Source organism: Silene latifolia, chromosome 11, assembly GCF_048544455.1.
Source record: "Silene latifolia isolate original U9 population chromosome 11, ASM4854445v1, whole genome shotgun sequence".
Lineage (NCBI taxonomy): Eukaryota > Viridiplantae > Streptophyta > Magnoliopsida > Caryophyllales > Caryophyllaceae > Silene > Silene latifolia.
Genome location: NC_133536.1, coordinates 83,950,703 through 84,022,791, shown reverse-complemented (window position 1 = coordinate 84,022,791; position 72,089 = coordinate 83,950,703). Strand labels below are relative to the sequence as shown.

General features: G+C 39.3%; 3 protein-coding genes and 2 non-coding genes across 5 annotated transcripts; all 5 read right to left on the bottom strand.

Moving 5' to 3' along the window:
* Window positions 1-18,474: 18,474 nt before the first annotated feature.
* Window positions 18,475-18,918, bottom strand: LOC141613605 (uncharacterized). Its single transcript, XM_074432349.1, has one exon. The coding sequence runs from the start codon at window positions 18,916-18,918 to the stop codon at window positions 18,475-18,477; it is 444 nt and encodes a 147-aa protein (XP_074288450.1).
* Window positions 18,919-18,933: 15 nt separating this feature from the next.
* LOC141613604 (uncharacterized) lies at window positions 18,934-21,708 on the bottom strand. The gene is made up of 3 exons (XM_074432347.1): window positions 21,255-21,708; window positions 20,819-21,038; window positions 18,934-19,954 (listed from the first exon to the last, which is right to left on the bottom strand). Exons 1-3 carry the CDS (start codon window positions 21,706-21,708, stop codon window positions 18,934-18,936), a joined length of 1,695 nt encoding a protein of 564 aa, XP_074288448.1.
* Window positions 21,709-31,624: 9,916 nt separating this feature from the next.
* LOC141616037 (small nucleolar RNA R71) lies at window positions 31,625-31,731 on the bottom strand. Its single transcript, XR_012530415.1, has one exon. It is a non-coding gene; the product is annotated as a small nucleolar RNA R71 (small nucleolar RNA).
* Window positions 31,732-38,738: 7,007 nt separating this feature from the next.
* LOC141613603 (uncharacterized) lies at window positions 38,739-39,056 on the bottom strand. Its single transcript, XM_074432346.1, has one exon. The coding sequence runs from the start codon at window positions 39,054-39,056 to the stop codon at window positions 38,739-38,741; it is 318 nt and encodes a 105-aa protein (XP_074288447.1).
* A 25,833-nt stretch (window positions 39,057-64,889) lies between these two features.
* Window positions 64,890-64,998, bottom strand: LOC141615824 (small nucleolar RNA R71). Its single transcript, XR_012530219.1, has one exon. It is a non-coding gene; the product is annotated as a small nucleolar RNA R71 (small nucleolar RNA).
* Between the last annotated feature and the right edge of the window lie 7,091 nt (window positions 64,999-72,089).

Below are 72,089 nucleotides of genomic sequence, written 5' to 3'. Positions count from 1 at the left end.
GGTAGAAGATCGTTCTAAATAGGGTGCTAGTGAAAGGTTTCTATTACCAGACATGGAATAGGTAAAGAAATGGACACGGAGTTTTGAGTCCTCTGCTTATTCGGTACGGAACATCACTCGAGTGTACTCACATTGAATTGGAATATGTTGTTTGTTTTAAATCATTTCTCAAATCAATTCTCGTTTTCAACGGGAAATGGTAAAGGGGAGAATATATGATAGTTGGAAATCGTGCTTTTATTTAGATAAATAAGATGTTAGCACAGACTCGATGAATACGTGTGACTCATGGGGACAGCCCCCAGTTTGTCACTTAGGAATAAAAGGACAGACACTAGGATAGATATGAGAAAGCCTAAGACTCGGACTCGGACTCAGACTTAATCGTAGAGACGAACTCCAAATCATCATGTTCCTCCTCGAAGGTCTCTTTCGCAGCATCCGGCGGCTTGAATGTTTGATCTTGAGCATTGACTCACTTGAGCACTTCACTCTCGTTGTTGGGGATGATATGAGGACAATAGTCGATGAGGCTTTTATCTCCTTGCAGAAAGAGATGTTCATGAGGGTTATTTTCATCACTTGGTTGGCCTAGGGATGAAGCTATCAGTTCGTGATTGTCGATCATATTTTTAATAACATGTTTCAGTTTGAAGCACGTTTCAGTGTCATGACTATTCCCTTGATGATATAGGCAATAGGCATTGCCGTCCCAGAAACGACTTTTCTTGCTTTCAGACGGGTCCGGAGTGGGCCCGATTAGCTGTAGCTTCCCTTCAGTCATGAGCTTTTGAAGAGTTGCGGTATAGGTTGTGTTGAGTTTAGTGAATGTCTTTTGAGAACGCTCAACCTTGCTGTTTGATTTGAGACATTCAGGAGGATTATCTTGACTGAGAGGTGCAATTATGATTTTGCCAGCTTCAATCATATCTTGAATGGCATGCTTGAGTTTGAAACAGGTTTCGGTGTCATGGCCCTTGCCTTGATGGTATTGGCAATAGGCCTTTCCGTTCCATGAACGACCTCTTTTGTGTTCAGGTTTGTCCGGAGTCGGACCAATAGGTTGCAGCATTCCTTCTGAAGCATGTATCTCCAGAGCGGTGCCATATGCTATTCCCAGATCCGTGAAAACCCTTTGATGTTTTCCCAAGGTTCCAACATTGGTGTTTTTGGGGATGTTTTTGTGAGTTTTGTTTTTGTCTTTGTCAATAATGGGCGGAAGCAGGATTGGGTCGTTGTCAATGGACAATTTTAGGGAAATTGCTTTGTATTTTGAAGGGTATTTTGGTGAGGCAATTTCATGTTCTTTGTTGGTAGGTTCGTGGATGTGGGAACCATCAGATTACTGCTCATTTTCAACAGCTGTTGGTTGGTGAACGGAGGGTTGGTTTTCTTTATGATGGTTAGGTTCATTTTCGGTAGTATCGACTCTTTTCTCCAAATTAGCTACCCGGGTTTTCAAATCATCGATAGCCACTTGAAGCTTTGAGAATATGTTGTTGATGGAGACAGAGAGCATCATTATACCGCTTTGTATGCCATCCTCATCAATTGCATGAATTTCCTCATCGTCAGGAGAGACGAGATGAGAGCAATCTAGGGAAGATTCCTGGCTGTGTTCAGTAGGGTATTATGGAGGGTTGTTCTTTTTGTTTGTTGAGGGAGGTAATGGTAACTCACCCTTTTCAATCATGTCAAGGATGGCACATTTTAGGGGGAGACACATTTCAGTATCGTGTCCGCGACCTTGGTGGTATTGGCAAAAGAGGTTTCCATTCCATCTTTGACCTCGCTTGTTTGGTAGAGGGTCCGGAGTTGGACCAACCGGTTTGAGTTTTCATTGGGAGGTTAGCCTTTCCAAGGCTGTGGCATAAGGGATATTCAAATCAGGGAAGGACCGATGAGGTCGTCTGGTTTTGGTTTGGTCGTTGGCCAGTAGCCGGCTTTCAAGAAGCTTAACCCTTTGCTCAATATCAGAAGAGGGAAAATTCCCGGTTATCATATTGTCCTCAACTTGGGAGAGACAAGTGCTCAAGTTTTCCACAGTAGCTAGGAGTCGAAGGACCATGTTGTTGGTTTCGACAGAAGTCATGGCGGATGCAGATTGATCGACCTCTTGAGTTTCTTGATGGCGATCGATGGTACCAAAGGGATTCCTATTTGACATAACGATAGGCGTTATAACTTGTCTTGGCAAGGTATTGCACAAACAAAGGCAAGTACGACACATATGTACAAAATCCAGTTATGTCGTGAAGACGCGACAGTGTGACTAGGTTATGAGTTCATTAAAGATCGTGAATGACCTCTTGTGTTTGAACTCTTGGTGCATGACATTGAACTTAGACTCGAGTGTCGACTTTGGCATAGTGATGCCTAGACAGACGACTTCGGACTCAGTTTGGATGTGCGTTACTGGCGTGACGCCATTGGACAAGACATGTACACAAACTTGACCTTTGACCCGTAATTTAGGGGAAAGATGGGTTTAATACCCGAGAGGTTTTGACTCTCCTAACGCCATAATTGGAGATGTCTTGACAATTAGACGACACGACCTAGACCAGAAGGTAGGTACTAACTTCTGCAGAGACTCGACGTTATCTAGACGACTTGACTTGAAATCAACTCGAGGCTGAATCAGAAAGGTGGACTGAAATATTCGAAAATAGAAATTTTCAAAGAGATTCATTTGTCGTTTTATGGACGGCTTCTGAAGAGTAGGGATCTCCGAAAGTCGATCAGTTGGAGAGTTGTCTTAGGTTTGTTTTCAAAAGACATTTTGAGTTGAAATTGCAGCGGCTCTGAAAACAAAGTGTTGTTTCCGAAGACGGTTTTTGAAATTCCGAATCACGGGTTTGAAAATCGTATTTGAAATCGTCATCACAATGACCCTGAAAACGGTTAAATTTGTTTTCAAAGGATTTGAGATTGGGTTGAAAATTTGAAATTAGATTGAAATTTGAAAACAGTTAAATTGGTTTTCAAAGATTTGATTTTGATTTTGGAATCTGAAAACGGTTAAATTTGTTTTCGAAGATTTTGAAATTGAATTGAAATTTGAAAACAGTTAGAGTTGTTTTCAATATTTGATTTTGAAATGAAATCTGAAAACGGTTAAATTTGTTTTCAACGATTTGATTTGGAATTGAAATTTGAAAACGGTTAAATTTGTTTTCAAAGACTTGATTTTGAATTGAAATTTGAAAACGGTCATATTTGTTTTCAAATATTTGAAATTTGATTGAAATATGAAAACGGTTAAATTTGTTTTCAAAGATAGAGTTTTGATTTGAAATTTAAAAACGGTTAAATTTGTTCTCAAATGATTTGAGTTTTGATTTGAAATATGAAAACGGTTAAATTTGTTTTCAAAGACTTGATTTTGAATTGAAATCTGAAAACTGTTAAATTTGCTTTCAAATGATTTAAAATTAGATTTGAAATTTGAAAACGGTTAGATTGGTTTTCATTGAATTTGAAATTTGAAAACGGTTAAATTTGTTTTCAAAGATTTGATTTTGAATTTGAAATTTGAAAGCGGTTAAATTGGCCTTCAAATGATTTGATTTGTGATTGGAATTTGAAAACGGTTAAATTTGTTTTCAAATGATTTGATTTTTGATTTGAATTTGAAAGTGGTTAAATTGGCTTTCAAATGACTTGATTTTTTATTGGAATTTGAAAACGGTTAAGTTCGTTTTCAAATGATTTGATTTTGAATGAAATTTGAAAACGGTACAATTCGTTTTCAAGATTGGAAATCGTGAGGATTGAATTCGTCTATACGACGGGTTAGAAAACCGTTTTAACCTTTGAAAGTCGGTATGCAAATCGAAAATTGTGAGAATTGAAATCGTCATTACGACGGCTTAGAAAAGCCAAATTTGATTTCGAAAACGAGATTTGAAATTTGGAAAGCTGCACGGGTTGAAATCGTCAATACGACGGTTTGAAAAACGTTTTTGTTTAAAAATTGATTTCGAATTTTTGAAAATTCGAGGGTAGAATTCGTCATTCCGACGGCGTAAAAGGGCGCTTTGAGAATGCAACGGTCGGCGAGGGACCGAGGTTTGAAACGACCATTATGACGACGTAAAAGGGTATATTGAAATGGTTTGTGAAAACCAAGGTTTGAAATCGTCATTACAACGGTATGAAAAGGTGCATTTGAAATTGGTTATAAAAACCGGGTTTTGAAATAACCATTATAACGGCGCAAAAAGGTGTTTTTGAAAGTTTGAAAATGACACGGAAGGACTTATGATCAATTAGCACATAAACACTCACAGTTTCATTATATTATGCATTATGCTGACACAGATTTTGGCTTAAAAGGGTGGGTTACACATCAAGCAATCAAACCCCGATTTGCGAGAGGGATACCAATCCAAACAAAATGTGTAAGGAGGGTGCCCTAGCCTCGTGCTTGAAAGTGATGAAAGCTCTTTGACGAAACAAAAATGTGTAACGTCAATGGTATGCTTGACTCAATCTGGATTCGAAACGCGGGGATGAGAAAACTAACGCCGATGAGACGAGCCAATTGGTCGATAAAGGTTAGGTTGTGGGCTCGGACGAGGAACCCGACCGTGACCGTAATATCAATTAATGCACTTTAACCACGACCTCGTTCGAGTTTCACCTCTAAGGATCACAAAGACACAAGTGTCCTAGTTCTCCCCAGCGGAGTCGCCAATCTGTGGACATGGCCCACCTACAAGCCCACTTCGATCTGTGGACATACATCGGTCTTTTGAAAGCCACGCTCGGCGGCGTAAAAATGCTTTCGACCGGATCGTTTTTAGATCGGTCGGTTTCGTCACGGTAAGGGTCTCGAAACGATTAAAGATGTTCGGAGTCGCCACCAAGCATTTGTGGGATGCCTGGAACCCATTCGAATTCCACTTTATACCTCGGTCAAATCGAAGCAAAAAGCAGCGTTTGACATAGGTACTAAAGATAAGGAAATCGTCCCTCTTTAGCATCCTATCCCTAGAATGACTCTCGTACGCCCTGGATAAGGTCGTCCACTATCCAAAGTTTCTGAGTAAGAGGTGAAGGTACGTATTGGGAAGCCCTTTAATCAGATACCCAATCCCGCCCGCGGTAGCAGCCTCTACTTATCGATCTTGGTTGGTTGAATGTAAAAGTTGATAAAACGGTTTAAATGCATGAACGCACATCCAATAATTTAAACCTAACATGTGAGAGCTTTCTAAGTCGGTTCATTTAATCCTAGTATCAAGTATAAGATGTCGAGTTAGATTAATGATTGATTTGCATGCGAGACGGAAATTAAACATCCATTTACCGTATTAGGTTTAGGGTGCATAACATGATCCATTTGTCTTAGTAAGGCATTTTGCAAATATGATTTTGAATAATCAAATAGTCATCTGATCCGTCCTATATCCGGGCTAACCGGAGTCGGGATCGTCCTAGACTAATGTTGGAAGGGAACAGGCCTTGTACCAAACGGCTATATGAGGCTCGAGCCAGCAGGCGATACAAGGGGCCTCCCTCTGGTTTTGAAAATGAGAAATGGAGGGCCTGTTTAGGTGCGGGTTAGCCCACGGTTTATGTGCCGTGTTCTGACCTTTTAGAAAACGTTATAAAACGTGTTGGAAATGGGTATTTGAACCCGGTTTGATTTGAAGGGGTCGTTTAGACCGCATTTGTTGATTTGAAGAACTAGACTCGAATAGTCGCCATTATTTGGATAATATTCGGTGTCGGGTTCGACTTGACAAACTTGACATGAATAGTTTTGAAAATAATTATGGACTAATTGTTTTAAGTCCATCTGAATGTGATTAGTAGCTACTCATCATCGTACCCGGGTTAAAATCCGGCATGGTATATAGAATCAAGGATGACTTTGTGTTGGTGACTAATATGTTTGTTTGAAAATGTAAAGAAATGAGATAAAAGGTTTTAAAATACCTTTTAAATGTCATTAACCAAATATTATCACCGAAACACGGATTTAACCGTCATGGTATGAGGAACCAAGGGTGAAAAATGTTTTATGGTTAAAACAAATGAAATGAAATAAAAAGTGTTCAAAAATATTTGGAATAGTAAAAACCATTTACAAATATGAAAATGAATTAAAGGGAAATGACGAGAACAAACACGGTTGATCTCTGGTCTGAACACCCTATTTAGGCGCGGGTAAGCTGGCGACCTAAGGGGCTTCTGCCTCAGACCAAAAATCAGTTTTGGCTCGTTTATTCCAAGTTTTGGTTCATGTTATGCACGTTTTAGCATGTTATAGTCATGAAACAAATGAAAACATAATGAAAGAGGATTTTTACACCCTCATACTTACATGTTTGGTTATGGCGAGTGACCGACGTAAGTGTAACAACTCGTTTGATCGGAAAAAACTCGGTTTAAAACCGTTTTGGTAAGTAAAAAGAGTGTTTTAATGTTAGTGATGGGGTAGTGGTCGAAGTGGACGGTCAAGTGATTTAATGCACGATGACGGTACCAAACAATGTGTAAGGCTTGTATTTACGATCGGTAGGTCGTAAATACGCGTCGGGTTGTGACTTAAGAAGTCGAGTCGAGAATTTTAAGGGAGAAAAGAGGGGGCGGACACTCGCGTAAGTCTCAAATGGGTGGCATTTGAGGGGTATTTATAGGAGAATGAGTGGTTGTGTGAGTTTTGAGCGACGTGGCCACCAGGGCTGCTCAAAGAGGCGCGAGCCACGTCGCGGTTCTTCGAGTTGTGTTGTCACTTTCACAACAAACGCAATCATGATTTGTTCTATCCTAGGTTTTGTAGTCACATGTTTGGTACTTGACCAACATGAATCCGGGAAAACTTAAGGTAGAAGGTTTGAAATGTTTTGTTTTTGGTGGTTGACTCGGTTTGACTCGTTGTTGGAGTCGGGATTTGAATTTTTGAGTCGGTTTATGGTCCGATGTCGGTTTTGACTCTAGTTAGTGTCATTGCGACCCCGTCGTCGTGCATTAGACACTTCAGGTATTTTTGAAATGTTTTGAAATGTTTTATTTTCGAAATCGTTTTAAGTTTTTCGACGTAAAGTTGTACACAAACTGTCGATCAAACGCCGCGATTCCAAAGCATGTTGTAGTCCAATAATCATCGGGTGTTTGTTGGAGTCTCAGCAGATACTGGGTATCTACATATGTTCGTTGCCCCTTAGACCGACACATCGACTAATCTGTGACCTTAACTGCAATTAATTGACATTCATTGATGAACCGACATCCTAGTTTCCTTTCCCTCTGCTTAATTTCTCTTATCTCTATTTCTCTTGCTTTAATCTCGTTAGTTTAGTCAAAACAATCAAACCCCCATCTTGTGACCGTAGACAACCCGAATAGACAAGTAGATAGTGACCGCCTCTCTGTGGAGATCGACCCTACTTACTGCTAGCTTCTGTTAGTGTAACTAGGTATTTTATTTTTGGTACCTGACGACGGTATCAAACCACTCCTCACGAATTCTTAAGTATTGACCATGAATGTGAATTTGAGGTAATAACCTTTGATGTGGAGGATGTGAAGTAGGTAGAGCCGATCTCCTTGAGCTCTTATGAGTATGAAAGTGTGGTTTTTGATGAATAAGACATGAGGTTGAGTAAGCCAAATACTCTTAGCCTTTGTGAGTATGAGGGTGTGTCATTTGATGTGAACGTTGAGGTATTGGAGAAAGAGTTAATGAGTAGGAGTGAAGCCCCTATTTATGATTTATATGGAGAAAGTGATGATGATGCATCTATGAAAGAAGATGATGAGGGAAAGATGGACTCAAATGATGAACGGAGTTATGGAATTAACTTGCTTTAGGAACCCATCCTTGAGAAGTTTGAAGATTAGTTCGATGAAGAAGAGGAATGTCTCTTCCTTATTGAGCATGAGGACCTTCTCACACCCACTATAGAGCTCATGATAGTTGGAGATGACATTATGGACCTTCTCACGAAAGTCAAATCATCATACAAAAATTACTTAATGGAGAAGCTCAAAGACAAATCTAAGAGGGAGCCCGCTTATGAAAACTTGGCACCCATAATTCCAACTCCCAAGACACCCTAATATCAATGCCATGAAAGTTCACCTTCTATCCTTAGAGGATTTATTAGTCTAAGCATTTGCGTCATCAACTTTGGAAGAAATAGGAGCGATCGGAAAAACCCCCTATGACAAGAATCTCAAGTTTGCTAGTTTTAAGAGCCGGGAAGGCCATCATGACAAAGCAAAGGAGAAGGGGAAGGGGTTCAAAGGGAGGTCCCTCATGGATTGGCCCTACTCTATTTTAGAATGGTTCAAAACTTACTCATGCTTACTTGAGGACCATTCACAAGCATTTGATCAACTTTTGAGAGCATTGAGCTCTATGGATAATGAAATTCGTCATCTCAATTTAGTTTGGTGGAGTCCTATCTCAAACCACTATTTGGAATATACTCTTTCCAATCTCCACATTGTATCATAATAGTTGCTTTGTACATATATCCCTTAGTCTTTACTTAAGAGATGTGAGGGAGAGCTTTTATCTACTCATTGAGCAATGTTTCAGGGAGAACACAATGATAAGGAGGGATCACAAAGGGTGCAAGGGAAAGTCTTGACTCAAAATAAGCCAGGACGCCCGGGCCCAGAACAAGACGCTCGACCCGTACCTGGGAGAAATAGAGAAAGCCTTGTTGGACTAAAATCCGCACGGTTTATGCTGGAGTCGCCCGTACAGATACCAGGACGCTCGACCTAAGCTCCAACCAAACGCAAGAAATTCACTGGATGAGAATCTGCGCGGTTCTTCCTCAGGACGCCTGACCCAAGCCATGGGTCACTCGAACCGACTTCAAGATGCCTGGGTCAGGATAAAAAAATTGTAGGGCTCTTTCACTGGACGCCCGAACCCAACCCCCAGGCCGCTCGTCCTAGAACCTTCTCTTCGATATAAACGTCCCCCACCATCCCTATTCCCTTACCTTATCAACATTACAACCACATCTCATCATCCTCCTTAAAATCTCCATCACAAAAACCCCATCACAATCATCAATCCAAGGTTTTTGAACAAATCCCTACCAACCACTTCAACCAAGAATGTTTCTAAGGAGCAAGAGCAAGAAAGCCGCCGAGGCTGCACTTAAAAGTCGAAGGGGTGCCACTTCAGCCGCCTCAAGGGAGGCAAGGGGCCGAGAGAATCAGATGATACCGTAGGTTGAACAACTTGAGCATTTTCCGGAGGTATATTTTGTCAAGAATGAACACCGTCAAAGATTTGAGCAATTTCTAGGTAAGGCTTATGAACCCACTCAATTCATAGATCTTGAGGTGTTAGAAACACTTGGTATAAGGCATCAAACGGAGGTATTCTTCAAAGGTTTGGGTCTTGAGAAGTTGTTCTATGCCCATGAGGACACTTACTTAAGCCTTACACTAGAGTTTTTATGTAGCCTCCGTGTTGTCACTAATCGGCAAAAGAATGTCGGTATGGAATTCCGTCTTTGCATTACGGATCATAGAATAACCTTAGACCACTTTACAAGGATCTTTGGTCTTGAGGTACCAAGGAGTGACACCGACAAGCCCTCCGACTTCATTGTTAACCACCTTTGGAGGGCTATTTTCGGGAGAGAGTTTAATTCTTACAAACAATGCTATATTTTTACAATCCAACATCCGGTGATTAGGATTAGCGAACGGTTCATGGCCGGAACTATAAATGGAAGGCTAGAACAAGATAAATTCACCCTTCTCGACTTGACCTTTCTAGAGTCTTACTTGAATGTACAAGGGACGCAGCCTTACAACTTCAACACCCCCCTTGACATGATTACAAGGTTTAATGATTTTGCAAAAGGGAACTCCACAATCAAAACCTTCATGATGGGAGGCCTAATAACAATTTTGGCCAATGAACTTTGCCCCGGGTTCAACTTTGATGGAAGATATGCCAAGCTCGAGAGAAGCACTTTGATCGATGAGCATACTATCTTTTACCACCACCGGTGGTGTAGATATAATGAGGCCGGGAGTGTCGAATGGCTCACTAGGGGACGCACACCACTTGTAATCACGGGGTGGAACATACCGCCCATCGAGCCCTGCTTGAGCCGATACTCCCCAAGGCCAAGCTACCTCCTTCCCATCTAAATCCTAGATCATCCACTACCAAGGGAAGAAATACCTTATCGACCTCGCGAGTTGCTGAAATGGGGTGATGCATCACCATCTTATGTACCCATTCCACCCTACCCCACACCACATGTGCCATTCACTCTTCAAGATCCGGGAGCTCCATCCATGGTCGAATTGATGAAGCTCATGCAAAATGTTTATCTTAGAGTGCACGACGGGAGGGTTGACAACTACTTGGCCCAATACCCCTCCTACTACAACATGGCTCAACAAAGATACATCAATCATAGATGCCCCCATCCATCTTGGGCTCAACCACATCTCTTGTTCCCTAACTATGGAAACCAACGAGGGAACTTTGACGACCAAAGTGAGGGATTCTACAGCCAAGGAGGAGGCTATGACCAAGGAGGATACAACGGGCATGGAGGCCGTAATAATGATGATGATGACGAGTGAAGTGACTAGCCACACCACCTCCATTTGTATGATGCCTCTCCTCTCTCTCTCTTTCTTATGTATAGTTGCATTGCATTTTAGATTAGTTTGCATTGTAATATATTTCACATGATTCATGTAGTTAGTTGCATATAGACTTGCATTCATGCATAGTCACTAATGACCAAACCTATTTCTTTCTACACTAGAAATAGTGCTTAAATCGGTTTGGGGAGGTTTGATCATAGGTGACCATAGCTTACTAGAAAACATGCAGTGTAATTTAGATTGCATTCATTTGTTATATGTGTCATATAGAATTGAAATTAGTTAGCATTTTTACTTCTTTTCCATAAAATCAAAAATCCAAAAACATGTATTCCATTTTTATTCCTACTCCAACATGTACATTGAGGGCAATGTCCAAAATAAAGTAGGGGATGGGAAGTTGTATTCAAAAATTCATAAAAATTGAAAATTTTCGAAAAATCCAAAAAAATATGTTCTTTAATTTCATAAAAACAAAATCTATAAAAATTTGAAAATTTCAAAAACCAAAAACATGTTCTTTAATTTAGTAGTGTAGAATTGTATATACTTGTGTTTTTGTTCTCTTCTCACATAGATACAACACTACATTTGAGGCATTGTCAAGTTAATGTGAAGACCGCTTGGTATGATCGTTCTAATCCCTATTTTCCTTCCATTTCTTTTTATTATTCATATGAGGAGGACGGACTTACATGTCAAGGAGGATGTGGTGTATTTTGTTGTTGCGGTTTGTGTACCTATGTGTTGTTAGGAGTTGCATCTAGATTATATGGCATTTTAGTTGATAGAAGCATATGCATTAGAGTTGTATATATATTAGTTGCATCATGGCATGTAGTTTGCATGGTTAGAAAATATTTGTGAAAATGTCTATTTGGGAAGCTTGACAAGTGTATATGAAGCCTTTGTAGATAATTTTTTTCCTTGAGACTTTGTTTACTAGAATACCATCAAGACACCCTAGGATGAATCATACTAGTATCTTTGGACCCATGGACTAAGGCGTAGTCAAGAGTACCTTGTGGTATGATTACTGCTTGGCTACCGTTTATTCCAAGGTGACCTTTGAAGTTCAAGTTATCAATGTCAAAAGTTTACAATTGCATTAAATGAAATGAGGAGCAAAAATAGACTCATAGGCTTTAATAGAAGTACCCTTGCTACAAATGAGGTGGGGTTACTTTGAAAATGTTCAAAAAGAATGCAAAATTGAAAAGAATTGCCAAGTATCAAAATGCCAAACATCAAAAATGGTAAGAAATGTTCTCCAATGTCAAATTCTACAAAAATGAGGGAAAAATAAACCCAAAAAGCAAACTACTATCAAAGCATTTAGCAATTGTGGACAAAGGTAACCTAGTTTAACACAACTTGGAGGTGACTTGTTTGTATCCTCTTGGACTTAGTAACTAGGAGAACTAATATCTATGATGGAGTGTGTACCCTTAGATTGCTTCTCTTTTAAATTATTTCCGCCACTTAGATGAAGAAAGTGGCTATTATTTTGTAGATACATCCATTACTTGTTTTGTGTGCTTAATGCTTGGATGTATCGCCATTTTGCCAAGCCCAACCTTGCCTTGCAAAAAGACATCTTATCTCATGGTTGTCTTGTTGTGAGTTGACGGGGCAGAGTGGGACCCGCTAATTGTCTCACATCGGCTATATTATTATTAGGATAGTTTAAATAAAGGTCTAGTTCTAGTCACCTCTTTACTCGGGATGAGCAAAGGTTCAGTTTGGGGATATTTGATGTGACTCCTATTTACGCACATTTAGTCCACTAACTAGCCTAGTTCCTATGCTTTTTAGTATGTATTAGGGCCGTTTCTTGTCTTTAGCCCCCTTCTATGCATGTTTTATGAAGTTTGGTATCCTTTGTAGGAGAAGAGCGTTAACTTGAGTAAATGGAGTTAAGTGGAGCTAAATTGATAGCATATAACGACCAAGCACCAAAGAGGAGACTAACACTAAAGGCCTAAACTAATAAATCAAGTAAAAAGGGGCAATGATGAAGACCCCCATGACCCCTCCATGATTCCCACGGGTCTTGAGGTAGTCAAAGAAGAAGAAACCATGTTAGCTCACGATTTATTATTGGGTAATTGAAGATTATTGGGTTATTATTGGAGAATTGACAACTCTTCATCAATCAATCGAGTTCTCTTCTATTATTCTTTGCTTTCCATTTGTTCATCTTAATATTGGTATAATCTCTTTACTCTTTATTGTTTATTTCTTCACTCTTTCAACATGTTTATGCTTGTTAAGATGATTGACACCATTGATAACATGTCTTCCATGATATGAGTGAATAGTTCCTTAACTAGGATTAATGGGGGGGGGGGGTATTAGGGGAGTTAATCACGGGGTAAATTTATGCTTAATGAGTTCATATGAATGCTTGCTTATTGTTCTCTAACTTATGCACTTATCTTGTTTGATGAAATGCTTGATTGACAACCTAGCATATTTCTCTTATTCTTTCAACAAGACTTGTAAGATATAAACCAACTCAAGGCTTGTTAGACCATGCATATAGTTGATTAGGAAGGATTAAGTCGACTTGTAGGTGTTGTACAATCTTGACCGACTCGGCTCCGGGACCCAAACCTTCCTTGGACTCATTTATGTTATCTCACCATGATTAGGGAAAACCAAGTCGACTTGTAGGTGTTGTACAGTCTTGACCGACTCGGTTCCGGGACCTAAGTTTCCCCTAAGAATCGTAAGAGGTACACTAAATTGATTCCAACAATAATAATTGCTTGCATCTACTTGATTCATTTATGCTAGTTCACCATGATTTACCTATGATCTCATGACATCCTAGTGCCTTTACCATTTGTTTACATCCTTTTATTTATTGCTTATTTTACCTTATTGATTTCATTAGTTTAGACTCACCAACTCAAATCCAAACCAATTGTGACACTAGCATAAATTGAGATAGATAGACTTAGAACCCAAAGCACACCGTCCCGTGGATCGACCTCGACTTAACCACTATCTAGTTGTTTGTTGAGAATATAAATGTGTTTGATTGAGCGTACGGCGACAATGTTCATCAATGACCCAAGTCTATTACAATCAAGAACACATTAAAGATACTTCTTCCCAAAATTTGTATGTGGAGGAGCCATGAAGATTCAGACTGAACAAAAAACACAGGCCTAAAAACAAGATGAAGAGCCACACAAAACAACAAAGACAATGTTTGAAAGAGGACTAAATTTTTAGGAAATGAAGATCTAAAAAATGGTGAGATCAAAAGTGAAGGAAGGAGAGGAGGTTATGAATGAAGGCGACGTTACAGAGAAAGAGAGAGTATGAGTGAGTTAAGGTTTCAGAATAATCTAGAGATTTTAGAGAGAGAGGTTTGAGGAGAATAAACAGTGGGTTGGTGAGGGTATTTGAATATTTGAACAGTGCAGTGGGGTGGGGGGGAAGGGGGGGGGGGGGGTTAGGTCGCCCAAATTTTAATTAGAGTGGATTTTCATGGCAAACTGTAGTGGGGTATGAGTGACAAGAAATGTAAATAAGATGTTTTAATTAGGATAAATTGGTCATTACATTCTTATTAGGAAAGTGGTCGAGTGGAGTGGAATGGAAGAAAATAGAAATATGGTAAAATGGAGTTGAATGGAGGAAATACAATTATTTGTCGTACATAAGTTTAGAGATAATAACTAATATACTCCGTATTATTTTAAAAGTTACTCACAATAGTAAAAAGGGAACAAAAATATCACAAGGTAGTGTAAAGAAAAGTTATTTTTTTGGTTTAAAGGGAACCACAAGGTTAATATCTCCTTCCATGACTTTGTTAACTATCTCCTACCATGACTTTATTAATTAAGCTAGTGTAAAGAAAAGTTAAGAGTAGCAACTTTCGTAGTTTCATGGGATTATCTTGTGTCACTCGATTTATTGAATTTAGGGAAATCGTAGTTGTATACCATGTTTTGGGGTCTATATGTGTAACAATCCGGATTATAAACCAAAGGAAAAACGTATAATAAAACGATAATCAGAGTATAACACTGATAAAAGGGTCAAGGTGGCGGAAACACCTGATAAATCTGGTTCGCTACTAAAAACCAAAACCAAACTAATACATTATTCAAGGTTCTCAAAACATAAAAAAAACTCCTAATTTATTATTCGTCTCTCCCGTCGATGCATCCCAAGCAACATCATCCAAACAGCGACGAGCATTCAACCTAAGAGTGGGGGTAAAAAATCAGTTGGGAGTAACTAGATGCTCTCCCAGTCATGTTTACAATAATCGAATATAACCAACAATCAATAACAATTGAAATGCAAAACTAGTAAGCATGTGAGACCATCTATACTCATGAAAACCCGATACAGCTTACCATGACTTTACCAACCTTAGACGAACGCAATTATGTAAACCTATACCATATGCAACCACTAAACCATGGACACTTACAAATACAGTAGCACACAATCCACAACAACATAAGGCACAAGGCTAGCATCACAGCATAGTGAATAGAGCGAACGCCACTAGGACGTTTAACTGACTATCTAGCAGATGGAACGTTTAACTAACAAACCATTGACTGTGAAGTATTTAACTGATACTCCACGGTACTATGTATAGCGTATCACCACTACATATATGCCTAAGACCTGGCCAGACCTCTCGATGCATTAATTATACATCGAACGACACTTGGGACCCAGAATGTTTAACTGACGAATCTGGCCAACCCCGAACATCGACCAAATAAACCTCCGAAGAGCAGCTCTAATTCATTTCGCTAGAATTTAACTGATACTACCGTCATCTATTCGACTAGCCAACACCAAATGCAAAGTTTAACTGACTGTACACAACATGCGTGAACCACATCACGACTCAACTCAGAAGAACAGTTTAATCGACTGTCCAACTCATGAAAATGCATAGTTTAATTGATTGTACAAATCATGCGTAAATAACATCAGGACTCAACAGTAGAACAGTTTAACTGACTGTCCTACCAACATAGGAACAAGAGTAACCAATCAACAAAATGAAACCACAAGGATATAAAACATTGCATACAATACAACATATGAAGCAAGTATAAATAACCAAGGTTATAGTAACCTTTGTCATAACATGAACTCTGGATGTGAGGTTATACCAACCTCGAATATAACTTCAGTATATATGACTTTAAGTTATACTTACCTCAACCATAACCTTGAAACGAAACTCAAAGTTATACTATTTCAAACCATAACTTGCGTTCCAACTATAACCTTAACTTGCGTTCCAAAATTATAGTAAATTTAGCTATAACATTGATTCATATTTCCAAGGTTATACCTGTTTTAGTGATGGGTGATGTCGTCGGGTCACATCCAATCAAACACATTTATATTTCTCAACAAACTACTAGTTAGTGGTAAGTCGAGGTCGATCCATGGGACGGTGGTTACTCAACTTATTCAATCTAATTAAGGTTATGCTTGGGGTTTTCACAATTATAATGGGTTGATGATTCTAATCTAATAGATGCAATACACAAGCAACAAAAGGAAAGATGTAAACAATTGATTAAAAATGCTAGGATATCATGGGTTCATAAGGGATTCATGGGAATTGATCATACAAACATGTTTCCTACTAGATGCAAGCAATTATTGTTGTGATGGATTGAGTTGGTTTATATCTTATAATCCTAAGGAGGTTTGGGTCCCGGAGCCGAATCGATTAGATTGTACAACACCTACAAGTCGACTTAATCCACCCTACTCAACTATATGCATGGTCTAATGAGACTCGAGTTGGTTTATGTCTTACAAGTCTCATTGAAAAGGTAAGTGATGGTAGTAAATGCAAGGATTCATAGGCTTAGCATTTCATCAAACATAACATGTGCATAAGTTGAGATCACAACAAGCAAGCAAATAAACTATGAAAGCATATTAATTTAAGCATGAATCATTCCCCATGTTTATTTCCCCTAATTACCCATTAATCCTAGCTAAGTAACAACTCACTCATGATCAAGTTTAACATGTTAATAAGGTTGTCAATCATACTAACAAAGCCAAACATGATGAACAAGTAAGAAAGATTAACAATAATTAAAACAAGGATTAAGAGAATTATACCTATGGAGATTCCAATAATAATAATGCAAAGAATAATAGAAGAACTTGATGATTGATGGAAGGTTGTCAATCTCCCAATAAACCCAATAATCTTCTAATTACCCAATAATAAACTTGAATTACTTAATAATAAACTTGAACAATGATTATAGAAAGATTAATGTGTAATTTGTGGAAAGATTGAATGATAATCTATTCTAATCTACTCCTAATCTAATCTAAGGAGGAATTTCTAATATGACAACTTGATTGTTTGATTATTATAAATGGGGTATATATAGTAGAGCATCATTAGGTTAAGCAAGGGTAAAATAGTAATTACACTTTTGAGTTTTAAGCAGGGAAACGCCGGTATTTTTCGAAGGATGGGCATCTTTCATTGAGGCTTGAAGAAGACGAAATTGTGCTGCCTTGGAATCCGGGCGTCTTGGGCATGAAGACGGGCGGATTGTGGTTCACGTAGCAAGGAAAAGTTTCCTGTCCAGGAATACGCCCATCCCGAGCGAAATATGGGCGTCCTGGGCTTCAACCCGAGCGGGTTGAATTTGACCCGAGCGGGTTGAGCTGTATCTTGAGCTCGGATTGTAAAACGGACGTCATTTCCTCATCCGGACTCCTATTGGAGTGATTCAAAAGCCTAGATCACTTGATTTTTCGACGCCGTTTCATCTAGCATACTTTCAGAGCCAAAGGAGCAACCCTTGGTTTGGTTTTCGAGCAATTTCTTCTTGCAATGTCTTCCTTCTCGTCATCCTTGCTTTTTAGCCTAAGATGCCTCTATATACTCTTTATTTCTACTTCCTTGGTCATCATTCTTGCCTCCTCTTCATACTTAGTCCATCAAATATCGTCAATAAGCTTCCAAATATGCACGAAAGACAGGAATTACCGCCTTATTATCTCCTTTCCTACAAAACATATATAGAATGCACTAGGAAAGCCAATAGGAAGGATTTGACGGATAAAATGGTCATGAAATGTTATAAAAGTATGCAAAATAGGTTCAATTAGGGGACTAAATGTGCGCAAATAATGTTCACATCAAATATCCCCAAACCGAACCTTTACTCGTCCCGAGTAAAGAAGTGACTAAAACTAGACCTTTATTTAAACTATCCTACTAATATAACCGATGTGAGATAATTAGCGGGTCTCACTCCGCCCCTTCAACTCACAACAAGACAACCATGAGGTAGGATGCCTTCTTGCAAGGCAAGGTGGGGCTTGCCAAAATGGCGACACATCCAAACATTAAAGCACATGAAATCAAGTAATGGATGCATCTACAAAAGAATAGCCACTTTCCTCATCTAAGTGGTGGAAATTATCTACAAGGGAAGCAATTCAAGGGTACAAACTCCTTCATAGATGCAATTTCTTCAAACTACTAATCCTAGAAGGATACCAATAAATCACCTCCAAGTTGTGTCAAGCTAGGGTACCTTTGTCCTCAATCGTTAAATGCTTTTGTCAAGAGTAGACTCCCTATGGTGTTAGAGACACTGGAGGATCGCGGAATTCCCCCTCTTGCCTAAACAAGAAGAAGGATCGTCCCTTTTCTACCATGCACAAGAATGGATATGATGGATAAAGGGATCAATAGATATTTGAGTTTCACTTTGGGAGTTTGCTTTTGGTTTTGTTTTCCCCCCAATTTCTTGTGGCATATGACATTTGAGAACACTTTTTTTTTTTTTTTTTTGACAGCTGTAAATAAAGCTTTCACAGTTTAATGGCCTGCTTAGCTAAGCTATGCGCGAGGCCATTTAAATGTCTTGGAAGAAAACTAAAGCATAAACAATGAAAAAAGCTAAACGCATTCCGAATGTCCTCTAAGATCCCTTCAATCATATGGCTACCTCTGTCAACCTCTGCTATTTGATTGATAAGTTGCAAGCAATCCGATGAGAAGTCCAGATGGTAAATCCGCTCCTCTCGAGCCCATTCCACGATATCACGGACGCCCAATGCTTCAGCTTGCAGCGGTGATTCTGCCCTGGTACGCACTTGTCTTCGACCCAGTTCCTGCCCCGTATCATCATACGCAACCCACCTGAAGGCCGCATCAAAGGTCCTGACCCAACTAGCATCCACTTTTACCCGTATCACGGCACATCCCGCCGGTTTACCTAGGATGTGCACAGGATTGTCATTGCGAATAGCCATAAGCTCCCTTTGGGACTATCCGTCTTCCTCAATTCGCCTGTCACTCCGAGTCTGTTTTGAGGCCAGATCATTGCACAAGATTTGCGCTCTCTCCCCAACGACGTTATAGAACATATTCGTGATCAAATGCGAGTGCACAACCTGATCCTGGAATTTTATTCTATTTCTCAGAGTCCACAGACCCCACAAGACAGCCACAAAATGTATCACGTGGCACATTCCCTCCTCTCGTTTGCTCAGATAATATATCCAGTCATAGATCCAATCAGAAATGGGAGTGCCTCTAGCACCCTCTACCCTTATACCTAGGAACGAACCTGCCCAGATTCTACTTGAAAAACCACAGTCCCTAAAGAGATGCTCAGAGGTTTCCATGACTCGTTGGTCTCCCTTGCACATACCACAGAAGAAGTCCACTTCAATATTTCGCTTGGAAAACTCTTGTCCAGTCGGTATCACATTGGTAATAATTTTCCAAATAAGAATTTTCCACATCTGTGGCACTGGTAGTTTCCATAACATTTTTCGACAAAAAAGCCGACCTCGATCATTTAGCCTACCGTTATCCTTTACAGTCCCAGCATTTATCATATGTTCTTCGAAGATAAGACCATACCCACTCTTTACCGTGTAGATGCCCGACGTTGTGCGCGGCCAGTAAGCTCTATCACCCATTCGCATTTCACACCGCGGAATAGCAAGAATCCGTGCAGCCCATTCCTCCGTGAACATGCCCTCTATAAAGTCTTTATTCCATCTACCATCAGGCCGGAGAAGATTCCTAACCTGTAAGTTAGCAAGGTGGCCATTACCATGATTTAGCCATTCAATCCTAGGCTCCGGTCGCTCTCCCCCCACCCATCTCGCAGTCCAGACATTCAGCCTCGAAACAAGACCAGGTTTCCAACCAATATTTTCCATAACAATTGAGAGCCCATGCAAAATAATACGTATGCCCCATGAACATCCAGTGCCCCTGATAGGTGTCATACCCTGTAGTACTACTTGAGTCCCAAAAAGCTTTTGTCTGAAAATCCTGCAAAAAAGAGATGACTCTCCAGAAACAATTCTCCATCCAAGTTTGGCTAGGAGAGCTTGGTTAAGACATTTGACATTACGAATGCCTAACCCACCCGCACTCTTCGGCAAGCTTAGGAAGTTTTTGCTGCACTAGTGGATATTATTCCCCATCTTACATCCCGTCCACCAAAATTGTGCCAAAATAGAATTAATCCTTTTTGCCACACTTAACGGAACTTTAAAGACCGATAGAAATTAATTTGAGAGATTGGATAGAACCGATGAAATCAGAGTAAGACGTCCTGCTGGTGAGAGAAAGATCCCATTTCACGAAGAGATGCGTCTGGTGACATGATCAATAAGTGGATTGAAGATGCCCTGCTTTGATTCTTTAAATTCCGCCGAGATACCCAGATATTTCCCAATACCATTGTTCTTCCTGATATTAAAGGCTTTCATAATTCTTTGTGCTTTAACCAGGGTAGTACTCGGGCTGAAGAGTATCCCTGATTTATCCACATTTAACCTTTGACCAGACGCTTCACAATAATCCTTTATGAGGTGCACCAAGCGGGTCACCGTATCCCCTTTATCCTTGAAGAAGAAAACCGAATCATCCGCAAAGAAAAGATGTGTAATTGGCCAAACCCTCCTAACTAGTTGAATTCCATGAATCAATCGAAGGTTATGAGCGTGATCAATGTTGCGGGATAGCACTTCCATACACAATATGAAAAGGTAAGGGGATAGGGGGTCACCTTGCCGTAGACCACATTTAGGCTTGAATTGTGGTAAGGGGATGCCATTTACCAGAATTTCATAGCTTACCGTCGTCACGCAGCTCATCATGAGCGTGATCAAATGCTGCGGTAATCCGTACCTTACCAACACTGCTTCCAAGAAATCCCATCTGACTCTGTCATACGCCTTGCTCATATCTGTCTTAAAAGCACCCAGAGCCTGTCTCCCATATCCATGGGACGAGATTTTATTGATGGCCTCATGAGCCACGAGGATATTGTCACTGATGCTCCTTCCCGGGAGAAAATCATTCTGTGTCTCACTTACTAACGAGCCCATCACCTTTGCCAGTCTATTTGCTATACATTTTGTCATAATCCTCATCACTACGTTACAGAGACTAATAGGACGGTAATCCGTAACTCCCTCCGGATTCTCTTTCTTTGGGATAAGCGCAATACAAGTCCTATTTACCTCTCGTAACACCCTCCCAGAATTCAGGATAGAGAGGATAGCCTTTGTAAAATCACCTTTGACCATTGACTAGCATCGTTGGAAAAAAACCGCAGGTATACCATCAGGACCCGGAGCTTTGAGAGCACCCATTTGGAAAACCGCTGCGCGGACCTCCTTAGCTGAGAAAGGCCTACTTAGTCGGTCCAGCTCATCTTGTGGGAAAGAGTGATCAAGATACTTGAGTGTAGGCTCAAACAAGGAACGGTCTCTCCATTCCACGCTGTCATCCAGTGATAAATAAAGATCCATAAAAGCTTTCTGGAATTCTCCTCGGACCCGTCCCTCCTCATAGAGCCAATTTCCATCCGAGCCTTTTACCCCGTGGATATAATTCCGCCCCGCTCGACCTTTAACCCAATTAAAGAAGTATTTTGTGCAAGTATCCCTGTCAATCATCCACTTAATCTTTGCTCGCTGTTTCCAGAAAGCCGCCGCCGCCCTTGCAAAATCCGTTACTTCCTCATTAACTTTTGTGTACTCCTCATCCCCATTCCCTGCAATGGCCAGAGCCATGCCATGTTCTAATCGTAGATCAAAATCATCCCATTTGCGCCTCCATTCAGCTCGTTTATCCAATGTCCATCGTTTAACACTCGTCCGGATTCTAGAAAGTTTCCTGCTTACTTGATACGCCGGAGAACCCTTATCACTTCTTTTCCAGTCAACCCGAATTTTTTCCACACATTTGAGAACACTTTCTTGCCATTTCTTTTTGATTTTAGGCATTTCAACACTTGACAACTTTCAACTTTTCTTTGCATTTCTTTTGAACATTTTCAAAGTCACCCCATATGTAGTGAGGGTGGCTTATATTTGAAGCTTTAGAGGTTCTTATTTTGCTCTTCTTTTCATTTGATGCATTTTTTTGCAAACTTTCTTTCACATTTCATTTCATTGAACTCAAATTGATTTCTTTTTGTGCCCATTCCCTTTGATGACAAAATGTATGGTAGAACATGGATGATGGATGGATGCATGGTTTCAAGGGTCACCTTAGAATAAACGGTAGCCAATGAGTTATCACACCACAAGGTACTCTTGACTAGGCCTTAATCCATGGGTCAAAGGATACTAGCATGACACATCCTAGGGTGTTTTACAAGTATTCTAACAAGCAAAGTCTTAAGAAGAAAAGGCATCTACTAGGGCCTATATACACTTGTCAAGCTTCCCAAGTAGACGGTTTCGCAAAATTTTTTAACATGCAAACTACATGCCATGATGCAACTAGCATATAAACATCCTAATGCAAATGATTCTACCAACTAATTGTTGGGAAATGTGTCCTCAACAATAGTGCGATCACATGATTTAAATATCATTGTTAAATCTCATTACAAGAATACGCTTGGGATGATTCTATTATATATAGTCAACTGACCAACATTTATCGGTAATGATTGGCTGACTAGAGTTTGACATTACTGTCGTTTGACGGTGGTGGTCAGTTGATCCCTTGAGGTCACACCTAAAGGACGATTCCCATAATAGAAAAGATTAATTAATTGTATGACAATACGAGTTAATTAATTCCTTAAAATTGACTAAAAGGTAGTCGAACAAATTATTTAGAGAGAGTTCGAGTTTTGAACTCAAGGCACGGAAATTATTATTTTATTATGCGATAATTGAATAATGAATTATTTGAGACAGGAATTAATAATTAAGCGGTTAATTATTAAATTTGTACTAATCAATTAATGTGATTAATATTGGTACGTAAAATATATGTGCAGTTGTACACGTATATTTGCGGAGTGATGTTAGAAGAAATTAATTGGGAATTATTTAAAACATGAGACGATGTTTAAAATAAAATTACACGTATTTGTGCGACAAATATAAGAACCAAAATGGACCCGTAAATGAGTGATTTTGGACCGTGTAAAATGTGCCTTGAATTGTGTGCACTAGACACAATTAGACACACATGAGACAAGCCATTGTTTTTGATTGGCTTTTGTCTTTTCCATATTTTTCTCTAATCTATGCCAAAAGCTATTGGGCATAAATAACATCAAAAATTGCACTCCCCATGCTCTCTTAATGAACCGTCCCACCCTCTCAATTATAGAGTGTAGTGTTTTTCTTTTTCACATGTCTTTGAAAGGAAAATACTCTAACTTCTCTCTAAATTCATAAAATTGTTTTTATGGAAATTTGTTCTAAAATTTCTAATATATTCTCAAGATTACAATGTAGTAATCATAAAAATATTAGAATAATTTTAAGGTTACTTATATTATTATCTAGTTAATAATAGTGTAAGGATTATGGGATTAGTCTTGGGTGCAACTAATTGGAGGCATTCTACTTTGGGTGCTTGGAGGATCATCCTAACATATGGAAAGCTCAAGATCAAGTGGAGGAAGGAGTTCTCCACTTGTGCCCTTTATGATCCGTTTTTATGGTGAGAAAATGTTTTCTTATCTTCTTTTATTAAAGTTTGCATGCATAAGATCACTAATTAATTTTATGACAAATTAAATTAAAACATATATGAATATGTTAGTATGTATATAGATCTACATTTCCTTCACTAATATGCCATATAAACTAAATGCAACTCCTAACAACACATAGATACACAAACCGCAACAACAAATTACACCACATCCTCCTTGACATGTAAGCCCATCCTCCTCATATGAATAATGAAAAAGAAATGGAAGGGAAATAGAGATTAGAGTGATCATACCAAGCGGTCTTCATTTTTCCCTTGCTAATGCCTCAAATGTAGTGTTGTATCTATGTGAGAAGAGAACAAAAACACAAGTATATACAATTCTACACTACTAATTTAAAGAACATGTTTTTGGTTTTTTGAATTTTTTCAAATTTTTATGGTTTTTGATTTTATGAAATTAAAGAACGTATTTTTATATTTTTCGAAATTTTTCAATTTTTATGCATTTTTGGAATATAAATTCCCATCCCCCACTTTATTTTGGACATTGTCCTCAATGTACATGTAGGAGTAGGAAAACAAGGAAAATATGTTTTTGAATTTTTGATTTTTTTGAAATAAAGTACAAATGCAATATGATATGAATGAATGCATGCTCTAACTAAATGCAATTCTATATGATATATGTAACAAATGAATGCAATCTAAACTACACAGATGATGCATGTTTTCTAGTAGACTATGGTCACCTATGATCAAACCTCCCCAAACCGATTTAAACACTATTTCTAGTGTAGAAATGAATAGGTTTGGCCATTAGTGCCTATGCATGACTTCTAATCTATATGCAAATAACTACATGAATCATGTGAGATAAATACAATGCAAACTAATCTAATTATGTGAGATATATCACAATGCAAACTATACTAAATGCATATATACAAATTAATGGTTATTGAGGAACTCCATTAAACCAAAGATTGTTAATTAACAATTTCATGGAAAATCATCACTAGCACTCAAAGCACGTAGAAGTCGGTCAAATTCTTGGTAGTGAGAAATAAATAGGCATGGATAACAACACAAGATTATGCAATGAAATAATGCCCAAGTAAGAGACCGAACAAGCATATCAAGAGCATCATAACAAAAATCATAAGAGAAATGATGGATGGTAGGAACATGAAATGGGTAGTTGGTTGGCAATTCACTCAACTCATCCTCCAAATAGTCAAAATCACCACATTCAATGCAAGTACTCTCATTATCATCCAAGGTGACTTTAAGGGTGTCTATTTGGGATTCCCAAATGTCCTCATCATATTCCTCATCCCAACAAGGTCCATTATCAAAGGGGTTGTCATAGCAAGGCTCACCAAGCTCAACACAATTGTCTCCCTCAAATATGTCATCCTCAAAGGGTGAGTTTTCACTCAAGTTCACATCCATATCATTCTCACTTTGCCCATTAACATCAAATTCCATGAAGGTAGATTTCATTGAAACATAAGAAGAGTAGGATGACGGCATCCAAGCATTAGTTTCACAATCAAGAATGTACTCCTCCTCATCATCACTCTCCTCATCTAGCACTCCATTTTCCCAAGGTGGGGTAATTTTGTGGGCATAGTGGGTTGACTCAAGGTTATAGAAAGGTTTCTCATCCTCACAAATCTCATTTTCATCATAGTTTTCCTCAATGAATTTTTGAAATGTGGGTTTTATCGCTTCTATACCTTCCTTGGCACTTTCAAATATGTCATGTATAGTTTGCTTGAGACAATTAATGGTCATGAACTCAACAAATTCCCAAAATTCCTCACAACTCATCTCACATATCCTACCACCACTCAAGTGAAATGCCAAGTTGCGGGTCTCAAGGTTCATGCCATTATAAACAACACGACATGCTTCATAATTTGAAAGAGTAAAACCATGATGCCAAGCATGAGTCATATAATCTTCAAATCTAGCAATGTACTTATCAAAAGACTCATTTTCATGTTGCCAAAAAGTGAATGTAGACATGTTGAGCATGTGAAATAGAACAAGTACAATAAAATTCAAGAAAAAGAAGCACAACTAAAACTAGACAAAAGAACAATTCAAATAAACAACACCGTCCCCGGCAACAGCGCCATTTTTGATGGGTGATGTCGTCGGGTCACATCCAATCAAACACATTTATATTTCTCAACAAACTACTAGTTAGTGGTAAGTCGAGGTCGATCCATGGGACGGTGGTTACTCAAATTATTCAATCTAATTAAGGTTATGCTTGGGGTTGTCACAATTATAATGGGTTGATGATTCTAATCTAATAGATGCAATAAACAAGCAACAAAAGGAAAGATGTAAACAATTGATTAAAAATGCTAGGATATCATGGGTTCATAAGGGATTCATGGGAGTTGATCATACAAACATGTTTCCTACTAGATGCAAGCAATTATTGTTGTGATGGATTGAGTTGGTTTATATCTTATAATCCTAGGGAGGTTTGGGTCCCGGAGCCGAATCGATTAGATTGTACAACACCTACAAGTCGACTTAATCCACCCTACTCAACTATATGCATGGTCTAATGAGACTCGAGTTGGTTTATGTCTTACAAGTCTCATTGAAAAGGTAAGTGATGGTAGTAAATGCAAGGATTCATAGGCTTAGCATTTCATCAAACATAACATGTTCATAAGTTGAGATCACAACAAGCAAGCAAATAAACTATGAAAGCATATTAATTTAAGCATGAATCATTCCCCATGTTTATTTCCTCTAATTACCCATTAATCCTAGCTAAGTAACTACTCACTCATGATCAAGTTTAACATGTTAATAAGGTTGTCAATTATACTAACAAAGCCAAACATGATGAACAAGTAAGAAAGATTAACAATAATTAAAACAAGGATTAAGAGAATTATACCTATGGAGATTCCAATAATAATAATGCAAAGAATAATAGAAGAACTTGATGATTGATGGAAGGTTGTCAATCTCCCAATAAACCCAATAATCTTCTAATTACCCAATAATAAACTTGAATTACTTAATAATAAACTTGAACAATGATTAAGGAAAGATTAATGTGTAATTTGTGGAAAGATTGAATGATAATCTATTCTAATCTACTCCTAATCTAATCTAAGGAGGAATTTCTAATATGAAAACTTGATTGTTTGATTATTACAAATGGGGTATATATAGTAGAGCATCATTAGGTTAAGAAAGGGTAAAATAGTAATTACACTTTTGAGTTTTAAGCAGGGAAACGCCGGTATTTTTCGAAGGATGGGCATCTTTCATTGAGGCTTGAAGAAGACGAAATTTTGATGCCTTGGAATCCGGGCGTCTTGGGCATGAAGACGGGCGGATTGTGGTTCACGTAGCAAGGAAACGTTTCCTGTCTAGGAATACGCCCGTCCCGAGCGAAATATGGGCGTCCTGGGCTTCAACCCGAGCGGGTTGAATTTGACCCGAGCGGGTTGAACTGTATCTTGAGCTCGGATTGTAAAACGGACGTCATTTCCTCATCCGGACTCCTATTGGAGTGATTCAAAAGCCTAGATCACTTGATTTTTCGACGCCGTGTAATCTAGCATACTTTCAGAGCCAAAGGAGCAACCCTTGGTTTGGTTTTCGAGCAATTTCTTCTTGCAATGTCTTCCTTCTCGTCATCCTTGCTTTTTAGCCTAAGATGCCTCTATATACTCTTTATTTCTACTTCCTTGGTCATCATTCTTGCCTCCTCTTCATACTTAGTCCATCAAATATCGTCAACAAGCTTTCAAATATGCACGAAAGACGGGAATTTCCGCCTTATTATCTCCTTTCCTACAAAACATATAGAATGCACTAGGAAAGCAAATAGGAAGGATTTGACGGATAAAATGGTCATGAAATGTTATAAAAGTATGCAAAATAGGTTCAATTAGGGGACTAAATGTGCGCAAATAATATTCACATCATTTAGCCATAACTAGAGTAACAACCCAAAGTTATACTAACTTCTGCTATAACACTCGAATCATCATCAAGGTTGTACTAGCTTTAGCTATAACTTTGAATCTCATTCTTGGCCGCCTATTATGCCACCACTAGGGTTTTATTCGTAAACCCTAATTGTGCTCATGACACCCAAGATAAACATATAAACAACATACGATATATAATTAAAATATGAAAACATATACAAACATACGAAAACATAATTAATCATGATAATAAACAATCAAACATGTACCAATCATACAATTCAATCATTAAATCATATCAATTACATCCATTTGCATAAACACAATTAAAAGAAAAACACCTAGTTACTTTTTTAGTAAATAAATCCTAGAGATTGTCTTCCACGAGATAGATGTCCTTTTCAGGTGCAACTTCCACGCCTTTAACGAATTAACCACATGCCAAAGATAATGGATCTAATTAATATATTTTCTATATAAATATATTAAATAAACGCGTAAACTACGAAACTTACGACGAAGATTGATAAATCCAAGGAATATGATCGATCTAGGCACGAAGAACGATGAAGAACGAAGACGAAAGGAGCGGCACGAAGCCCTAGGCGCCAGAAAACATGCGGCCCAAGGGAGAAGAAAGAAGAGGAAGATTTAAGTTTAGGGGTTTGTAGAAATAGGAGGAAATGAATGCAAGAGTTTAGTTTCCTCTCTTATTTATAGAATAAGCTCATGCTTTAATTATTCCAAACTTAGGCCCAAAACTCACCCATATTACTCCATATTCACGTGGAACCCAATAGAACCACTGGATCTTCACCAAAACCAAGCCCAACGACCCAAACAAACAAGAGACGAATATTTTCCCTGAAAAATAAAATACAAAATATGGAAAAATAAAATTAAAGAAATATATTACGGAAATTAGGGGTGTTACAATATGTTGTATCACCCTCTTTTTTAAAGGCTGTAGTGTATCGATGAACGTTATAAATTTGGTTATCTTATTAATTGTGTGTTAAAATATAAATCCACCTATGAATGTGTGAGTGTTCCATATCGCTCTGAGAAGTGAGATTGTATCACTTTATAAAGTAAGAGGTTGGGTTACTCCTTCTATTAGTCTATTACCAAGAGGTTTTAGGATGTATCACTTGGATTTATTAATGACATTATTCCACAGCATGCATCTACTTTAACTACTCCATGGCGTAGGTGTAGTTATATTGTTTTATTTCTTTGACACTCAACTCTGTTTCACCTGAGATTGCAGATTATGATCTATATAGTAGCACTACACATATTGTCCAGACTGAGTTAGAAGATAGGTTTGACTGTAAAATGAGGCACAATTATATGGAGACAAAAGAAATTATCTTAGTTTGCACAAGGTAATGATAGTATAGTCACAAACTTTACCAAGATTAAATCTATCTGGGATGAGATTGATGATATGGAAATGAACCCATAGTGTGCATGTGGATGTAATTGTGGTGCAAAGGTAAAGCAGATCAAATTTCAAGAAGATCAAAAGTTCTGCAGTTTTTAATGAGGTTGAATGATTCTTTTATTGTAGTCAGGGAATGGGGAACTATATTAATGCAGAACCCCTTGCTAAACTTGTTACTATATGGAACAATTTTATTCAAGAAGAAAGGCAAAGAGAGCGAGCTTCATAATTCAGTTCAAGTCAAAATTGATTCTTCAATACTTTATGCAACAAACGTGAATTACTAAAATAATTTATGGGAAAAAACAACAATGGTCAGAAGTAAGAATAGTTTTCAAAATCATTATAAGAGTAATAGTGCAGGAAATCATGCACGAGTAAATAACATCAAAAGCAATAATCCTCTTCCAGGCAATACTTTTAAAGGGAAAGCAACGATATCTGAAGACAAGTCTACTATGTTTTGTAACCATTGCAAGAAGTCTGGATACTTAATTGAAAAATGTTACCATGTGTAGAATAGAAAAAAAACTATTAATGCATTCTAAGGACAAAATAGTATTTTGGGTTCCTACAATGCTAATGTTTTGGTTATTAATGAAATCAATAATCATCTTGACGGAACTCACAACTATATCTCATGATTCTCACATCAGTTGTGAAGGCAATAATCCTAATGATATCCCAAGTACTTCAGCCAACTTTAGTAGTAATATACTCTCTTACCAATCTATTTTTCCTTCTCGTATGAATACAAATGTTATTCCGATGTTTGGATCACAGATTCAGGTGAAAGTAACAATATCTATTCTAAGAAAGTTTTATTTTACGATTTAAGATGCATAAGTGAGTCTTATCTATTTCCTTACCTAATGGTCAAGTAGCTAATACGGTAGGGACTATACATGTTATGCCTGAATATTCTTTGCAGGATATTCTATATATGCCATGTTTTCAGTTCAACCTTTTTATAATTAGTAAATTAAACAAACAGATAGGCTCAGTGGTGAGTTTTTGATAAGCGTATTTTATACTTGATTTACACCCCCCCCCCCCATAAATACCGCATATTGTATCGTCATTTATGCTTGTTTTGATTAAATGTAATGTGTTTTGTGAAATATCGCTACTCCCGCCTTGATTTCCCATTTCTGTAGGGTGTGAGCTATTACTGGAGCTTATTGGAGGATATGCATGCGCGCAATAAAAGGAAGCACGAGCTGAAAAGAAAAATAAAAGTGGCTTCTGACAGCATCACTCAATCGAGTGAAAAAGAGCTCGGTCGAGTTGACCCCTACTGGATCAAGTGGGAGTTTACTCGGTCGATCTCCCCTTATTTTGCTATACTCGGTTTTGTGGGTTTATTAATTGTGATGTATGAGTACGTTAAACCTCGTATTAGGTTAAACATTCGGAGATTATCTTTGATTACGTTCTCATTAGGCAGTTTTAAGCACTTTTAGCATTTCCTTGATTTGACACTATCCAATTGGATTCCGTTAGTCTTTTATTTATTGGCAATTAATTTCCTTTATGTTCTTTAATTATGTATTCTTTAATTATATTGATCGTTATTTCAATCGTTTTGTATAGCTAATTATCTGTCTAGGGTTGAGAGGGGATCAATGAATATTTGTTAGAAGTTAGGGAATTGATTAACAGCTTAGATTGACTGTCGATTAATTATTGTTTATCAATCTAATTGTTTAATTGTTTGTCAGGTTTAATTGATTAATTTAGGGAATTAAGATTATTACCGGCCGAATTAAGACTAATAAAGTCTTATAACAGTTAGGTAGACAGACTTATTTATAGCGACATACTAAGTTGGTGTCCTAAAGGATATATTGTATTGACCGAACTTGCACCCTTATTTAGTTTGTTTAAGTTAATTGATTGACCTTGAACCCCCTAACTGATATTCATTGTGAATCTGATGCCTTATACTCTTTTAATATATTTGAATTCATCTTATTTACGTTCGTTTTAGTTACAACTAAAATTCAAACTTTGTGAACAATAGTCTAGAATTAGTCCATATATAGGTAATAATAGTTTAATTCCATTTGCTTGTGGTCTTACCCCTAACTTCACAATCTACATTACTTGGTGTGCTTAAGGATTATCTTTGATTTGAGATACGACTTAGACCTATTAAATTTTGGCGTCGTTATTTAGAAAACGGTATTGCTTGTTATTTAATTTTTGATTATTTTCTTCCGACGAGCTTTTTGTTCGTTAAAGCAGTTCTCACCATTTTCTGGTAGCATTTTTGCTTATGCCCAGATATTCTCGCAGTTTAGTATACCTTTTTATCTTGAACTGTCCTGCTTTGATCAACCTGGTGGAATAGAACCAGTTAAGGGGAGGAGCTAACGAATACCCTCACACACATATTAAGAGTTTTGCTGATTTTGTTCTACAATCACTCGGACTGGGATAATGTAAGATCAGATTAAGGAGTTTTTTTTTCTCTCTTATCGCAACAATGTTAGAGATTAGTTTACTGAGCTTGATACAGATGCTTTGGGGATCACATACTAGAATACCTAAACTCGTACCTTCTACAAGAAATATTATCCTCCTCTAAAGACTTATATGTTAAGATGTCAGATAACATGTTTTAAACAAAATGCTAATGAGAGCCCAACTAAAGCATGGATACGGTTCAAGTAGTTGGTTTGTGAACGTCCTCAAAATGGGTTTGAGGAATGTTTTCTTGCCATCAGTTCTTCAATGGTCCTTATGATGAGTGTGTAACTACGATTGAGTCAGAAGCTAAAGATAGGGTTGCTATTACTGTAGATGATGATAAAACTTGGGCTTTAAGTAAAGAGATGACGACACATGCTACTAATTATGGTAACTCGCGGGGTAACTCGTTGAAAGCCAATAATGATAGTGATTCCTCTTTAGTGAGTGCTAAACGGATAACACTAAGTTTGAAGTTCGATAATTTGAATGTTGTGTAAGCTTCCAGTTCGCACAAATAGGTTAATGATACAGTTTAACATGAACAAATGTGTGAGACATGTGGTCAAGAGGGCCATCATTCCCGAGAATGCATGTGTTTGATAGAGTAAGTGTATGCGTTTCAATGATTCCGGAACAATCTCCCTTATCCGAAGCAACCCGGGTATGATCGATTTCTCATTTCTTATAGGAGTCAAATTGTGGTGAATCCTCAATTACCACCGTCACCACCATAGCAGCAAAACTTTCAAGTTGTTTATGTACCTCTACACCGTAACCAACAACCCCAAAAAAACTATCAATGCCAAGCCCTTCAGCAGCAACAATTTTAACCTGTTCTCTAAAATTAACCAAATAATGATGTGGCTAAGATTAAGGCTCTCCTAAAACAGATCTTGGCTTGTCAAGCCAAGCAAGAGGCTATGATTAGTTAGCTGGTTACCCACAACATGATTTAGATATGCAAGTTGCTCAGCTTGCGAGTTCTAGTGTGCAAAGGCAACGCGATACCCTTCCTCAACAAGGTAAGCACCCACATGACACCGTCGACGCCATTTATCTTCGGAGTGTTACGAAATATCAGGCATACAAATGCAAAGTAATGGGGATGTGTTTGTCGAGATAGTTAATGAAGCTGTGATAGTTGCGGATACTAGGAACAACAAAAGTGTTAAGGATGGAAATTCTAAGGCTTCCTACGTAGAAAAATACCTCCTGAGTTTACTAGGCCGACAAAGGATTTACTTGCTCCAGCAGAAGAAATAGAAGGTCACCAGACTGATTCACTTGACCGAGCTAACTAGAACTCGGACGAGCCAGATGCCACTTGACCAAGTGAAAATTTACTCGGTCTAGTACTCCGACGTGATGTTACTTCTTCAATTCGTTTACTGGTGTTCCAAACTGTAATGCCCATACACCAATTCATATCCAAATTTTATTATCGAACCGAAAATGTAAAATCAAGCTTGATCAGCAATTCAGGAAGTTTATGGAAGTACTTAATAACCTCCAGGTAGGTGTCCCATTACTGAATTAATAATAACGCAAGTTCTGGCTTATACGAAATTTATAAAGCAAATCTTGACCCATAAGCGTTCTTTCAATGAGTTTGAAGTCAGGGCTTTTATTGAATAGTGTAGTGACTCTTACAAAGTCGGTCTCCACCTCAGCTCAAAGGATCCTGGTAATTTCTCATTTTCTTATACTATTGGTAACTTCGCTATTGATAACGATTTGTGTGATTTTGGAGTAACTGTAAGTTTTACGCCTGGTTATGTTTGCAAAAAATTAAATATGGGTGGTTTAAATTGTGAAACATGATCCTTTAGAAGTCTGATCATTAAGTTAAATACCCCTTAGGTGTGTTAGAGGACGCACAAGCTAGCGTTGGAAAAATTTTCAAACCCGTCGATTTCATTGTTATGGACATGGCGGAAGACACTCGTATTCTCTTTATCTTAGGAAGATCTTTCCTACATACCCCGGGCGTGCTAATTGATGTTAAAAACTGCGACAGACTCCAGTTGTAAGGGATGACACTATAACCTTCTATTTGACTACTGCATTTAAGAGTCCAATGATAGAAGAGGCTTGCTATATGATTGAGGATATTGATATCTTAGTTGATGATTATTTAGTTACCTAGTTTTAGCAAAGATTCTATGGAATGGTGATGGACAACCCTGAAGTTACCACTGAGGCTAAGAGGTAGAGTGATGAAAGGGATGAAATAGAACGATTCGTGATTAGAAAAGAGCACAGATCTCAAAAGGTATATAGTTTGAGTGACACATCCTTTAAACAAGACTTTGACTCGGGGAATGTAATTGACAATCCCACTAATTATAGGAAGTTAATTAGTTAGTAGGGAAGATGAACTTCCAGACAAACACAAAGCCTAATATAACATTTAGTATTCAACTACTAAACCAACTAATGATATTTCCATGGGATCAACATTGGAAAGGTTCATTACATGTCCTCAGATGCATAGCGATAGATGTTTATCGAGATATCATGCTAAATAATAAGCAAGATTATACAATAGAGGGCTATTCTGATGCTGATTGGGCTGTAAGTCCTCGGCCAAGAAAAGTCGTCAGTGGTTTCTTAGTGTTTTTGGAGGAAGTTTGATATCTTGGAAGTCCAAGAAACAACAAACTGTTTCTTTATCTTCAATAAAAGTTGAGTACATGTCACTAAAGAGGATTATTATAGATTTAGAATGATTAAGTAGGTTACTAACTGTGAAGTCCTTAACATGATAGTTGTTTTAGGTGGATTCTGTGCTAGGCTGAATCAGGTCAGGGTAGAGTTTGTTGCAGAGTTAACTAGCTCGTCTAGCTTGACCAGGACTATAGGGCAGGATACAATGAATATATATAAAGTAAAGCAAATAAAGTAAATGGTTAAGACAACAAATTTTATACATGGAAAACCCTTAAATTGGGAAAAAAAACCACGAGCACCAAGTTAGGAGAGGTTTCACTATGTATATGGAGAATAGTAATGTAAATGGACACAATATAGAGTATTTTATCTAAGTATTGTAATTGTGTTGCTTGTGAGGTTGTCGAATGTTCCTTGAGATGATCTTTGATGCTCCTTTTATAGTAATCTTGTCCAAGCTGCGTAATATCATCTGTTCATAACGTAATATTTCTTCTTAATCGCGCCATTAATTGCTCCTTAATTACTCTTAGTCACCCGAATAAATGTTCAGCCTTATGATTGAATCTTCTTCTTAATTGGTCCAAATTGGTGTAATAATGCACAATTAATCTCCATATTTAGTCAGATATTATCCTCTTATTTGACTGTTGTCCTCTCCTGCCTGGTGCCAGCCTAGAGCTATCTTAACGTTTCTACCCTGATCATCAGGCTAGGGTAGGAATGTGTCCTGAATGCAGGACAAAATTATCAGGCCCAACAATTGCCCCTTATCTTCTCATTTTCGCTGGGTCAGGCCAGAAATGAGAAGATAACCATCAACTTATTTAAGTAACTTCTTCAGGACGGTTGAGTTGTGATCATTGTTGAAAAAATGGCTAGTTGATTTAAATGTGCCAAGTGTCATATGTACTGCAACCGCTTCAATTATTGCATGCAAGTTGCAATAAATCCTAGATATTCATCGCACTACAAATACTCTTTTACCTTTGCTTTATTCTTCATCAAAATCTGATAATTTCTCTGTAGATCTTTTAATTCTTCTTCAATCTCCATTTTCAACCTTCGTCCTAACTCCCAAAAATTTCTAGAAATTAAAACTATGGTTGTAAAAAGAAAATCAACCAGGGGTGTTGTTGCTCCTGACACACCTTTCGTGCAAAACCCTGAACACACTTATGAAAACAAGCCTGATCCTTCTGAAAATCCTTCCTCTGTTTCTGTTATGGATATGGTGTCCATATTTCATAAAGATTTTGAATTCAAGCCATCAAAAGCGCTTGACGAACAGTCTTCTCTTCCCAATCGTCTCAAGCCCGAGTTTGAGAAAATTTTAAAGGAGAAAGGGATTATCCCTGCTGATGATGAGGTTTGGATTCCTAAAGACTCTCTTATCAGGGCTGACTGGGCTTGTCCTGGTTGGTTCTGTATCCATGATTGGACTTTTAGAGCTGGTTGTAAGTTGCCTTTCTCTCCTCTGATGGTTTAAGTCATCAAGGAAAGTGGTATTCCTCCTTACCAGATCATGCCTATGGTCTAGAAGGTGGTTCATTCTATTGAGTTTTTATGTGACAAGCATAAACTGGTTTTTACTCTTGATGATTTGAAGAGCTGCTGCTCCTTGAGGATATATAGTCCTGGCAGGGTTAGTTTCAAGGTTAGGCCTTTAACTTATCTCCTTCTCAGCAATCTGGATAGTGGTGCTGATAAAAGTTGGGCTGCTAGTTACATGTTCATCAGGACCAATTCGGTTGGGCCTGACTTGGCGTATCTAAATTTGATGCATGTACTGGTGGTAAGTATCCTGCAACTTTTACCTATCCTACACATATTTTGTTAGTTTAAAGTAAAGAAGGAAATATTTAACAGGGTATACCTCTTTTGTAGTGGACGATTGGGTGAGCACTGCTGAATATCCATCTGAAAAGATAACTGCTTTTTGAGCTATTGCTCCCGAGGAGAGGTCATGGCCATTCTATTATGGGGTGGAACGTTTTCCTCAGTGCTTGAAGGAAGAGGGTGTCTCCAAGGCTTTCGGGCATGTTAAGCCTCTTGGTGCCTCAACTTCTGGCAGTAAGACTCCTTTCCTTATGCTTCTCCTTACATTGGTTAATTTTGTTATGGCTTGTCTTTATTTCTAATACAGTTCCTCATTTTGTAGCTACCAGGTCGTCTACTAGGCGTAACAGGTTTGGTATGGCGGACCTAAATGCAAGGCTTGGTCAAGTCAAGGAGGAAGATTCCCAGGATAGTGGTGGTCCTGGAACTGAAGCTGATAAACCAATTGACCTGACTGATGTCCCAGCTGATCCGGTTGTACCTGATGTTCCTTCTGAGGCTAGTCCTGTTACTCGTTAAAGGAAGTAGGAAGAGGCTGGTATTCCTCCTCTTATCAGGGAGGTGAAGGCTAGGACATGTAGTTTGGAAGTTGCTAGGGAAAAGATCCAAGAATTTGCTGACTCTAACTCTCCTCTAACGGTGTTAATGGACCCCATTGAATTTTCTACCAAGGCGGTTGCTATGGTGGATCATGTTGTCAATCTTGTGACTGACACTCTTGGTTCCTTAAAAGAGGTATCCTAAGTTTTCTTTTAGTTTATTTTCATAGATATTTTCCTAATTCTTTTTCTAACATGTCTTTTATTTCCTTGATCAGGTGGCTATAGCTTGTCTCGTCAATGCTTATCAGACTTCTTCGTTGGTGGCTAGGACCAATATGCTCAATTCTTATATTGATAAGCTGAAGTCTGAGCTTTCCTTTAATCAGGCTGGTCTGGTTGCTGCCAAGGCTGATTTGAAGAGAGTGGAGGTTGAACCTGATACTACCAAGGTTGAGGCTGGGTCGAGTAAGCAGTTGCTGCAGAAGTATTTGGAAAGGAATGAAGAGTTTAACCTTTATAAGGATGATTTGGAAGGCAAGCTTGATGATGTCGTCTTCTATTTCTTTGTCAAGGGAAAGGTTGCTTCCATGTCTAAACCACTGGAGGCCAGGGCAAAATGGAACCTTGAAGCTGAAATGACCCTTGCTGCTAAAAGGTATCCTAACCTGCACAACCTTGGTGAAGAGGAGGAAGTGGAGTCTCAAGGAGAGCAGGATGATGAAGAGGCTAAGGAGGCTTAGGATGATGTTGCTGACGCTGCTTCTTAGGAGAAGCAGTAATTTTTAAATGATAATTTATGCTAGTTTTTGGCCCATCCAGGGGATGTCCCTGGAAAACAATTTTGTATTTTGGTTACCCTTGTCAGGGAGGTCATCCCTGATAAGTTAAACATTCAGCTGCCTTTGCCCCAGGGGTGAGGGCTTTATTAATGACAGCAAGTTTGCCTTTTCTGGCTTGCTTCGTTCAAAATTCCTCTTTTTTTTGACCTTTTTTCCTTAACCTGTTAGCCTGTTAAATAAATGATAACCTGTTAAATAAATGATCTTAAACCTGTTAACATGTTAAATAAATGATTTCAACCTGTTAACCTGTCTTTGTGTTTTAATTCGATATTTAATCTTCAATCATGTACAATTTTTCTTCCTGTCATGACTGAAGTGGGTGGGATACAGCCTAACTGGAGGGCTTATGTCCCCTGCCTGGCTGGAGGGCTTGGTATTCTGCCTGTCTAGAGGACATTTGGACGTGACGTCAGGATCTTTCGCCTTCTTACCCGTCACAGTGCTGCGTCCAGTTGTTGTAGAGGTGTGCAGCAAATAGCTGGGTCAGGCAATTATTTCATGCTTGATTGGTCCCATATTTGCCGTATCTGGTGTGGGTTACCAATATACGTTTGGGCTTAACAAGGTGAAATAAAAATAAACGGTACCAAAAATAAAATAAAAACAAAGTAGTGGGATATAATAGAGTAGCCCTCAATCCCGAAGACTTATTCATGTAATAATAGATCAAGCATAATTTTTCAGGATTCAAATATTATCAGGATATATGAGCAGGATAGGACACATAAGGTTTGCATACAAGATACACATAGAGTTTGCTTGTTGGACATATAAAGCAGGCAGTTTTAACAGGTAGAGTATGCATATATTAAATTAGTGTAAGTAGAAATGATTTTTTACCTTGTCAGGATAGGGTATAGCAGTATTATTCTGAGAATTTATATATAAAATAGTTTCAAATGAGTTACATTCTAGGATCTTGAGATCATTTCTCCCTCTAAGGTTTGTAGCATGTATGCTCCTTCTCCGACGATTGAGTCTATTAAATATGGGCCTTCCTATACAGGGGCTAGCTTGCCTGCTGATTTTTCTTTTTTTGTTGGGAAATACTTTTCGTAGGACTAAGTCCCCTTCCCTAAAAACTCTGATTTTGACATTTTTGTTGTAAATTCTAGCTACTATTTGTTGATATGATGCTATCCTGATTTTGGCAGCATCTCACAACTCTTCTGTTAGGACTAGGCAGACCTGCATCAGGTTGTTGTTTACTTCTATGTTGTTCCGGCTGTATCTCAAGGTTGGCACATGCACTTCTGTAGGGATGATAGCTTCATAACCATAGACTAAAGAATAGGGTGTTTGGCCCGTTGAAGTCTTTGGAGTTGTTCTGTTTGGCCATAGTACTTATGAAAGCTCTTCTGCCCATCTACCTCGTCTACTCTCCAGCTTTATTTTTAGGCAGCTGATGACTACCTTGTTGTTTGATTCAGCCTGCCCGTTTGCTTTTGGGTAGCCATGGGTTGAAGTTACCAGGTTGATATTCCATTCTTCACAAAACGCTTTGGTTCTCTTTCCAACAAACTGAGTGACATTGTCACAGACTATCTCTGAAAGGACTTCATACCTGCATATGATATTTGTCCTAATGAAGGATATTACTTCCTTCTCAGTAACCTGCCTGAAAGAATCTGCTTCAATCCACTTGGAGAAGTAATCAGTCATGGCTAACATGAATACTTTCTAGCCTGGAGCTACTGGGACTTTTCCTACTATGTCCATGCCTCACTTCACGAATGGCCAGGGTGCAGAAATTGAATGTAGTAGATCTGATGGTTGATGGATAATTGGAGCATGTATTTGGCAGGCTTCACATTTTGCACAATACGCAAGACAGTCAGCCCTCAGGGTTGGCCAGTAATAGCCAGTCCCGAGTATCTTGCTTGCCAGGCTTCTTCCACCTTTATGGTTGCCATAGTATCCGTCGTGAATTTCTTGAAGTACTTGTTTGGCTTCATGTGGTTCAAGACACCTTAAATAAGGTCCAGCCTGAGATCTTCCTGTTCCTTTACCAAGACTTCATTTATTGCGGTGTCAGTAATAGATAAATATACTGACAGGGGCTCTCCCTTTTCTAGCTTGGCCAGTAAAGGTGGAGAAGAAAGATATAGTTTTAGATCCGGGAAGGCTTCCTCATGTTCAGGGGTCCACTTGAATTGTTTGTTTTTTCTGAGTAGGTTGTAAAATGTTTACACCTTTCAGATGACCTGGATATGAACCTATTCAGGGCAGCTACACTGCCTGTCAATTTCTGAATGTCCTTGACAGATTTGGGTGACTATAATTCTAGTATAGCTTTGATCTGTTCGGGGCTGGCTTCTATGCCTCTTCTTGTCACCATATAGCCTTTGAACGTTCCTGCAGAAACTCCAAAGTGGCATTTTACAGGGTTGAGTTTCATGTTGTACTTCTCCAGGATTTGAAATGCTACTTCCAGGTGCTTCACAAGGTCTTGTGCTGATGTGAGTCATAATTACGCACATTTATGTCCCCTAACTAAGCCTAATTTTGCTTACTAATATAGCATTTCATAGACATTTTATCCGTCAATTGTTTCCTATTTGCTTTTCTAGTGCATTTTATATGTCTTGTAGGAAAGAAGATAAATATTCGGAAGCTTGTTGATGATCTTGGATGGACTAGTATGAAGAGGAGGCAAGAATGATGACCGAGGATGATAGGAATTAGGAGTATATAGAAGCATCATAGGAATAGAAGCAAGGGAAGAAGGTCTGCTGCTCAACCCGCTCGAGTTAAGAGAAACCCGCTCGAGTTGGCCTCTAACCCGCTCGGGTCAGGTTCAACCCGCCCGAGTTGGTGCCCAGATTGCCTTGCAAGGATCCTCTTGAATCGTGAAAAGGATTATTCGACACATAAGCATGTTATTTCCTAATCCACCCTTGCTTAACCTAATATTGTAACCACTATATATAGTTCATTTGTAATAATTAAGAGATTAAGCCCTCTTAGTGGAGGCTAAGTCCTCTTAGTTTAGATTAAGCTCTCATTAGGAGTAGATTAAAATAGATTAGCCTTTAATCTTTTTACAAATTGCACTTTAATCTTTCCTTAATTATTGTTCAAGAATTCTTAGATGTAGTTGGGTAATTGAAGTTTATTGGGTTATTATTTGGAGAATTGACAACTCTTCATCAATCAATCAAGTTTTTTTTGGTAAAATGTGAGCTTTGATTAAAATATTAACAAATTACAAAGTGTTGAGTACATTTTGAGATCTTCCATTACTTTCATTACATATTAGCCAGGACATACTTATAAAACTCGAATATCTAGTCCATTAAGCCAAGCTTTATCTCACTACAATAAAACCTTCTCCATTTTCTGCAGTATTCTAGAGTGCATCATCATCTTCACCTCTTTGATAAGCTGCACAGGCCTCCTAAGCTTCAGTTCAAGTCAATAGGAGTTTCTTTCATGCCAAATAGTATACCAGCATGCTAGTTTAGCTATCCTGCACACCTTCCTCTGCAACTTTGAGCTGCTGCCATTGCCATCCAAGCTCAGTTGCAGCCAATGCTCAATCCCTGCTAAGATCTAGGCACTATATAGACAATCTTTAAACAGATGATCATGAGATTCCTCACCCTGTTCACACAAAACACAACTAGTAGTTGCACACAAATCCCATTTGAACAGTTATGCCCTAGTATTCAGTGCCTCATGCTGAATGTTTTGGAACATTCCAATTATCCCATATAGCCTTATACCACTAGACAGGGGGTATGGTTCTTGCATCAAGTGATATCCAGAATCAATAGTATAACCCCTAGTACCAGCTATCCACTTACTACCCTAGTATCCACCAGCCAGTGTATCCCTGACTTTGCATATATTCCTCCAATTCCAATTGGAATCTGGAGGAGGTTGATAAGTAAGCCAATCTTCACCTTTTAAGTAGACATGATTAATCCAAAGCACCCACAGCCTGTCTGGCTTAGTGTAAATCCAGTTAACTAGCTTACCAACATTAGCTATATTCCACACCCCAGCATCCTTAATATCTAACCCTCCTTCCTTCTTACTACAACAAACTTTGTCCCAGGCCACAAGGGCACTCTTGTGATATTCAGTATCCCTATTCCAAAGGTAATTCCTGCAAATAGCCTCAATTCTCCTTACAGCCCCTTTGGGGATAAAAATGATAGAGGCCCAGTAGTTATGTAAAGTGTTAAAGACAGAGTTGATGAGCACAAGTCTGCCAGCATAGCTTAGTTTCCTTGCACCAATCCCCCTCACTTTAGCTACAATTCTTTCAATCAGTATGTTGCAGTCCTACCTAGAAAGCTTGCCAACTTGAATTGGGACCCCCAAATTCTTAAATGGGAGCACCCCTTCCTGGAAACCTGAAATCTGGGTGATATCCTACTTCAAAGTATCATTCACCCCATTGAAGACTACCTCTGATTTAGCTACATTGACTTGTAAACCAGAGGTAGCAGAAAAAGTAGATAGGGCCCTTACTAGCAACATGATTGATCTGGCATCACCCTTACAGAACATCAGAAGGTCATCAGCAAATAGTAAATAAGTTAGTTTTAGACTTTTGCATAAAGGGTGATATCTGAAAAACCATTTGTGTGTGGCAAAATCCATTACTCTGGTAAGATTTTCCATGCAGATACAAAAGGGAAGGGGAGAAATAGGATCCCTCTGTCTCAGACCCATCCTCCCTTTAAAGTAACCAAACTGAGCTGCATTTAGACTGAGGGAGTAGGATGTAGAGAAAACACAAGTCATTATCATCTGCCTAAACTTCTCAGGGACGTCAAGTGCATTCAACATTTGGTCCACAAAATGCCACTCAATTGAATCACAAGCATTTTGTAAATCCAGTTTAAACATGCATCTAGGAGAAGCCATCCCTCTCCCATAATACCTGATCAGATCTTGACATATAAGAATGTTCTCTAGGATACTCCTTCCTTTAACAAAAGCCCCCTGATTCCTGCTGATAATCTTTGGTAACACCAAAGCCAATCTATTGCACAATATTTTAGATATTGACTTATATAAAACATTACAACAGGATATGGGCCTGAAATGTTTCACACTGGTTGGTCTTTCCATTTTGGGAATCAATGTAATGACAGTGGAATTCACTTGAGCCAGTAGCTGACTAATATCAAAGAAATTAATCACTGCTGCACAAATTTCATCTCCTATAACATCCTAGGCATATATATAGAACTGACTAGAGAGCCCATCTGGCCCTGGTGATTTCACTTTGGGAATGCTAAAGATACTTTGCTTAACTTCCTCAGGAGAGACAGGTTTATTCAGAACTCTCCAATGTTCCTCAGTACAGCAAAGCCCTCTTCTGATTATATTCTAATTCACATTAATATTATCCTTATGTGTACCCAACAAGTCCTGATAGTAGTCCAAAAAAGTAGATTGAATAACATCTCCTTCAGTACACAGGACCCCATTCTTATCCTCTATTTGAAAAACTTTGTTCAACATCATTCTTTTTTTAATAGCATGGTGAAAATATGAGGTATTCAAATCACCTTCAATAGACCACTGGAACTTAGCTTTTTGTGTTAAAAAACTATCCCTTGCAACTATAAGCTCCTTGAGATTGTTAGCTAAGTCTATATCCTGCTGCATCAACTCTATATTTCCTGGATTATCAATTAACTGTTGCTAAATTTGCTCCAAGACAGTACTAGCTATATTTGTGTTATTCTCAATATCAGAAAAGCAAGTTTTGTTGAGGCATTTAAGTACTGGCTTCAAAGCTTTAAGCTTCTTCACTACCCTAAACATTTTAGTTCCAGAGTAAAGTTGCCTCCACACACTCTCAACAGTCCCTTTAAAAGTTTCGGCAGTGCCCCACATATTAAAGTACTTAAAGCTCTTCCTTCCTCTTATCTCAGCTCTTCTATCCATCATTGTACATGGTCAATGATCAAATAATCCTTAAGGGTGAAAGTAAGCAACTTAGTCCCCAAAATTCTCCATCCACTCCTGATTACCCATAGCCCTATCAAGTCTACTGTAAACCCTGTCAGTAGGCTCCTGTTTTTTAGACCAGGTAAATAAGGCACCAGTAGCTTGGACATCATCCATACAACATAAAGACACACATTCTTGAAAATGTTCCATCTCTGCCTCAGTAGTATTGCCTCATAACCTCTCTACTGGAGATAAAACAGTATTAAAATCCCCCTAACCAAAGCCAGGGATCAGTGCAAGTTGTGGCCACCTTCTTTAAGAAATTCCATTACTCAATTCTTTCACTAAGACTATTGAAAGCATAGATCACAGTCAGGTAAAAAGTCTTCCCACCAGTCTTAGAATGGACAAGCATATGAACATATTGAGCATTATATTCTAAAAATTGTATATCTAAACATTGAGGTTTCCAAAAAATTCATATTCTCCCTCCTTTATGCCAACTGCAGTTAGTGGATACATTCATCCATCACAAATAGTGGTCTCTTTCTTAAGTAACATACTAGGTTTAAGTTTAGTTTCTAGTAAGCCAAACAAACCAACCCCATGATTGTGCATAAACCATTTAACCACCTTCTGCTTATTCAGGTCATTAAGACCCCTAACATTCCAAAAGCTAATGCTATGCATTGACACTACAATCAGGAGGATCCTTCCCACTCTCAACTACTCTTCCTCCATGAGTACCAGTGTTGTTCAACGCATCCTTAAAAGTTTATTGTCCAAATTTCCCAGGCAGTCTCACTCCCATAATCCTAGATTGCCTATTCAACCTCATAATTTTTGAACAGGTGTAGACTTAACAACTGGAGTAGGTCTATCTCTAGATAGAGGAGAAAAGAAATGAGGAGTAAAAAGGGGAGGAGTAGGATCAGGGACAACCTGGGTTTTCTGAATAGGTCTCCATATCTGAGTGACGAGTGCTTTTAATTTAGTTGTAGGAGCATGGCCTTTCTTACCACCAGTTTTGGGAGCAGGTTTCCTGCATTGAGTACTGTCATGACCCATTCCTTTACAACTTGTACAGGAAATAGGCTTCCATTCATATTCAACAAGGACCGTAACCATCTGACCAGTTTCATCCAAGAAATGCACCTTCTCAGGCAATTTCTGATCCATCTGTAATTCTACCATAACACGAGCATAGCTTAATCTGATCTTGTCTGCAGTAGCCCCATCCATCTGCACATACTTACCAACTAACTCCGCAATCCTAGGAAAGCATTTACCCCAAAATTTCAAAGGGATAACAGATAATCTCACCCAGACAGGCACAACATCCGCTTTCTCCTTTACCAGGTCCATGTTAACATCCCATGGTTTAATAACCACGGGTTTGTTATAAAAAAGGTAATAACCTGATTTCAAAAGAGATTCTCTACTCTGAAATTTGGTAAACCTGACAATGAAAATCCCATTATCTAGGAACGAGACTCTATCAATGCCAAAATGCTCCCATACATGGTAGATAAAGCCCTCAATGAGATCCCAAGGCGGGTTAGCACCCAAGATATAACAGTATACAGAATTGTTCTAAAACTATACCTCTGTTTTGATGTCCTCAGTAGTAAATTGTAGAAGATCAACCAATTCTTCCTCTTAATTGATTGTTTCCATCACCGGGACATCTCGACCACCTCTTCGAAGTAACCATCCATCAGTTTCATTTTCCAGAGTTTCATCAGTTCTAGCTTCAGTAAGGTCAACGACAGGGATACCCTCCATCTCCCTGATGGAACGTGTTTCTGTGCATCCTCCATGGTTGGTCCACGAAAGATACCACCTTTTCCTCCATTTTTTGAACTACTAGCTTCATCTGACCTTATTATAGTATGTTTGATAATTTTTGTGAAGATTTAGGTGCAGAATGTAAGGGAGAGAACCGATTTTGCATAACTTTCATAGCCGTCATGATGTGTATTCAAACTTCTAGGTTATTAATTTTAGAGCTTTTCTCTCTCTAACTTTATCTCTCATGTTTTTGCGTTTTTTCAATCAATCAAGTTCTCTTCTCTTATTCTTTCCTTTCCATTTGCTCATCTTAAGATTGGTATAGTTTCTTTACTCTTTACTTAATTATTGCTTATTGCTTTACTCTTCCATCATGTTTATACTTGTTCATATGATTGACACCATTGATAACATGTTCTCCATGATAATGAGCGAGTCGTTCCCTAACTAGGGATTAGTGGGGGATTAGGGGAGTAATTATGGGATAAATCTATGCTTAATGAGTTCATATGAATGCTTTCTTATTGTACTTTGAACTTATGCAAATGTTATATTTGATGAAATGCTTGATTGACAACCTAGAATGTTTCTCTTATCCTTTCAACAAGACTTGTAAGACATAAACTAACTCAAGCCTTATTCGACCATGCATATAGTTGAATAGGGAAAACCAAGTCGACTTGTAGGTGTTGTAAAGTCTTGACCGACTCGGCTCCGAGACCCAAGTTCCCTAGGAATTGTAAGATATAAACTAACTCGATTCCAACAAAATAATTGCTTGCATCTATATGACTCATTTATGCTATTTCACCATGATTCCCCTATGATCCCATGATCCCCTAGTGTTGTTAATCGTTTGTTCACATCCTTATTTTTATTGCTTGTTTTACCTTTTATTGCTTTTTATTGCTTTCATTAGTTTAGAACTATCAACCTCAAACCCCAATAATTGTGACACTTGCACAACTTAGAATAGATAGACTTAGGACCCAACATACACCGTCCGGTGGATATACCTCGACTTAACCACTTACAAGTTGTTTGTTGAGAATATAAATGTGTTTGATTGAGTGAACAACGAATCTCTCACAATCAAAATGGCGCCGTTGTCGGAGACGGTGTTATGTGATTAAGTTCTTGCTTGTTTGTCTATTTTAGTTGTGCTTTAACCTTGAGAAACTTGTTCCTCAAGGTCGTTCTTACCGTTTTATACTTTTATTATAGTTTCTATGTTTGTAGTTGTTTCCTTGTTTTAGCTATGATGATGGCTCAAGACTTGACACATGGAGTGTTTCGTGGATCTTTTGAGTATGACTATAATGGGTATGGGGAGTTTGAGGAGCAAGTCAACACAAACCTACCTTACAACTCATACAATGAAAGCCCTAACTACTACCCCAACTTTTCTTACCCAAGCCCCTACATCCAATATCCATAATAACTACCCTCCCAATACCTACTTTACAACCAATTCCAAATGCCACAATACACCCACTCTCACACCCACTCACAATAAGAAGATGAGCATGACTTAGACATTCAAAATGTGGTTCTCCAAATGATGGGAGATCAACAAAAATTCATCACACAAGTGGTAAAAGGCACCCCAAGTAACCACCGCACCAAACACTCATCACCATTCCTTAAGGATTGACATTCCTATATTGCAATTGGTATCCAACTCTATGAACATTGTCCATGAATGCGAGTTTGAAGGAGTGACCTTTGATGTGGAAGATGTGAAGTGGGAAGAGTCAATCTCCTTGAGCTCTTGTGAGTATGAAAGTGTGGTATTTGATGAAGAAGATATGAGGTTGATTAAACCATATACTCTTAGCCTTTGTGAGCATGAAGGTGTGTCATTTGAAGTGGACGTTGAGGTGGTGGAGAAAGAGTTAATGTGAAGGAGTGAATCTCCTATTTATGATTCGTATGGAGATAGCGATGATGACAAGCCTATGGAAGAAGCTTATGTGGAATATGTGTCTTGCAATGACTTATGGAATGAAGAAGAGGAATGGAGTTGTGAGATTGCCTCACTTGAGGCGCCCATCCTTGAAAAGTTTGAGGTATGCTTCCATAAGGAAGATGAATGTCTCTTTCCTATTTTCTATGAAGACCTTTTCGCACCCACCATGGAACCTGTGATTGTTGGAGATGATATTGTAAACCTTCTCCAAGAGGTCAAATTGTCATATAAAAGGTACTTGAGGGAGAAGCTCAAGAACAAAGTTATGAATGAGCTTACTTGTGGAGACTTGGCACCCACAATCTCAATTCCTAAGCTACCCCGTCATTAATTCTATGAGAATTCTCCTTCTATTATTGAAGGATTGATAAATCTGAATGCTATCATCATCACTATATTTGAGGGAGACGGGAGAGAATAGAAGCCTCCCGATGACAAGAATTTTAAGCTTGCTAGTTTGAAGAGCTAAAAAGGCTATGGTGAAAAGGCCAAAGTGAAGGGGATAAATTTTCATAAGAAGCCTCTTATGGAGGATTGGCTCTATTCAATTTTGAAGTGGCCAATGTCCTACTTGTGCTTATTTGAGGCCTATTAAAGCCTTTGATCGCCTACTAAGAGCATTAAGCTCCATGGATAATAAAATTTGTCATTTGACTTAGTTTGGTGGAGTCCTATCTCAAACCACCATTTGTAATATACTTTTTTTTAAACTTGAATTTAGTGTAATCTTGCATGCATTCATCGCATGAGAGATGAAAAGGAGGGATCTCATATTTTGATTGAGCATTTTGAAAGAAAACATTGAAAATGAGAAGATAAGAAATGCAAAGAAATGAAAAAAATGGAGGATTCGAGCTTTGGGCCAAATCATGCATGAACCCGTGTAACCTGGGATGGACTCACACGAGTTGAAGCCTAAAGAAATAAAAAAATTCCCTGAACGTGAACTCGGGTGGATTCCAGCGAATCTGGGCGTCCCCAGCCACAAATCGAGCGGGTCAGAAAGAACTCGAGCGGGACAGATTTGACTCGAGCGAGTCGACAATTAACTCGAGCGGGTTACAATGGACTCAAGCGGGTTTAGAGTAAAATTCCAAAGCTGAAGCAGAATCCGGGCGCGCTAAGCCCAGCCCACCCGAGTTGACTCTGAAACTCACTTTTTTTCTCATTTAGCTCGTGACATTACTATGTATGCGTCCTATCTACCATGTATAGTTGCATTTATGTAGTTACCTCATGATTAAAGCCCTTTCTTCTTACATTAGCAATGATGTTTAAAATCGGTTTGGGGAGGTTAAACCATGAAGTGACATACATTATAGTTAATTATATTGTTTAGGCTTGTATTTGTATTATATTCCATAATGCATTTGCATTAATTCATATATTATAGCTTGCATTGTAATATATCTCACATGTCTCATATATTTAATGCATATAGTTAAATTTGCATTCATGGATAGTCACTAATGACCAAAGCTCATTTCTCTTACACTAGAAATAGTGCTTAAATTGGTCTGGGGAGGTTTGATCATAGGTGACCTAAGCATTTACATAGAGCATGCATCATCTAGTGTAGTTTGGATTGCATTCATTTGTTATATATGTCATATAGAATTGCTTTTACTTAGAGCATGCATTCATTCATATCAATGTATTTGCATTTGTACTTCAATTTCCGTAAATCGAAAAATTCAAAAACATGTATTTCCTTTTTAGTCCTACTCCTACATGTACATTGAGGACAATGTCCAAAATAAAGTGGGGAATGGGAGTTTATATTCCAAAATACATAAAAATTGAAATTTTCGAAAAATCCCAAAAATATGTTCTTTAAATTTCATAAAAACAAAACCCATAAAAATTTGAAAATTACAAAAACCAAAAACATGTTCTTTCTTTGTAGTATAGAATTATATATACATGTTTGTTTGTCACTCTTATCACATGGGGATGACTACGACATTCAAAGCATAAGGGATACAAAGAAGACCGCATGGTATGATCTTTCCAAATCTCCTTCTCCTTTTTTTATATATGTTAATGACAATGTGGCCACTTTTTTTTGATGCGGTATGAAGCCTATGTGATGTTAGGAGTTGTATTTTGTTTATATGGCATAATAATTGATAGAAGCATATGCATTAGAGTTGTATATATGATACTTGCATGGTAGAAAATGTTTGTGAAAATGCCTATTTGGGAAGCTTGACAAGTGTATATAAGGCCCTTTTAGATAATTTTTCTCCTTGAGACTTTGTTTGCTAGAATACTCTCAAGACAGCCTAGGATGTGTCATACTAGTATCTTTTGACCCATGGACTAAGGCCTAGTCACGAGTACCTTGTGGTGTGATAACTCCTTGGCTACCGTTTATATCAAGGTGACCTTTGAAGCCATGCAACCGTTTTGTCACTTATATCATCATTTTGTCAACCAAAAAGGGAATGGGCATGATGTGACTCATATTTGAGCATATTTAGTCCTCGAATTAGCCTCGTTCGTATGCTTTATAGTGCATAATTGGGTCATTTACTATCTTTAGTTTCCTATTTTGCATATTCTTTGACGTTTTGTTTCCTTGGTAGGAGAGGAGTGCAAACCTTGCATTTACATGGCGAAATGGAGCTAAATTGATCGCATCTAATGACCAATCATCAAAGGGAAGACGATACTAGAAGGCCTATGTAGATAATAAAGTAGATTGGGCAATGATGAAAGGATCCTTGCATCCCTAACAAGTTCCCCGCGGATTGTTTAGGATTGAAGAAAAGAGAAGTGTCTGACCCAGGATCCGAGCAGATTGCAAGCAATCCGGGCGTCTCCCTGCACAACAATACGAGCGTCCCGAGCATAAGACGCTCGTCTTGAAGCCCTAAGATCTGAGAATCTCCCCTAATGATCCGCTCAGGTCTCCTGACAGAAACCACCGTGCTAGCTTCCAAGCCACTAGGGACGAGCATATCTATGCGGGACTAGCAAAACGGAGATGCGCATCTCTTTGGAGAGGAGCACTTCCTCAACTTTTCTTAAAGGTCTTAATAGTCATTTAAGCCCTTAGTAACCCTAACCTTTAGTATAAATACCCCTTTGTACTACCTAGATTAACAAGCAATCTTAATGCTCTCTTAATAAAGTTCTAATCAATTAGTAATCATTCCTTAATCTTGTAATCAACTCCTAATTTAGTCCTAATACAAATCTCAATACTTAATCTTTTCTTAATTTCTCTATTGTTCATCATTTATTTTGGGTAATTAGAAGATCATTTGGGTTTATTGGGAGATTGACAACCTTCCATCAATCATCAAGTACTTCTATTATTATTTGCATTATTATTTTGGAATCTCCATAGGTATAATTCTCTTAATCCTTGCTTTAATTATTGTTAGTCATTCTCATTCATTCATCATGTTTTGCCGTGTTAATGTGATTGACAACCTTGTTAGCATGTTAAACTTGATCATGAGTGAGTAGTTTCCTTAACTAGGGTTAATGGGTAATTAGGGGAAACCAACATGGGGAATGATTCATGCTTAATCTAATATGTTCAAATAATTTATTTGCTTGCTTGTTGTGATTTCAACTTATGCACATGTTATGTTTGATGAAATGCGAGCCTATGAATCCTTGCATTTTTTACCCATCACTTATCTTTTCAATGAGGCTTGTAAGACATAAACCAACTCGAGCCTCATTAGACAATGCATAATGTTGCATAGGGAGGATTAGGTTGACTTTTAGGTTTTGTACAATCTAATCGATTCGACTCCGGGACCCAAACCTTCTTAGGGATTGTAAGATATACGCTAACTCGATCCCATCACAACAATAATTGCTTGCTTATAATTTGAGAACAAGTTTGTATGATCAACTCCCATGTATTTCCCTATGAACCCATGATACCCTAGTGCTTTTAATCAATTGTTTACACTTTCATTTTATCTACCTTGCTTTGTTGTTATTGTTTATTAGTTTTAATTGATCTCCTATCTCAACCCCAAAGTGTGACATCCTAAGACATGACCATTTACAATTAAAAATCCTACATCAATACCCGTCCCTTGGGATCCGACCTTTACTTACCTCTTTACTAAGAGTAGTTGATGAAGTTATAAATATTGTTTTGGTTGAGTGACTTTTGACGACGAGTTATACAACAACACCAGGGCACAAAATCATCAAATTGAGTTCAAGTTCCAAAATCAAAGTCAAACATTTGCAAATTGAATCAATAAAATGAGGAGCAAAAATAGACTCCTATGCTTTTATAGAAGTACCCCTGCTACAAATGGGGTTAATTTCAAAAATACAAATTTGAAATTGCCAAAGTATCAAATGCCAAAAATAAAAAATGGCAAGAAATGTTCTTCAATTCTCGAAAGCTACAAAAATGGGGGGAAAATAACCCAAAAGCAAACTACCATCATGAAACTCAACTATCTTGATCCTTTTATCCATTGATGATCCTACTTTTGTTGCATGGTGGAGAGGGGACGGCCCTTCTTCTTGTCTAGGCAAGAGGGGGGATTCCGCGATCCTACAGTGTTTTCTAACACCATAGGGAATTTGCTCTTGACGAAAGTATTTAGCAATTGTGGACGAAAGTAGCCTAGTTTAACACAACTTGGAGGTGACTTGTTTGTATCCTCTTAGACTTAGTAACTTATAGTGGAATGTGTACCCTTAACTTGATTCCCCTTTAGTTTATTTCCGCCACTTACATGAGGAAAGTGGTTATTCTTTTGTAGATGCATCCTTTGACGTGTTTTGTGTTCCTAATGTTTGGATGCATCACAATTTTGGCAAACCCCACCTTGCCTTGCAAGAAGGCATCTTACCTCAAGGATGTCTTGTTGTGAGTTTAAGGGGAGCAATGAGACCCGCTAATTGTCTCACATCGTTTATATTATTAATATAATAGTTTAAATAAAGGTATAGTTCTAGTCACCTCTTAACTCGTGACGAGTAAAGGTTCGGTTAGCGGATATTTGATGTGGGTCATAATTACGCATATTTAAGTCCCATCACTAAGCCTAATTTTGAATATTAATATAACATTTCATAGCCATTTTATCCTTCAATTTCTTCTTATTTGCTTTCCTAGTGCATTTCATATGTCTTGTACGAAAGAAGATAATGAGGCGGAATTCCCGTCTCTCGCGCATATTCGGAAGCATGTTGATGATCTTGGATGGACTAGTATGAAGATGAGGTAAGAATAATGACCAAGGATGATAGGAATAAAGAGTATATTGAGGCATCATAGGAATAAAAGCAAGGGAAGAAGGTCCGCTACTCAACCCGCTTGAGTTGGTCTCTGACCCGCTCGATTAAAGTTTAACCCGCCCGGGTTGGTGCTCATATTGCCTCGCAAGGATCCTCTTGAATCGTGCAAAGGATTATTCGACACATCATGTTATTTCCTAATCTACCCTTGCTTAACCTAATATTGTAACCACTATATATACTTCATTTGTAATAATTAAGAGATTAAGCCCTCTTAGTGGAGGCTAAGTTCCCTTAGTTTAGATTAAGCTCTCATTAGGAGTAGATTAGAATAGATTAGCCTTTAATCTTTTCACAAATTGCATTTTAATCTTTCCTTAATTATAGTTCAAGAATTCTTAGATCTAGTTGGGTAATTGAAGATTATTAGGTTATTATTTGGAGAATTGACAACTTTTCATCAATCAATCAAGTTCTCTTCTATTATTCTTTGCTTTCCATTTGCTCATCTTAAGATTGGTATAATTTCTTTACTCTTTACTTAATTATTGCTTATTGCTTTACTCTTCCATCATGTTTGTACTTGTTAAGATGATTGACACCATTGTTAACATGTTCTTCATGATAATGAGTGAGTAGTTCCCTAACTATGGATTAGTGGGCGATTAGGGGAGTAATTATGGGATAAATCTATGCTTAATGAGTTCATATGAATGCATGCTTATTGTACTTTCAACTTATGCACATGTTATGTTTGAGGAAATGCTTGATTGACAACCTAGAATGATTCTATTATCCTTTCAACAAGACTTGTAAGACATAAACTAACTCAGGCCTTGTTAGACCATGCATATAGTTGAATAGGAAAAACCAAGTCGACTTGTGAGTGTTGTAAAGTCTTGACCGACTCGGCTCTGAGACCTAAGTTTCTCTAGGAATTGTAAGATATAAACTAACTCGATTCCAACAATAATAATTGCTTGCATCTATATGACTCATTTATGCTATTTCACTATGATTGCCCTATGATCCCATGATCCCCTAGTGTTGTTAATCATTTGGTCACATCCTTATTTTTATTGCTTGTTTTACCTTTTATTGCTTTTTATTGCTTTCATTAGGTTGGAACTATCAACCTCAAACCCCAATAATTGTGACACTTGCACAACTTAGAATAGATAGACTTAGGACCCAACATACACCGTCCGATGGATATACCTCGACTTAACCACTTACTAGTTGTTTGTTGAGAATATAAATGTGTTTGATTGAGTGAACAACGACTCACTCACTATCATGTGCGCCCTTAGATTTTACCACCATGTCATCTATATAGACTTCCATGATGTCCCCAGTCTATTCCTTGAACATCATGTTGACCAGGCGCTGGTATGTTGCCCCTGCATTCTTTAGGCCGAATGGCATGGCAGTGTAACAATATATGCCTCGATCAGTAATAAATGCAGTACTTTCCTGGTCAGCAGGGTACATCTTTATCTGGTTAAATTCACTGGAAGCGTCCATGAATGTGAGAATCTCATGTCCTTCCGTTGTATCTACCATGGAATCAATACGTGGAAGAGGGAACAGATCTTTAGGGCAGGCTTTGTTCAGGTCAGTCTAATCTACACAGACTCTCCTGGTCAGCAGGGTACATCATTATCTGGTTAAATTCACTGGAAGCATCCATGAATGTGAGCATCTCATGTCCTGCCATTGTATCTACCATGGAATCAATATGTGGAAGAGGGAACAGATCTTTCGGGCAGGCTTTGTTCAGGTCAGTGTAATCTACACAGACTCTCCATTTGCCATTCTTTTTCTGCACGACCACTATGTTTTCCAACCATTCAGGGTACTTCACTTCCCTAATCATGCTTATATCTAGGACTTTGTCCACTTCTTCATTGATAATGGTGTTTCTTTCTGTTGCAAAATTTCATCTTTTCTTTGATGGTTGCCACTCCCCAGTCTGTTGGTATCTTGATACACTGATGATAAGTAGAGGGGACAGCCTTGACACTGTGAATCCAGGGCCTGCCCAGAATGACATTGTAGGAGGATAGACAGTCTAGAACTCCAAATATTTCATAGGATGCAATGCCTTCAGCATAGGTATGGAGATAGATCACTCCTAATGTATTCTTTGTCTCACCGCTGAATCCTACCAAGACACTGGATTTCATGGTAATTTGATCCTCGCTGATCTTCATTGCCTTGATTACATCTAACATGATCATGTTAACTGAGCTGCCTTCGTATACTAAGATTCTCCTTACGTTGGCAATTCCAACTTGCATGGAGATCACCAGGCCATCATGATGTAGGTTAGGGATGCCCACCAAATCACAGTCACTGAACGTGATAGGCGGTATATTGCCAGGCTTGCAAGGTGACTTAGTTTGAGGAGTCCTGGCTATCTTTTTTGTTGTTGAACTGGTTAGGCCACATATTTCTGATCAACCATTTATGAATTTTACTTCATAGAGCGGAGGTTATGGTGGGAGATTGCGTTCCTGCTTTTGCTCTGGTTGACTTTTCCAGGATCTTCATTCTTGCCTCTGGTTTTGATCACATCTTTAAGGTATCCTGCCTTTAACAGGTAGGCTCCTTCTTTTCTGAGAGTGAAGCAATCCTCTATTGTATGCCCTATATCCTTGTGAAATTCACATCACTTGGTATGGTCCTTCCATGGATTTGGGTTGTCTGACTATCTGGGCCACCTGACCACTAGTCCCATGTTATCCAGTCACGGTATCAAACCTGCAATGTCAACATAGAAGTTATGTTTAGATATAGGTGGATGGATTTTAGCCTTACCATGCTCTTCTTGCGCTAGGTTGACTTTTGACTCATCAGGCCTGGTATATGGACCACTCCTGTAGTTATTGCCCCTTCTGGTGCTTCTCTTGTTCGGCTTTTAATAGTCTTTTACATTGCAGGGTCCTCAAAGTTTGTAACTCTTGTCTTCCTCTAGCATGATATAGGCAAGCGCCTTTTCCTGGACGTCTTCAAAGGAATGACAAGGGTACTTGGCCAGCTCACCATAGAGATCACTATTAGGTAGTATTCCCTGCCTGAATGCCTCCACTGATGTTCCAACGTCACACCTGGGAATTGAAACTTTGTAACACCCAAACTATCCGGCCAAGATAATTGGAGCGTTACCATCTCGGTTTCCTGAGGTAGTGAGATCGGAGATACAATCCAAGAACAATATTATAAATAGCATATTTAATGGTTTACAACGAATAAATGAATAATGAAAGATTACAAGTCATGGCCCCTAAGCTAATCTAATCAACTATGCTTGACTCGTATGTTGTCACGGCTCGTCCCGTCTCCCGCAAGCAACCACAGCTAACCTGTAAGTAACTGCTCCTCATATGATCGAAAATATTATATGGATCGACACAGGCCAACTCGGAAGTAGGTGACATTTACACAGACACAACAAACGTCAATTTCAATTATAAATGCAAGACATGACATAATAAGGGAATATACAACATGTTAATTAAATGAGTGAGACACAGAAGAACCAACATCACACAGGTACTGGGACACGCCCAGACATACCCGCAACCTCTACTCCGGTATCGGGACACGCCCAGGCATATTGATCATTACACTAGGTACCGGGACACGGCCAGGCATACTGGGCCTGGAAGCCAACCGAATCTCCCGCCAAACGTTGTGTCTTAACCACACGCATCCCTCCGTACTCAAGCCATTAATGTGCACATTCCCCTTGGAGTGGGAAGCTCCAAGGGGCGACCCGAGCATAAGACTGTTTTCCAACCGTCTTTTGTCTCCTCAATAATCAAGTACCGTCACCAAAGACCTCCGACACAACACAAACACAACCATACATAACAAATGGGAGAACAACACTTAACATATGACCAATTCATGAATTCCATCCCACATGTTATGAACAACAACCCTTCCGATACCCACATGACATACTAACCAATTTATGAATGCATATGACAAGGAAAAACATACAAACATGCTTATACAACATTGAAACCGAGTAGGATAACCTACCTTTAAGCATAATCCTGAAGGTAATCGGAATCACCAAGTATCCAACTCATAAAACCGTCCCATCCTACATAAATCATGTAATAACTATCACAATTCACTCTATACTAGTTTACAACATAAAATCCCTCATTATTAGTTACTAACTATTCATTTTACATAACTAAATACTAATAAATCTCTCTTAATAAACCCTAACTCGAATTTACTCAAAAGACAAAGAGGAAAAGGTGAGATTTGTACTTACAAAGGTAAATCGGGGCATAGGAGGCATGTTCCACTATTAATCCAAGCTTGAAGGCCAAAGGAAGAGCATTGGAAGCATTTTAGAGAGAGGGGAGAGAGTTTGGAGAGATAAGGAGGAAGGTGGAAATGATTTTAGGGTTAGGGGAGAAAGGGGTTATATCCCGTATTCTGAAAATAGCGGCACTCGACCGAGTGCCGAGTCCACTCGGTCGAGCGAACTCACTCGACTGAGTAGCACTCCACTCGGTCGAGTGGACGCACTCGGTCAAGTGTACCTTTCACTCGACCGAGTAAACCCACTCGATCCGCTGCAACACCACACGGTCTAGGCTCAGGTCAAGTGTAAGGCCATCTTTTCCATCCTCTCACACGTCCCAAGGTCTAAGTACAGGTTCCACAAATGTCGGGTATTACAATCTTCCTCCCTTAAAATGAACTTCGCCCCCGAAGTTCGCCACTCGCTCTCTTTCCCAAATATTCCTCGGTCTACTCTCGGGCTTGTTTCTCGATTCTCGTGTGTTCTCTTGCCATCATCACTCTTATTGTTACTTCATTATATCCTATCTATCCTAGGTTTAGTTCGTTCTCACTACTTTACCCCGTATCGTGCTCTTTCTTCTCTAAATTTCCAAGTTCTTACATTCACTACCCCTAAAACATAACTTCGTCCCGAAGTTCGCTACGAGTCTCACATGACACTCTTCCGGTGACCTACCATTATTACCACAACTTGTGTAGGATCACCATATGTATATACACATATTTATGAGTACTTTTTATGACTAGGCTCGACCATTTTTAAAATTCACATGTCGTCCACATATCGTATCAAAATGCCACAACACGTACTAGTGTTATAATCTCTTCATGTGATGTGTACCTACTACTAATATATATATTTCCACTACTATTACGGAATGCATACGGATTTTCATGTCCTTATTGCCATCATATAATCATTTGTCGTTTGACTATTCCCTTATACCTCCCAAACCATTGACAAGGTCAAGAGTAAACAACTCATAAAGGTCTATTGTGTGGGTTTTCTATGGTCAATTGACTCTTAGTAGGTCGGCATAGTCCAAAATCAAGGTCAAATGCATCATAGGTGGTCAAAACTTCCCAAAAAGAGTCAAATTCCAACGTACTCGGTTGAGTTCAGCAGTTACTCGGTCGAGTAGGGGTTTTTACAGGAGGTTTCCAGAAGCTGTCTTTAGGCCTACTCGATCAAGTGAAGGGGACACTCGGTTGAGTGGACCACCACTCGGTCGAGTGAATAGGGCACTTGGCCGAATGTCGCTGGGATGTCCAAATTTCGACCATTAATGGCCTCTAAGCTTCCTTATGGTTTAACATACATGCAATGGGGTCCAAATGGTGATCACTACACCATCCTACTATGTACTATGTAAGGTCTACTAGTATTGGCCTTATGGCAGGCTTACAACATAAAAACTAAATTGTTCAAAGTTTCAAATGATAATTAAAAGTCTCAAGGAATCCCGAGTCACAAGGTCACCACTACTTTGAGGACTACCTCTTCTTGCCAATGCTAGGCATCCACTTTCCCCATCCGGAGCGACTCTTCACCGTCTTGCCTCCTCCTTCCGCTTGCTCCTCCTCCCTGTCCCCTTCCCCTTCTTCATTCTCCTCCGCGTCCCTCGGTGCTCTATGATCCGCTTCCTCCCACACTTCGTCAAGGTCCATGGCCTCCACCACCGTAGATGTTCCCGCCTCACTTCCACTCCCTTCGTAGACATTTCTAGGATAGATGTCGGCATCACCCATATATGGGTCACACAAGTGTCCCACGCCGAAAGGAAAGTTGATCTCCCAATCCGATGGTTGGATACCATAGGCCTTGAAGCCTCCAGAGGTATCTCTGGGTCCGGACCAAAAGCTAGGATGGTGGCGGGTCGTACTCCTTGATTATAGGCCGCCTCGTGCATGTCTCTCAACATAAGGTCGGTGTTCACCCGGTGAATGAGGTACGACATGGGGTAGTTGGAGTCAAAGGTCGGTGGGGCTTGGCCAAAGTTCCCAGTGTAAGGTGGGGGCATCATAGTTTTAGGCATTGAGTGGGTAAAAGATGTGGGAGCTTTCTCGACGGGATCACGAGGAGAGGGAGGTAACGGGGGTGCCTCCCGTTTCTCTGTGGCATCATCAAGGTCAAAGGTGAGGTTACTATGGATGGTATACGTTTGGGCCTCGGGGCGGGGTGATCCCGCTCTATCCAAAGGGGAAGTCGGGAGTAGGTTTTCATGTACCACTCATCATCAACCCTCCAAGAATAGGTACCATCCTCTTCTACATCTACTACCCAAGACTTAGCTTTCAACCAATCCAGGTCAAAATAAACCACTTCTCTAGACATGGGTGCATCCACCGCCCCCGGTTCATAAGCTAACAAGTTCTTAGCCAAACGAGTCACCAAGGCTCCATAATCTAAGGAGCATTGGTCCACCTCGGCCATCCTCGCAAGGGCAAGACACACCAAAGACACGACATTGAAGTGGAGACTATTTTCATGGTGGGGGTTAAGGTAAAAGCTTAAGATCAAGACTTTCGTAGAGTTAAGCTTGCTTGGGTCTTTCCTCCCATAGAGGAGGTTGGTCAAGGAGCGAAAGAAGATCTTTAGGACAAGGTGCTCAATGTCACTAGTCTTCATATTACTTACACTAACCTTTTCTTTGCTTGTGTAAAGGTGATAATACTTGGAAGACTTCATGTCCTTCTCAATCTTGTCATGGTGGCCTACAACTCGCTTACCCACCCCTAGATGGTCGGCAAAAGCATCACTACCTAAGTCGAAAGGGGTATTCTTAAGCCTAAAGCTCACCTTATAGGTCTCTTTATCATAAGTGAAGGAGCTCAAGAACTCAAGGGTGAGATCGTGGTAGCTTATCTCCTCCAAGTTGCATAAACCCTCCAACCCAAGGATCGTGAAGATATTATGTACCTCCTTCTCTATCCCTAGAGCCTCCAAGGTGCTTACCGACAAGCACTTGGTCGGGGCCATCCTCCTAGTGGCTAGGACCTCAAAATTGTCTCGGTGCTCCTCACTCCCAAAAGCTATGGATGGGTAGTCGGGAAGGGTGATAGCAGGTGGTGCTTCTTGTTGGGGTTGGCGAGCATTTCTTCTGTGACCGCTTCTAGCATTCCTTGACATGCTACAAGAGGAGATCACACAAGGTAGGGAACGAGAAAGGTAAGAATTCGGATTAAATTTTTAATATTGATAGGATTTTCTCAACTTCTCAATTCTATAGACGCCAAAAAAAGGGGACTTCTATTATAGTTTTCTTGCAATTTAGTTGACCTCTCCAAAACATTTCTTATGTTACAAAATTATTTTCCGGAAGTTAAAAGATTTTGTGAGATAACACGAGTTTAAGCATGACCTCAATTACATGTATTATCCCAATTTATCACCCGTCTTGTCCAATTTCGACTCAACTAAGACACACTACACTTTAAAGTTTCACTTAAGTGATTACATGACCTTACCATCAACAACAATTTCGTTAAATTTGGTAGAATAAAAATTTTAGTTTGTCGAAATTAAAAAGGAACTCGGGTGAACGAAATGCTTCTTTGTCATAAGAAATTCTTCAAGTTAAATAAATACGTAGTAACACAAGTAGTGAATATAAAATAAATTTTTGATACGGTTAGTGTCGAATTTTCAAAACTTTGAGACAAAATTTCATTTAGTTCCTCTTATAAGGTGGTAGTAACCACAAAATTCTCAATACTACAACATAGGTAAATCATCATTGAAGCACAAAATGCATTATTCATGGGGATTTTAGAAGAATATAGAAGAGTTTTCACCCAAGTTTTAAGACAAAATTTAGTTTCATTTCGGTTTACTTAATAAATTATTAACCAAGGTAGTCTTATGAAGTAATTAGTGCTAAGCTTTGTTCATGAAAAATCAAAATTTGGGCATGACTTGTCTAAAATTCGAAAATTTAAGACGGAGTTTTAAGACGAAATTTACACCTATTAAACAAAATTCATTCATGACAACAAAAGTTAGGCTTTTGTTGTTCAACTATACACAACAACAATCACCAAAATCCAATCATTGACTCAAGAACAAAAAGCCATTTTTCGAGTTCTACAATGATGAACGGAAATTTTCTACAAAAATTTGATTTTTATCCACAATAATGGTGTTAAAAGTTTACTAGTACCATGAATTAAGCAAAATGAATAATTAATTAATAAAACTTGAAGGATTTAGAAGTAGATCTAAGAAATTCAAATTTGGGGAAAAAGATGGAAGAAGATGAATATGCTTACCTTGACCAAATTAGTGAGATTAGATAAGAAAGGTGGAGAAATAGGATGAATTCCAAGCAAGTTAGAGCAACAATGGAGGTTTTTGAGAGAATTTTGGTGATGGAAGGAATGAAGATATGAAGGTATGAAGATAAGAATGAAGAATTGGGGAAAAAATAAGGGCTTTAAGCCGAGTAACTCAGCCCGTGTGAACCCACTCGGTCGAGTGCCGAGTGCAGTCGATCGAGTTTAAGCTCACTCGATCGAGTGGATGGCTCACTCGGTCGAGTTACGAGGTTTCCAGAAAGTATTACCCCCTGAAACCAGTTCCACTCGGTCGAGTCAAGGGTCCACTCGGTCGAGTGCTCTCTTACTCGACCGAGTTGACTCTCGCAGTAGGTCAAGTGACCCCGTTGGGTTTCAAATCCTCACTAAGGACTTATCGATGGATTTCCTGCAAGAATACAAGGTTCGGGAGTCCACCACTTATCGATGATTCGTCCCAGGTTAGCTCATGTGACATCAAGGTTGCCGATCCCTACTTCCTACATCCACACTCGCAATAACCTTACCGAAACGGTCAGAACATATATACTAACAATAACACTATAAAGCATAAGATAGTCACATAACATGAATCAAGGGAATGGGAATATCATTTTCCAAAATATGTCAAGACATGTAAATCCAATCATACACATGCGAAATTTCATAGCATACAAGAGTCTAACCACAACCATGTCATTCATGCAATCACACAACATTGTCTATATCATTCACCCTTACTTGTAACCACCCACGTAGTGACCAACCGAGGCAATGGGCACTAGTTTTGATATGACGGCGCCCACTCATGCAAAACCGATCTCCCATTGAACTCGTGTCGGTTTCGTTTTTATTAGACACACCTAGTTCAATTTCGTTCATTTGTTTAGGTTCCAAAATCGTCGCTCTAATACCACTTTAACATCCCAACTATCCGGCCAAGATAATTGGAGCCTTACCATCTCGGTTTCGCGAGGTAGTGATATTTGAGATACAATCCAAGAATAATATTATAAATAGCATGTTTAATGGTTTACAACGAATAAATGAACAATGAAAGATTACAAGTCATGAACCCTAAGCTAATATGATCAACTATGCTTGACTCGTATGTCGTCACGGCTCGTCCCGTCTCCCGCAAGCAACCACGGCTAACCTGTAAATAACTGCTCCCCATATGATCGGAAATATCATATGGATCGAAACAGGCTAACCCGGAAATAGGTGACATTTACACGGACACAACAAACGTTAGTTTCAATGATAAATGCAAGACATGACATAATAAGGCAATATGCAACATGTTCATTAAATGAGTGAGACACGGAATAACCAACATAAAACCGGTATCGGGACACGCCCAGGCGTACCGGGTCCGGAAGCCATCCGGATCCCCCGCCAGACGTCGTGTCTTAACCACACGGGTCCCTCCATACTGAAGCCATTAATGCGCACATTCCCCTTGGAGTAGGAAGCTCCAAGGGGCGACCCGAGCGTAAGACGGTTTCCCAACCGTCTTACGTCTCCTCAATAATCAAGTACCATCACCAAAGACCTCCGACACAACATAAACACAACCATACATGACAAATGGTAGAACAACACTTAATATATGACCAATTCATGAATTACATCCCACATGTTATGAAGAACAACCCTTCCAATACCCACATGATATACTAACCAATTCATGAATGCATATGACAAGGAAAAACATACAAACATGCTTATACAACATTGAAACCTAGTAGGATAACCTACCTTTAAGCATAATCGTCAAGCTAATCGGAATCACCAAGTATCCATCTCATAAAACCGTCTCATCCTACATAAATCATGTAATAACCATCACAATTCACTCTATACTAGTTTACAACATAAAATCCCTCATTATTAGTTACTAACTATTCATTTTACATAACTAAATACTAATCAATCTCTCTTAATAAACCCTAACTTAAATTTACTCAAAAGACAAAGGCGAAAAGGTGATATTTCTACTTACAAAGGTAGATCGGGGCATAGGAGGCATGTTCAACCAATAATCCAAGCTTGAAGGCCAAAGGAAGAGCATTGGAAGCATTTTAGAGAGAGGGGAGGGAGTTTGGAGAGATAAGGAGGAAGGTGAATGATACGTGCATATTCTATACACTTTAATTGCAGTTTTGGCACGTATTTCCATGCATATTTGTTAGTTTTAGGCTACTATCTCTCCCGAAACGGTTTACTTTGCATTTTCTATGATTTATTGTAGGAATGAATGGAAGTGAGCTAAATCAAGCCTAAATCGTCCTCCGGGGGCAACTTCAGGGAAGCTTTGAAGAAGGGAGTTCGGATTCAACCACTTTGGGACGCGTGCATTGGAGTTAAGAGCTGATTTGACGAGAGAAAGAAGCCACTACACAGCTCAGTCCAGTCGATCGACCATGCTGTACAGTCGATCGACCGTTGAAGTTAAGCAGAAGCTACTGTTCTGAATTGCCAGTCGACCGACCATGCTCTTCAGTCGATCGACCAGTCTGCGAGCTGAGATTATTTCTTCGTGTTAGACTTTTAAAAGCCCAATTTGTAATTAACTTTTGGCATCGCTTATCAGTAGAACGCAGCTAGAATTTTAGGTTATGCTTTTCATTACTGAAGAACATAGTTTTAGATCTAGCTTTGGGAACGGAAAACCCCGAATGCAATTACGTTGTTCATCACTTTAATTAGTAAGTTTTTATGCAAATTCTTTCTTCCTTAATTTCTTGTTATTTCAATTCTTGTTTTTACCAATTTAATTTCAGCAATTAAGTTCTTACCTTTTGTCTTTAGTTCAATTCAATCATGTCAAATTTATTCTTTGCTATAAATTTTGCAATTGTTATAGTTTTAATTATGCATAGCTAATCCCATTGATTGGGAACGAGGTGAGTCATGGCATAAATTAGGATTGTTTTGTTAGTATGAATTCTTCCGTATCGATCTTGTTGTCTTTTGATAAGCCATTTTACTAGATTGAAAGATTAGTAATTTAAATTATCATCAGATTGGAATTTCCTTTGAGCGAAAGCTTTGAGAAATTCTTGGGAACTAGAAGACCGTAAGGTTAATTTGAGCATTGATCGAAAGGCTTGTTCGTATTCTCTGAGACCGTACTATAGGACCTCTGCTACCTTACTGACCTGACCTTAGCCATGGTGAACCGAAGTTCCCGATCTTCTTTTTATCTTGTTAAGAAATTTCATATTTAGCAATTAGTCATTAGAATCAACCAATTTCAAAACCCCCCATTTAATTGTTACTTTTATAGACCGAAATAAGCAAATAGAATTGATGTTGTCTCTCTGTGGTTCGACCCTTACTATCACTAGCTATAGTTTTAGTTTGGAATTATAAATTTAATTTTGGTACTAAACGACGGTATCAAATTTTGGCGCCGTTGCCGGGGAGACGGTGTAATTCTGTTTGCTTTATTTTTAGTTTATTTTTCTTGTCTCAAAGAACTTTGGTTCCTTGAGGCCGTTGCTTACCTTTGCTTCTAGTTTTGCTTTTGCATAGTTAGAAGACAGGTTTTTGAGAGGAAGGCTTGAGTACTCTCAGTTCTGCGAATATGGCTACAATATATGATAATCTTCAGCCAAAGGAGCACCACCTTCCAAAGGGGCACGTGTTACCTACCCCTACTACCGGTAACTTCGAATTTCGTTCCTCTTATATTGATCTAGTGGAGCGAAATTAGTTTGCTGGTCTGCCAGATGAGGACCCCTTGAAGCATATGGAAATTTTCACAGACTACTGCTGTTCCATACCTATACCAGCTGGGGTGACTCAGGATGAAGTAAAGGGGGTGATGTTCTTATACTCCTTGAAGGATTCGGCGCGAGATTGGTACCGCTACCTTGATAGGGTAGCAGCTGGAGTCACAGATTGGACATCTCTAGCATTAGCCTTCTACAAGAAGTACTTCCCGATTTCAAAGACTGATGCCTTGAGGAGTAAAAGTACAAATTTCCAGCAAGAAGCTGATGAGAGTTTTTGTGAGGCATGGGGACGTTTCAAAAGTTTGGTCCGAGCTGTCCCTCACCATGGTTTCCAGGAATGGTATCTTTGCAACTTATTCTACAATGCTTTATATGATGATTACAAGGTCATCCTGGACGCAGTTGCGAATGGTAGGTTCCAAAACAATACTGGTTAGAATAGAGGTTGGAACACTATTGAGGAGATGGCGGTCCATAGAGCTGAGTTTGGGAGTTCACGTGGAAATTCACGAAAGCAAAGTGATGAAATGAGTACCGTTGTGACACTCATTACTTCTATTACTGCCCGTCTCGAGAAGCTCGAGGCCTCTGAAGTTTCCAAGAAAAGAGTTGAAACTCCTGTCCATAATCCAGATGAGACCGCGAAGTTGAGAGAAATGGTCCAAACTCTTTTGGTTCAAGTGGCGAATATAGAAGCAGCCGGGATTGAGTCCTCAAAGAATTTTGTGAAGCAATTGGAGAATATAGAGGCTAAGCAAGTCGCCAATTCTTCAAGCAAATGTGAAGGGACAATTGAGACGATTAATGCCATTAATCTCAGAAGCGGCCTCTCCTATGAAGGTCCCGATAAGCCAAGAGGAGACTCGGAAAATGATAAGGAGGCTAGTTTAAATTCTGGTGCAAAAACGAGCTCAATTGCCAGTACAAGCGGTCGATCGACCAACACACCCAGTCGATCGACCGGGTTGTCAGATGAAAAAGTTTCTGATCAGAAACTATTCATACCCAGCACAGATGGTCGATCGACTAACACCATCAGTCGATCGACTGAAATTCCTGACGAAGAAGTTTCTGTCCAGGAACTGTTCACGCCCAGCCAACGTGGTCGATCGACCACTACTATCAGTCGATCGACTGATTCTCCAGTACAGGACGCAATTCCGTCAACTATATTGCATGATTCTACACTTATAGATGATTTGACGGAAGTTTTAAACTTACGGAAGCCGAAGGTTACTGATCCTACGACCAGTGTCGCAGTCCCATAATCGGAGCGTTTAAAGAATACTAAGCTGGAGCGCAAGTTTGGTAAGTTTTTGGAGATGGTCCAGAATCTCGAGGTAACGATTCCTTTCACTGATCTAATTACTCAGGTACCCTCTTACGCAAAATTTATGTAAGACATTTTAAATCGTAAGAGAAATTTTCGTGATGATGGTAATGTTGCTTTTGTGGAAGAATGTAATGCTCTTTCACAAATTAATATACCACCTAAATTAAAGGACCCGGGTAGTTTTTCAATTCCTTGCACTATAGGTAACCACGAAATTGGAAAGGCCCTTTGTAATTTAGGGGCCAGTGTCAGTGTCATGCCGTATTCTGTTTGCGAAAGGTTAAATATTGGTAGACTCAAGGTGACCGATATTACCGTTCAAATGGCAAATAGATCGACTCAGAGACCTATAGGAGTTCTAGAGGATGTACCCGTTCGAGTGGGTAAGTTTTTTATCCTTGTCGATTTCGTTGTTTTGGACATTGCAGAGGACAGTCAGATACCTATTATTTTAGGTAGACCGTTTTACATACAAAAATGGGTCGTAATAGATGTCAAACGCAGAACCATAACCTTAGAGGTAGGGGATGACACCATTGAGTTCGATCTTGCTCACAAGGCGATCAACTCGCTGATGATGATACGTGTTATTCCATTGATATTGTTGATGTGGTGTTACTTGTAATTGGAGGGAATCCTTAGCCAAGGATCCCTTAGCCGATCTAACCCGTTTAGATGAGTGTGCAGTAATACAAAGGGAGAATGCTTTGAGGAGCCAGATGCTTTGGTAGCCTTAATGGAGAGCTACGAGCTCGATGAGGAAGAAGATGAGATGCTTTTAAGCCTGGCCAACGAGAATTTGGTAAATACTTGCTACACCATTGAAGCTGATTCTGTCTATGCTGTAGAGGTAAAGGTGCCTGAGCGTAAGCCATTTCCTCCTAATCTTAAGTATGTTTTCCTAGATTATACAAAGCAGTACCCAGCTATTGTTAGTGCTAAGCTTAATGATGACCAGCTTTCTGCTTTGATGTGTGTGCTTAAGAAAAACAGGAAGGCTCTAGGTTACTCTTTGGATGACATTAAGGGCATCAGCCGTGATGTTTGTATGCACAGGATAGAGCTGGAGGAAGGCCACAAGCCTTACAGACAGGGTCAACGCAAGTTGAACCTGAAGATGCAGGAAGTTGTTATGGCCGAGGTGATGAAACTACTCGATGCAGGTATTATTTATACAGTTGGCAACTCCAAGTGGGTTAGCCCAGTTCAGGTAGTTCCGAAGAAAGGAGGGACTACCGTGGTTAAAAATGAAAAAAATGAATTAATACCAACACGAGTTGTGACAGGGTGGCGGATGTGCATTGATTATATACAGTTAAATGCCGCCACCAAGAAAGACCACTTCCCCCTCCCTTTTGTTGACCAAATGACTGAAAGACTTGCTTCTAACAAATTTTTCTGTTTTCTAGACGGATATTCATGGTTCTTTCGATCCCTATTCATCCGGATGATCGTAGTAAGACCACTTTTACCCGTCCACAGGGGTGTTTTTGCATATCGTAGAATGCCTTTCGGATTGTGTAACGCCCCTGCTACCTTTCAGAGGTGCATGATGGGGATTTTTTCTGATTATATAGAGAATATTATGGAGGTATTTATGGATGATTTCTCAGTTTATGGTAATGACTTTGATCGTTGTTTAGCTAACCTTGATAAAGTCATGCAAATAACAGTATAGATGTTAATCATGTTTTAAACTGGGAAAAATGTCAGTTCATGGTCAATGAGGGAGTTGTGTTAGGGCATCTGATTTCTGATAAAGGTATACATGTTGATAAGGCAAAAGTGCAGGTGATTGAGCAATTACCTCCTCCCGTGAATGTTAAAGGAGTGAGGAGTTTCCTTGGTCACGCTGGTATTTATCGGCGTTTCATTAAGGATTTTTCAAAAATTGGTTAACCACTCACACATTTGCTCCTTAAGGATGCTGTCTTTGAATTTAATGATGAGTGCCTTACCGCTTTTAACAGGTTAAAGGAGGCCCTAGTTTCTGCGCCAATCATTCAGCCGCCTGATTGGGACCTCCCATTTGAGATCATGTGTGATGCCGATTATGCGGTCGGTGCGGTTTTGGGACAAAGAAGAATAAAGCTTTGAATGCCATATATTATGCGAGCCGAACTCGGATGAGGCTCAAATTAATTATTTTACCACCGAGAAAGAGCTTCTAGCTGTAGTTTTTGGCTTAGACAAATTTTGGTCTTATTTGTTAGGTTCTAAGGTTATTGTTTATACTGACCATGCAGCGCTGAAGACTCTCTTTCTTAAGAAGGATGCGAAGCCGAGGCTTTTGAGGTGGATACTCCTTTTGCAGGAGTTTGATTTGGAGATCAAAGATAAGAAGGGAGCAGAGAATGTGGTAGCTGACCATTTATCTCGTTTGCAGCTGACAGAAAGGGAGGATTCGTTACCTATTAATGATTCTTTTCCTGATGAGAGTCTGTTAGCTATTACTACTTCAGGGTCTTATCCACCTCCGTGGTTTGCTGATTTTGCTAACTTTGCTGTGACAGGTAAGATACCACCCGAGCTTTCATGGCAGCAGAAGAAGCGGTTTGCTTATGATGCTAGACAATACTTTTGGGATGATCCTTATGTTTTCAAGGAATGCGCAGACGGTCTCATCAGGAGATGCGAGCCTCAATGGGAGGTGAAGGATATCCTAGAAGCTTGCCACTCTTCTGCTTATGGTGGTCACCACGGTCCGTCCCGGACTGTAGCTAAGGTACTCCAATCTGGTTTCCATTGGCCAACTTTGCATGTAGATAGTCGCAATTTTGTTGCTGAGTGCGACGCTTGTCAAAGATCGGGGAATATTTCCAAGAGACATGAGATGCCACAGGTGGGCATTTTTGAGGTTGAGATTTTCGATGTCTGGGGCATCGATTATCAAGGACCTTTTCCGAGCAGTCAAGGTAATAAATATATCCTCGTAGCTGTAGATTATGTGTCCAAATGGGTAGAAGTTATTGCTACTCCCCATTGTGATGCAAAAGCCGTGATTAAACTGTTTAAAAATATTATTTTCCCTCGGGTTGTCATTAGCGATGGTGGAATGCATTTTAAAGAGAAACAACTTGGTGCTTTATTGACTAAATTCGGTGTCCAACACCGTAGAGGTTTGGGGTATCATCCCCAAACTAGTGGCCAGGTTGAGATTTCTAACAGAGAATTGAAAGAAGTCTTAGCTAAAGTTGTTTCTAAATCACGGAAAGATTGGAGTCTTAAGTTAGATGATGTCTTATGGGCTTATAGAACCGCGTTTAAGACGCCAATCGGGATGTCACCATACCGATTGATTTATGGTAAGACATGTCATTTACCTGTTGAGTTAGAGCGTAAGTCTTGGTGGGCTATTTGTGATTTGAATTTGGATCCTAACCTCTCTCGTGAGAAACGCATGACACAGCTGAATGAGTTGGAGGAATTTAGGCTGTTGGCCTATGATAATGCTAGGATCTACAAAGAGAAAACAAAGCGCTGGCACGACAAGAGAATCATCAAGCGCGAGTTCCATATTGGCGATAAGGTACTTCTTTTTAACGCTCGTATCCGTTTATTTCCTGGTAAGCTGAAATCCAGGTGGACCGGCCCCTATACGGTCACAGCAGTTACAAAATTCGGATCAGTTGAATTGGAGACCTCTGCTGGAGAAAGGTTCAAAGTTAATGGCCAATATGTGAAGCATTATCACGGATCAGATGAGTTTGTTGGGAAAGTCGAGGTATTGTACTTCGACCCATTATCGGATGATGCAAAGTGAGGTAAAAAGGTCGTGCGGGACCTCTTAAACCAGCGCTAACCGGGAGGCAACCCGGGTTGTAATTAATTGTAATTAGGAATTTTATTTTGTTATTTCTTTTAATTTGCATTTTAAGTTTTTTATTATCTATTTTCTTTTAATTTGCAAATTCTTGGTTTGGAAAATATGTACGCCTTTGATAATTTTTGCAGGAATTTATTTAATGCAAAGTTCGTAGGTGGCTTACGGGAAATTATGATGGCAAAATGAATTTTTGACGATATTAAGTTTAATTGCCAGCGTTGGCAGTCGATCGACTAAGTTACTCAGTCGATCGACTGAAAAGGAACAGGTCAGGGGCTACTGTGTACGGAGCTTGGTCGATCGACTGGGCATTATAGTCAATCCACTGAAGGGAAAAGTCCAGAAGCTGTCTTAAACGAAGACTGGTCGATCGACCGTGTCAAGTGGTCGATCGACCAGTGCGCGGGATCAGAATGCAACTCATAAGGTAAGTATTCCTTCATTCGTCATTCATTCATTCACTTTTAATAAATCGAAAAATCAAAGGCAAACTCTATTTTCTCCCCTTTTCTCGCGATTTTCCTGCAAATCCCGTCTTATTCTTGAATTTTCTTGCTTAAATCTTCAAGTTCTTGTCAAAGGTATGCTCTAATCTCATTTCCATCCTTTATTTTCGATTTGTATTGAAGTTTCATGCCAAATTTTCGAGCATTGTGCCTTTGAGACGGAAAAATCGATTTGGGATAATCGATTTTGGGGATTGATTTCTTGTCATTTTTATGCTTTAATTGCTTGTTATACCCTTTCCCCCTTGATTTTCGAAACTAATTAGCAACTAGGAGGTGTTTAATGCCGTTTCCCCCAAAATTTCGAAACCCTAATTTGATTTTCAATTTCTGATTTTGTTCGGGTTTTCTTAAATTGTCACTGTTAGGGGATGCTTGTTGCTAATTTGATTGTTTGCAGGTAGCACAGATGTCAAAAAGCAAGGAGCACATGTTTGAAGGGCAGTCTAGCCAGGGCGCTGCCAAGCGGCCTCGGGGCCCGTCGCTAATGATTGAGGACACCACGGATAGTCTACCTGACTATCCGCAGGTTATCTTTTCTAATTCTACTCAGCGTGCTAAATTTGCTCTTTTTGCTGCGAGAATGAAAGTTACAGCTACACGATTTCTTCACAAACCCACTTTGGAGAAATTAGGCTGTTTTGAGTCGGTTGTGTCCCTGCTAAATGGGACAGGAATGACGGGTTTAGTGGACATGGCTGAGTTCACGTATTACATTTTGACCCTCGAGTTCTTTTCGTCTTATGCTTTTAACTCGGCTTCTTTTGAGGAAAATAAGACTAATGCTTGTATTTCCTTTCGGCTATTCAATGCCAACTACCCCCTGACATTAGCCGATTTTGCTGGTTTTCTGGGTCTCTATTTCGAGGGTAAAACCTCGGAAACTTCTGATATTCACCCAGTCATGTGGTCATGTATTAGTGACTTTTACGGGCCTAAGAGGACGGGCACTTCCGTCCACTTGCCCCCTCTTCGTTATTTTCTACGGCTAATGGGTAAACCATTTTCTGCCGTAAGGAGTCGAATAATGTGAATACTATTGAACTGTCTATTCTGGCGGGCTATCTGAACATTAACAGTCGGGTAGCCCGTATATATAACATCGCTTATTTGACTGCCGCTCACTTTCAGACTGTTAGTGAGGGCACTTTGGCCACTATTATTTGTGGCGGGTTGGTGACGCGTCTCGCCAACCGTCTTGTTTTACTTTTCCCTCGAGAGGAGGCCCCTATAGACCCTGACCTACGCTTCATGGATCTTGCCTACGCGCGGTCCGTGAAGTGGATCGATAGTAGGAGTTGGTGGAAGATCGATTCTTTCATCTGCGACCCCATCCCTGTCCTAGGCTACCCTCATATCCTGCCCCTCACTACTGTTTCGGAGGCAGCTCGCCCGCTCTTGCCTAGTTACAGGGTCCCTATTGGGGCGGGTACTGCTACTGCTAACATTTCGAGGAGAGCTCGTGCCTCCTCTTCACAGGCACCCTCTTCCTCCACTCCTGCTCCCACCGGCTTTCCGGTCACTTTCCGTCCCCCTCCACCTACTGTTATCCCTCCGATCATGGACCAAAGGGGGATTTCACGTGTGTTGACTGACTTGTGCTGGAGCTTCGACCAGCACCGACTTGACACGGCCTTGGCCCTGTACCCAGTTTACGAGGAGTACGCCCGGGGAGGGATGCTTCCACAGGGTGCCTGGACTCACCCGTCCTTCTTTGTCCCTCCGGTGGGCGGTTACCCTCGGCCTGCCAGGAGGCC

Excerpts from the sequence above, each read along its gene's own strand:
- LOC141613604 (XM_074432347.1), bottom strand. The coding sequence starts at position 21,708 with ATGGCTCTGGCCATTGCAGGGAATGGGGATGAGGAGTACACAAAAGTT. Across the intron at positions 21,039-21,254 it reads CAAAGCTCCGGGTCCTGATG|CAAATAGACTGGCAAAGGTG; the intron begins GTATACCTGCGG and ends CAAAATGTATAG. Across the intron at positions 19,955-20,818 it reads TTGGAAGCAGTGTTGGTAAG|GATTTTCAGACAAAAGCTTT; the intron begins GTACGGATTACC and ends TCTTTTTTGCAG.
- LOC141613603 (XM_074432346.1), bottom strand. The coding sequence starts at position 39,056 with ATGACTGATTACTTCTCCAAGTGGATTGAAGCAGATTCTTTCAGGCAG.
- LOC141613605 (XM_074432349.1), bottom strand. The coding sequence starts at position 18,918 with ATGGCTATTCGCAATGACAATCCTGTGCACATCCTAGGTAAACCGGCG.